The sequence below is a fragment of the Camelina sativa genome, chromosome 7, assembly GCF_030686135.1.
Source record: "Camelina sativa cultivar CO46 ecotype springtype chromosome 7, ASM3068613v1".
Taxonomy (NCBI): Eukaryota; Viridiplantae; Streptophyta; class Magnoliopsida; order Brassicales; family Brassicaceae; genus Camelina; species Camelina sativa.
The window spans coordinates 22,120,125-22,171,805 of NC_141886.1; the positions used below are offsets into that span (position 1 = coordinate 22,120,125).

Sequence of the window (51,681 nt, forward strand, 5' to 3'; positions counted from 1 at the left end):
ACTGTAAAAGTAGTAAGAGAGAGAGTATCTCACAACCACATATTTGCTTCTCTCTGCTCATTTACTCATTTTTTTTCCCAATTGACTCCCTAAATCAATAATGACACACTCCATCCTTTTGAATTTTCTTCCTCCACTATTTTAAGAGAGAGAGGAAAAAAAAGAGTATTGATTTTACATTGCCCGGTTTCATCAAATTAACATAGGCCCATTAAGCTCTATCAAGCCCAGTTCTAAAACCACCAAACACTTTCCCAATCCTCGAACTCGTATACTCACTCGCAGCTAAAGTGCGTGAACACCAGTCTCTATCTTCTTTGTCAATTGTCAAAATCGGCGATCATCCAAATTCCAAAGCTATCATCTTCCTCCTAAAACCCCATTTTTTTTCCTCTCAGCTTCCTTAATCCCCAACAACAACTTCTTCACATTCAAGGTTTGTACTAACAACTACTTGACTCTGTGTTTTCATTTCGAACGAAACAGCTTTAATCTTCTTCATTTTTCACATAAATCTTGCTTTGTTTAGTCAATATATGATCTTAAAGTCTGTAACTTTCAATTCAATCCTTCATTCTGAGTCACGGGTAGATCTTACAAACCTTAATTCCACAACTCAATATCACAATTCGTTGATAATATTCTCAATGCGTTCCTCTGTTTGTGTGTGTGTGTTGCAGATTCATGGCTACTACACCGATCTTTAACGCCTCGTGTAGCTTCCCTTCAACCAGAGGAATCGATTGTAAGAGCTTTATTGGTCTGAGATCAACTGTGAGTAAAGTGAGTGTTGCTTCTTCTCGAATTGCTACTAGTCAACGTCGTAACCTTGTCATAAGAGCTAGTGAATCGGGGAATGGACACGCTAAGAAGCTTGGAATGAGTGATGCTGAGTGTGAAGCCGCTGTAGCTTCTGGAAATGTTCCAGAGGCTCCTCCGGTTCCTCCTAAACCGGCTGCTCCGGCTGGTACACCTATAGTTCAGCCTCTTGTGAGTATCCTAATCACTTTACTTCATTATGAGTTTGCTCTAATTGCATTGTACAAGATGATCTTGCGGTTAGTTAAGAACATAATCTGAATCAATGTATCGGTTCTTTGATTGATTTAGCTGCAAGGTTGAAACTTTTTTAAGAGGCTTACTGTTTTTTTATCTCTTCTAATGTTTACTTATTTGCTTGCAGAATCTAAATCGACGTCCACGTCGTAACCGTGCATCCCCTGTTACGAGAGCTGCCTTTCAGGAAACTGACATCTCCCCTGCAAATTTTGTATACCCACTTTTCATCCATGAAGGTTTGTTAGTTTCTTTTGTATTCTGACTTTAAACATCTCTCATTGGGGTCTCTATTGTATTTAAGAAAATTTATGTGGTTTTTGGAGTGTGGTAGGTGAGGAAGACACGCCTATTGGAGCTATGCCTGGTTGCTATAGACTTGGCTGGAGGCATGGTCTTGTAGAAGAGGTTTTGACCCTGTGTATTTGATTTGATTCCTTTATATGTTGCCGCCATGTTACAAGAAAGTGATTTTTTTTGGTGTGATTTCTTTTACAAACAGGTTGCAAAGGCTCGAGCTGTTGGTGTGAACAGTATAGTCTTGTTCCCTAAAGTTCCTGAGGCTTTGAAGGTCTTTCACGCTTCTCTTCTCTATGTGTATATATGTTCTTGAGTTGTATCTTTAACGCTTTGTTTTGGCTTCCGTTTTGTAGAATCCAACAGGGGATGAGGCATACAATGACAATGGTTTGGTGCCTCGAACAATTCGTCTTCTCAAAGACAAATATCCTGATCTTGTAAGATCTTGTAATCTCAGTTTGTTAAATATACCAGGAGATGAAACATTGGGTCATTTGCAATTGTGACACGTGTTCTCCTCTGTTGCTAGGTTATCTACACTGATGTGGCGTTGGATCCCTACTCGTCCGATGGTCACGATGGGATCGTTAGAGAGGATGGTAAGTATTTCTACCCAACTTCCATCTGGTACATTTTAGTTGGAACTCTGATACATTTTTATCTATGTAGGTATCATCATGAATGATGAGACGGTGCACCAGTTGTGTAAGCAAGCTGTTTCCCAGGTAAATCTTTTCGATATCAGAGAGTCACAATGTCTGTTTTTTTTTTCTTATTAATGAGATATGATCTCTCCTTCTCTCTTTCCAGGCTCGAGCTGGTGCGGACGTTGTGAGTCCCAGCGACATGATGGATGGGCGAGTAGGTGCCATCCGCGCAGCTCTTGATGCTGAGGGATTCCAGAACGTGTCCATCATGTCATACACAGCAAAGTAATAATCATACATTTCTTTTTCCCCTTAATAGCTTTTCTAGAAACTGTTTGTTCTGTCTAATTGTATAAATCTTCTGCCAACAGGTATGCAAGTTCATTTTACGGTCCTTTCCGTGAAGCCCTGGACTCGAACCCACGCTTTGGAGACAAGAAGACGTAAAACCCATCAACCCTTATTGATACTGAATTTGCATTTGTTTTGCTAACCCTAGCAGTTACAAACTGACGTTGTGAACTATATAGGTATCAAATGAACCCAGCGAATTACAGAGAGGCCTTGATTGAGGCGCGAGAAGACGAGGCTGAAGGAGCAGACATTCTCCTGGTAAGTCCTTTATCATCCTTTAGCAAGACAGTTATAGAGGTTGGTAATGAATTGGAGTGTTTTTGTTACAGGTGAAGCCAGGTCTTCCATATTTGGACATCATACGACTTCTGAGGGACAAATCTCCATTACCTATTGCTGCGTACCAAGTAATTTCTTGATCACACTCTGCTTATTGAATAACAACATTCCCAGTCTTTAAGTTTTTTTGTTGATTCAAACTCTCCAATGAATTTTCAGGTTTCTGGAGAGTACTCAATGATCAAAGCAGGGGGAGTCCTGAAGATGATCGATGAGGAGAAAGTGATGATGGAATCACTGATGTGCTTACGCCGAGCTGGAGCGGACATCATCCTAACGTATTTTGCTCTTCAAGCTGCTACTTGTTTATGCGGCGAGAAGCGGTAGAGATAGCGATAGTATGTGTTTTAAACCATTGGAGTACATGTGTTTTAAACCATTTGCGACAATTCTGATTTTTGCCTTCAGTCTGATCCAAGTTATTTATGACCGTGCATATGTGATCGTGTCTTGTCTAATGTGTCTTAATTTGTTGTTGTTGCTGTCCTACATGTCTTTTTGTCTCGTGTGTTTGCGTATTAGGCCCTCTGAGCGAAAGCGCGGAATGCTGTGGCATCTGATTTTGTCAATAATTAAATAAAAACGTTAGTCATGTTTAGTTATAAAATGAAAATATGTAAAGGTTAGAAATCATGTTGTAAAAAATAAAAGCTCAACACAAATATGAGTGTGTTAAATAGTGTTTTTCAGATGTGAAGCAACAACACTATTCATAATGTCATTCGTCTTCAAAATGAAGTATACCACTGATGAGGAGGAATTGAGGATTTTTAGATAGATAATACTTATAAAAATGTGAACCAAAGACTTTAACAATAAGATGACCGTATAAACTAGAACAAATTGGTAACATATATTCGTAAGCCCTCTTGCGTAGATGATTCATCATCTAAGATGAACACCCAAATTTGGCTACAAACTTTGTTAAAAAAACATTAGCCGAAAAAATAACGTGTTCACACTGGAAGCAACAAAGGTCAAAAAGTCAAAGATAAAGGCCTGGACCGAGCACCAAAAATATCCAATGGGCCTTTATTTAGCTAAGCAGTTACGTAAGCTAAATTTAGGGTTTGTTTTTGTCGCACCTATAAATTAAACATCACAGCGTCCTCATTTGTAATTTCTAGGGTTTTTGCATCAACACCGTACGGATCCAACGCAATGGGACGAAGTAAGTCTATCTCCTCTGCTTACCCACAATCTCATTTCGAATTCGTTGCAATCGATTCGTATTTGTTAGAATTCGGAAATGGTTTGAGATTTTGATTATGTCAATCTAGGGTTTAGTGTTATTGAATCGCTGAAATGTGTAGAAGAATCTTGTCTTCTGAGTCTCTGTTCATACGAAATCTATAAGCTTTGGATTAGTTTGATGTTTTGATTATGTCAATTTAGGTTTTTTTTTTGTTGTTGTGTGTGTGAACGTTACTGATGGAACAATCCGATGTGAAAATGGTATAGGACCGGCGAGATGTTACCGTCAGATTAAGGGAAAGCCATACCCGAAATCAAGGTACTGCCGTGGAGTACCAGATCCAAAAATCAGGATTTATGATGTTGGTATGAAGAGGAAAGGAGTTGATGAGTTCCCATTCTGTGTTCATTTGGTTTCATGGGAGAAAGAGAATGTGTCAAGTGAAGCTCTTGAGGCAGCTCGTATCGCTTGTAACAAGTACATGGTTAAGTCTGCTGGTAAAGATGCGTTCCATCTCAGGATCAGGGTTCATCCTTTCCATGTTTTGAGAATCAACAAGATGCTTTCGTGTGCTGGAGCTGATAGGCTTCAGACTGGAATGAGAGGTGCTTTTGGTAAAGCTCTTGGTACTTGTGCTAGAGTTGCTATTGGACAGGTTCTTTTGTCTGTGAGGTGTAAGGATAACCATGGAGCTCATGCTCAGGAAGCTCTTCGTAGAGCTAAGTTTAAGTTCCCTGGTCGTCAAAAGATCATTGTTAGCAGGAAATGGTAAGTCACTCAGTTTCGTTGTCTATTTTGATGATGCTCAATATGAGCATATTTACTAAATTGATGATCTTGTGTTTTCAGGGGATTCACTAAATTCAACCGTGCTGAGTACACTAAGCTGAGAGCTATTAAGAGGATTGTTCCTGATGGTGTCAATGCTAAGGTTAGTCTGATTTTCACACAATTTGAGCTTAATTTATATGCTTTGAGAGCTATGTTGATTCTGAATTGGATTTTGTGTTGTTGCAGTTTCTGTCAAACCATGGGCCATTGGCTAACCGTCAACCTGGAAGTGCATTCATATCAGCCACGAGCGAATAAGAATAAAGAAGATGATGATGATTTGTGGTTGTAGTAGAAGAAGCGTTAATCTAGTTTCTCCGGTACTCTGTTTCACTTTTGATGATGTAACAGTTGTAAGACATGGATCCTCCTCGTATGATTCCATTTTGCTTGAACAATTGTTTCAATCTCTGTTTCGTTTCTTTCTTTTGCTATATCTTCAAAGAGGCCTGTCTATCCTTATTTATTTACTGCCGATTTCTCAGTCTCTATTATTTTCTCGAATTGAGTTATTTAACCTGATTAAAAGTTATCTCGAATTGAGTTGTTAAAGTGCGAAAGATGCAGCAAAATTAGGAAATTCTATATGCAACATGTAAAATCTTTTGAGATGAAACTGAAAGTATATTTCTTTTGTTTTTAAATGTTGATTTCCCAAATTTCTTAATATCTAATTGAGATTCAATGTTAACAATTTGGTATAAGTTTAATGAAAAATAAATATGACCCGTCAAAACTGGATTTATGGACTTATCCCTTGAAACGGCGTCGGTTTGACAATCGCTTCTTTCTTCTCCTCCCAAGCGCCGACTTCAATCTCTTCTTCTTTGGTTTTGCTATCAGCTTATCTCTATCGATAGGGGTACTACTACGTTTCTTATCTTCGAATTCATGTTTACTAATAGATAAAATAGAAAACCCTTGGGAATTTGTTTTTGCCATTTTCTCCATTTCACATCTTTGTTGGGCTTCTAGAGTTTTGTCACATGAGTACAGGTGCGTACGTTTTCTTCTCTTCTCCTTACTACTTCGTTTTCTTTCTTTTTTTTTTGCTTAGATTCCTATTTCTCTGGAATTGAAGATTAGATTTGGGTTCTAGGTTGTTGTTAGGTATCAGCTGTCAGTACTAGATTTATGAGACTAATTGTCATCTTTGCGCATTTTATAGTATTTGTTGATCATCTGCGAATTAGTTTTATCTTTGTTGGAGACAAGAACACTGTGTTTTTGTTTGGTTGGTTTATTTATCAATCAAACCCCAAAACCTATATCAAAGGTTTTATTTTTGTTGGAGACAAGAACACTCTCTGTTTTCGTGATCAATGTTACTTCCTAAAAACTCGATCTGAATCGTTACCCTGGCGCCTGTTTTTGATTTGTGTGGGTAGGTGGAGCATTTGGAGGAAACAGAGGATTAAGACCAATACCACCAGAAAAGGGCATTTTCCCTTTGGATCACTTACACGAATGTGATGCTGTATATTCTTCTTCTTCATCATCTTCTTCGCCTTTGGTTGTATATGTTTTTGGTTATGTTTCAGTTACTTCACCTTTTTAGCATTTTCTTGGTTGTGTTTTTGCAGGAGAAGAAAGAGTATCTTGGCTGTCTCAAGTCTTCAGCTCACAAATCTGAACAATGTAGACATCTCTCTAAGAAATATCTCCAGTGTCGAATGGCTAAGTAAGTCACCACTCACCACCACCATAGTTCTCTCTCTCTCTAGAGTTCATGTTTTCACTTTGATGGGATTGTGTGTAGAGGACATAATAACTGGTTTATTATTATAATTATATATTATTGCAGGAACTTGATGGCAAAACAGGATATGGCTGAACTTGGATTCAGTGGTGTTAAAGAATTGGATTCCTCTGAAGATAAGAATAAAGAGAGTATCCAACATTGAACTTTTAGATTCAGTGGTGAGCCTCATTTTGTAGAATTTTGGAATTGAACATTGAGATAGCATTCATTCTAAAGCCCAACTCACTCTCAAAGTATATGCTTCACCGATATTGATACCTACTTCATATTGGGTGAATCAAAGCACTATACAAAACATCAAACAGAAGCAAAGTATGAGGGAGGAAGGTGGTGTGGTGTGTGTGACTCCTCCTTACTTTGAATGATGTGCCTTTTATGCTCTTATTCTTCTGTAGACTTTTTGGGCTTAGATAATTTTAAGTTTGTTGACATTATACAGTAGTCCATTTTGATTTCTCTCATTTACGGTGAAACTTAGGAATAATGTGTATTTTTTTTTGTTTACACTATAATATAATTTGTCCTCTTAGACCAGTTTGCTTGTTAGTAGCCCTGGGCATATTACCTTGAACCCAAAACCCGAATCCGAGGGGATTCGGATCGGGTTTGGGGAGTGTGTAAAATCCGATTGGGTGTAATACATTTAAGGTTCGGATACCCAAATGCCCACCGAACTAAATGTAAAAATATGCATCGAAAGGGATTTGAACCCATAACCTTGAACATTTAAGGGTGCATCTTTAACCATTTTGTCATCTTAGTTTCTCTGCTATAATGTAAAACGTTAAATATTTAAATATATACAAGTATTTTAAATTTTTTAAAAAATAAAAATTAGTTTTTTTTTGTTCATGGTTTATTTAAGTTCGGGTATACCTGAATTACCCGAATCCGACCCGATAATATAAAAAAACCCGAACGAATTTTATATGTCTAAACCCGAAAACTCGAACCCGATCGGATTTGGGAACCCGAATGCACAGGACTACTTGTTAGGTTTATTATTAATTACTAGATTTTAACTCGCATCGCGGGATTATGTATTTTTGTATATTTTATATAACTTACTAAAAAACATTATGTTGGATCAAATATATGTTTTAAACTTTTTTACAATAATATTGAGATATTTGTATTTTTATTTTCTTTATCTATTTAAAAATTATTATTTTCATTTGAAATTTAATTAATCAAAATTCTTTTATTTTGGAATTTAATCAATCAAAATTAGTTGTTGTGAAAGTAAACATCTGTTAACATGTATAATACTTTGTAGTTAGTATAAAATGATTTAAATTTTATTCACCAATTTGAAATTAGTTAGTTTTGTCTATGAGTATGATGGAGCGGATTAGTGTTGGTTTTTTAACTCTTTTCATATAAAATTAAGTTTTAAAATATTTTGTTTGTGTTTTTAGACCAACCCGCAAAAATATATAAGTGTATTAATATTAACCTAATTCCCATCACATACTTATGATTATTTTTAATCTAGGTTTGGATCCATAGATAAAAAAAATAGTTATTAAAAAAATAGTTAGTTTTGTATCTGAGTATGATGGAGCGGGTTAGTGTTGGTTTTTAACTCCTTTCATATAAAATTAAGTTTAAAAATATTTTGTTTGTGTCTTTAAACCAACCCGCAAAAATATATAAGTGTACTAATATTAACCTAATTCCCATCACATTCTTATGATTATTTTTAGTTTAGGTTTGGACCCGTGGATAAATAAATTTTTCCATAAATTATTGTTGATTTTTTAGTATTGTGCATATGTAAAATTGCTAATATCTGTATTTACACAGATTTAGGTTTATTATCACAAATTTAGTAATATTATTGATATTACTCATATGAATAAATTTGATGTATTCACTAATTAAATTGTGCAACAGGATATATATATTTGTATTTGACATCATAACTCTATAAATGATACATCTTTTTTAGTCAAAAAACATATATCATTTTGTGGAGGTTAAAACAATATATATATATATATATATAATAAAATAAAATAAAATTATACATTATTCGTTTATTTTTATATTTTTCTACCCAATTTGACATCAATTTCTCTATCCATTTTAACATAGAAAATATTAAACAATTTTATGTATAATGGAAAACATGTATAATGCCAAACCAATAATGGAAAATCGAAATTGAATAAGGTAAGATACTATAAAAAAAATTTCGTTAAAATATTTTAAAACTTGTAATTAAAAAGGAAAACAGAAATTGATGTTGTTCACATATTTAGGGAAATATATATTTCCATACTCGATTTTCCTAATTTTTTTTTTGTATTAAATATTTTAATTACAATAGCATTATTTATAAATAAGTATGAACTCCAAACCTTCTTATGAAAAATGTTGTGAAAATAATAATATAAATACTTTTTATTATTAAACTCCTTACAAAGAAATATCATTGGTTGCTTGTTAGGTTTATTATTAATTATACAGTTTGCTTGCTACATTTCAATTCAAGATTACCAGGTTAAGTACTAAAAAAAGAAAAGAGTTTGGCGCGTATTCATGTTGATTACTTCTTTGGTTAATCGAATAAAATAAACTTTTGAAAGCCAAAGTCAAATAGATCTTTTCTTCCTTTGATTAAGATCTCTAAATTATAATAGGTAAGTTTTCAAAATCGTCGCCTTCTGTCAAATAGATAAGCATGACATATTTTCTCAATAATAAGATAGTAAAAATATGAAACCACATATATACATACATACTGATAAATTGATAATCATATATTATAAGATCGTGTGACAAGTCATCCTCAATATATTAATAGAAAAATATTTTGCTGAAAATATTGATATGTCATTACCAGAGCGATTTGAAAATTTAATTACAATTAAGCATTTCAAGATAAACATATTTACAAAAAATAAATCTTTTAATTTACTAAATGTGCCATTAAAATATATAAGAAAATCTTTATTTCATTATTATTTACATAAATGTATCATTAGAATATATAATGTAATGTTTCATTAGAATATATAATGTTTTAAAAATGAAAGACTTCATCAACTATTAAAAAAAAATATATAGTTAATAATTTAATTATCATTTTTCTAACATATTTAATTATTTAAAGTAAATTACATTTTATAAACTATTAAAAAACTTATTCATCTATTTAAATTTTTAAAATACAAAACTTATTCTTCGATTTTAAAAAATTGGATAACTATTCAAGTATTCTCTCTATTTCACAATAAGTATCATTTTGACACATTTCACACAAATTAAGAAAATATTAAAATATACATATATGCCTTTATTTAATAAATGTTTAATGGGTTAATTTAGGCATAGATTAAGGATAAAATTAGAAAATCTAATAAAAATATGCATTGAAAATGTAAAATAGTGCATTGGAAATGTAAAATGACACTCTTTGTGAAACACAAATAAAATTCTAAAATGACACTCTTTATGAAACAAAGGGAGTATATATTAAAAATTAATTATTACAATAATCTTAAAAATAAATAACATTATCACAATTATCACAATAATTAACACTCTTTTTCACATGAAACATGGATGAAATATATTTTTACACAAAATAATTAAATGTAAATTTGAATAAAATAAAAAATTTATGTGTATAATTATTATTATGGCACCTTAAATTCCAAATAATAATTTTACTTCTAATAATTTTATTTGAGTCGATTTATCCCGCATATAGTATGGCTTGTTACCTAGTGTTCTCTTATATATGATTACCTATATAACCTTTTCTTGTTTTATCCGAAAAAAAATTAATTCATGAATTGTCAAAATCGACTAAATTAAGAAAACAAAATAACCCACACGAACCAAACTAAATAAACTAACCGGAATCACATTAGAATTACAGAAAATAAAACAAAAAGTAAATGGACTGTGTCCGTGTGCGAGCGAATTCGTGTATTATCGACCTAAAGGAGACAGAGCAAAGAAGGCGATATGACAATGTTCGATAGCTAGATGCCTAGACCCGGAAATGAAGTCGCATCAAAATTGTCCTAGGAAATGTCGAGAGCCGTTTCGGACAGCTATCTCTATACATTACACACGATGCATGGAGATATATATTTTTAGTTGTCAAATTATATTTGCTGTCAAACAACTTTTTTTTTTTAATCAAAGTTGTCGTTTGTTGTAAAAGTGTGTCTTCATGTTTAATTTTTTTAAAGATAGCCTGGAAAAAACTAAGAAACTAGTCATATAACTATGGTTAATGGAAAAATAATTATGAGTCCATATTTTAATCATTTTTTTTTAGTTGGATAAAAGGAAAGAAAGATTAGGTGATGGAAAAGAAAATGAGATAATTTTGTGATTTTAGAAAATAACATGTAATATATAAAAAGAAGAAGAAAAAAATACTCCAGTTTACAACATAACAAGTTACTTAATTTTTAGTTTCATGGCTATTTCATACAAATTCTCTCTTTTTCTGTATATGAAAGTGGTGAACTGTTCAAAAGAAGAAAATGATTATCTCTTAAATTATTACATATAAATATATAATAATGCGGAAAACAACACATATTGTCGTCGAAGAAGATACATAAATCTGAGGACCTCTTTACCAATTGTTGACTGACAATTTATTGACCATTTCCTAACGCTCATCTTACTGGTTAAATTTAGACATCCTTAATCATCTACATATAACTATATATTATATTCAAAAACAATTGAAATAATATTTTGTCTAACAAAAAAATGAAAAAAAAATTATTAGTTGTTGCATTAAGCATCATCTATGAAACACAAGGGCAAGTAATATATTAGGCCGTGAGTCCGTGACGTCGCTAGAAATACAGGTAAATATGGTGGCTCCAACAACTTTAGAATTATAGCCGAGGGTTCACCAATTATAGTCAATAGATCTACGAAAGGGATTCCCCAAGGAAGCACAACACCACCGCCCAAAACAAAGAATTAATGCGGGAAAAAATCTGCCTAAGTAATCATCCTAACAAGTTATCATATTTCAAGGAGGAAACGACTGTTTGGGTATAATATATATCTAATTTTCTTTGGTGATCAAATTTGTAATTTACTTTTAATATTACTAGTATTAAAAATATATATATTTGAAACATATCAAAACATGAAATCTAGTCATTTGAGCTTTATAGGTACCATAAATTATTGCTACTATATCTAAACCTCTTAGAATTGAGAATTTACTCAATCGTTTATTCCTTTCTCTAATAATCATTTTAGTTGTATTGCTATTACTTGGCTCTCTTGTAACCTTGTTAATACGTCTTTATAAAACTTCTAAAAATTATATTGACAAACTTCATCTCTTGCGTCACCAATCGTATCTATATTCTATTTTCGAAGAAGAAGAGACGAAAGTAGAATAATTGAGGGTGGCGGACATGATGCGATCGTTTTTGTTGTCAATTTACATATAGCTCCAAATGAAACGAACACAATAAAATGATTAGTGACGTGTTTCAATAATGCTTTTGAGTTCAACTATGTAATCAAGCCGAGCATAATCCCTCTGTCGCATATCATTATTGTCACGATCGCCATTGCCTAAATTTCCAATACCCACTTGATATTCTTTTGTTACAACGCAACCGTGGCCAAATTAAAAGGACATATAGATATATACACACACAATTAATTAATGTATTTCCTATAGGGCTAATAAAACTTTATAGCTGTGATTTTAGTTGGTAGCGCATTTGACTGAAAGTTTGAAACTAAAGATCTTTCGGGGACATCGTAGGTTTCCAAGTTTGAATCTAAAGATAATTCTTGTTGCACAAAATTTGTGGTCTAAGTGTGCAAATTTACCAATATATACACTCATAAGGAAGAAAAAAAACTATACATTTATCGATCTAAGAAAATATTTTTTTCTCTCAGACACAACTATCGAGGAAACCTTCCCAACCAAGCTTTTTGGCGCCAATGAGGCTTCTACTCATTGGTGTCGGGATCTATCCGCCTTTTCTCCTGCTCGACAAATCCTTGATCTTTTTAATTTGATCTTTTTCAAGTCTTTTTCCCATTTTTTCTCTTTTTTTAACCTTTTTCAAACCCGAGTAAAATTTATCTCCGATCTAAACCAAGACCACCGTATACCCCCCGATCTAACCTTGGGCATTCGGGTACCCATTCGGATTCGGTCGGATATTTCGGATTTTTGGGTATTTTGGTAAAGGGGTCCTAGACCCATTCGGATATTTCTAGTATTCAGATCAGATTTCGTATAAACACCTATCGGATTCGGATCGGGTTCGGGTTTTATTCAATACCCGAAATATACTACAGATTTGGATTCGGTTTTGATTATTTACATATTAAGCTTAGCAAAATACTCGAATTCAATCCGAATTTCAAATATATCTGAATTCAAATCTCTCCAATTCTGATATTAAAGGTGAAGAAAATGTATGGCATACATGTTTCTTGTAGAAAATGTTCTATTTCTTTTGCATTTCTTCTTCTTTATGTTTTTTAATATAAAAATAATATTTTGGTATCTAGAGTTCATGACTATGGAATTAAAAAAAATACAATTAAGTCTCTACATAATAAGTAAAATCTCTCGTATCTAAATTCCTTTAAAAAAAATAAAAGGTGTACATAGTAATATATAAATAGTGGAGGTTTGAGACCTTAGTCAAAGATATTAAAATGGCAAAATGGTTACAATGCACCCACTTAATGCTTTAGGTCATTGGTTCAAATCCCACTAGTGACTATTTCGCACTATGTTTATACATGTTTGGATTAATTCGGGTACCCGTTCGGATATCGGATAACTGATTGGGTTCAAATACCCGGTTCCAATAAATCCTAGACCCATTCGGGTATTTTAAAATTTCGGATACGGATTCGGGTTGGGTTTTTTGTATCAGATTCGGGTCGGATTTTCGGGTTCGGGTATTTTGCCTAGGGCTACCCCGATCTATCACTTACCAAAGAGACTCTCTTCGCAAATCTCGGGAAACCTTATTGCCCATCCCTCACTTTGGCAATCTTTTGTGAAGGATTTTCCCCAATGGACCTAGATTTCGTCGTCAAATCAAACCGAGACCAGCGGCTGCTCTTACCGATCTTTCAATCACCGAAGATGCTCCTTGCATTGCAAATCTCTCAGCCATCCTTGGACAGCCGTCACAGCTTCTTCCCATCTCGACAATTGGTCCTGAAGCTAGGATTATCCCCAGTGAACCTAGTCACCAATGACGACTCTTGCCACGGCCATTACATGTTCCCGCTGATCTCTCACTCATTGGAGAAACCCCCTGCATCGCAGATCTCTCCACAAGTCTCGGGCGGCCGACAGTCTCACCATCCATTGCGGCTTCTTCTTGGGAACCTAGGGTTTTCCCTAGTGGACCTAGGTCTCAAATTAGGCCCATTAGCGCAAAAACAATCCAAATCCATTTATTCTTCTCAGGTTGGTGTAATTAGCAAGCCCAAGTCCATTTCTTCATCGTCCATGCCTAACCATCGCCAAGTTCTGTGTCGCCTTTCTCTGCTCAATGGTCGAAGACTCCATTGGAGTAAGGTAACAATAGTGCTGCCTTGGTTAGTCATATATCTTACTTGGAACCTACCTTTAGCTACTTTTAGGATTTTGAGGTTTGGTTTTCAAAATATACGAATATATGGTCTTTGTTCCTTGAACTGCTCTAGCAAACGTGGTACTCTTGATCTTGAACGCCTTCGGTTCAATGACAAATACTAGTTAAGCTGGTCACCTGATGATTTCAATCATCGTCTCCCAACCACCCCCATCACAAATATCCCATACCAAACAGTGCCTATTGCGTTTTCCCGAAGTGATCCAACCATTTTGCTTTGAGTATCAAAACAACCCTTAACCGACTACATCAACATAGTCCCCGGATTCTTTGTTGTCCTATTACTGTGGGTTCCTATTGCCTCGGTGGATATCAATGCATTAACTCATTTTTCAACGTCACAGTGTCAGATGACCGTGACCACTCAACTGTCTTTTGAAGCTCTCGAGGATGGCCTGTCGTTGTATAATGATCTCACATGTGCCATTAGACTTCCAAGCTTTTGGTTCATAGCTCTCTTAGTTTTTACAGTCGATGATCTCTTTTTATCACCTTTAGGCATTGGGGAATGGCTTTTGTATTGTTTCTGTATTGTTTCAAACTTTGGCACTTGCTCTTCTCTGTACTTGTAGCGTGTTTATATCTTGAATGAATGAAGCAAAAGGTTTGACAAGAAAAAAAAAAGAAAGAAAAAACTATAAGCATGATAGTTGATGCATATATGATATTTTAATTCAGTTTTTACATGAATAGCATTACACGAAATGTATTCATAGTAACCTACTATGAATAAGGATCTCCAAGAAAAGCAATCAAACAAATTCGGAAAAATTGATTAAGGATCTCCAAGAAAAGATTGATGAGACCTACGAAGATGATCTAGCATCGACGAAAACTCTCCTCAACCTGAAATGGCAGCTCTGTGAGGCCTATAGGGAAGAGGAAGCATATTGGCACCAAAAAAGCAGAGAACTTTGGCTTGTAGAAGGAAATAAAAATACAAAATTCTTCCACGCTTCCACAAAACAAAGGAGGGCAAGGAACAAGATCACTGACATCCTTAATCAGCTTGGAGTATGGGTTGATACATAAGAAGGAATAGAAAAAGTAGCGGTGAAGTATTTCAGCAACCTCTTTTCATCCTCGAATGTGAGCGATCCTACAATGGCCATTAAAGATGTCCCTACTTTGGTCACACATGCGATGAACGAGCATCTCACGAAAGAAATCTCAGAAGAGGAAGTCAAACGAGCATAGTTCTCCCTGAATCCAGGAAAGGCTCCAGGTCCAGATGGGATGACTGCGTTGTTCTTCCAAAAATTTTGGGAAATAATTAAAGGTGATCTCACTATGATGGTGACGAATTTCTTTAGTCTAGAATCTTTGATGGCAAGTTAAATGAAACAAATATTTGTTTAATCCCGAAAGGAGAACGACCTCTTGAAATATCAAAATTCCGCCCTATTAGCCTGTGTAATGTAAGCTATAAGGTGATCTCAAAAATTTTGAGCTTACGTCTCAAGAGGTTTTTGCCGGAACTTATATCTGGGACCCAATCTGCCTTTGTAGCAGGAAGATTAATCACAGAAATATCCTCATCGCTTAAGAAAACTTCCACGCCCTACGTTCTAACCAGGCCAACCGTAACAAATTCATGGCAATTAAGACAGACATGAGTAAAGCTTATGATAGGGTGGAATGGAATTTCCTAAGAGCTTTGATGGAAAAAATGGGATTTAATCAAAAATGGGTGGGTTAGATAATGCAATGCATTACTTCCGTTTCATACCGCATTTTGATCAATGGGGAGCCCAAGGGACAGATTAGGCCAACACGTGGGATTCGTCAAGGGGACCCGATCTCCCCGTATCTATTTATACTTTGTACAGAGGCCATAATCTCTCAGATTAGGAATGCCGAAAGAGAGGGGTAGATTCAGGGTGTACGTATCTCGAACGCAAACCCACGGGTTTCTCACTTACTTTATGCAGACGAAAGTTTATTCTTTTGTAAAGCTGATCCTCAGCAATGCAAGGAAATTATCGATATAATCCGCTTTTATGGCGAGGTCTCGTCCCATGTACGACAAGAGATCAAATCTATTGTTGGAATATCACAAAAAGGAGACATGGGTTCATACTTGGATCTCCCAGAGAAGATTCATGGGTTAAAAGCATAAGTCTTTGCATTCGTAAGGGATAGACTCCATAAGAGGGTGAACTTATGGACCTCAAAATCCCTATCCAAGGGAGGCAAGGAAGTCCTGATAAAATCAGTGGCACAAGAAATTCTGACATATGTAATGTCGTGTTTTCTCTTACCAAAAGCTGTATGTTCAAAACTAACAAGTGCGATTGTTGATTTTTGGTGGAGCAATAGAGCAGATAGTAGAGGAATACGCTGGATCTCATGGGAGAAGATGTGTAATCAATTTTCTGAAGGTGGGCTTGGCTTCGGAACACTAGAAGAATTTAATCTTGCTCTTTTGGCAAAGCAGCTATGGAGGTTGCTGCGATATCCAGATTCCCTCCTTAGTTGAGTTCTCAAAGAGAGAACATCACGAAAGCTTAAGCATTTCGTGTGGCAATGTGTGACTGGGTGTTTGGCTACATGTCAACGCCTGCATTATCGCCATATTGGTAGAGTTAAAGATTGTCCTAGATGTGGAGCGGAGGAGGAAATTATAAATCATATGCTATTTGAATGTCCCCCAAACACATCAAGTATGGGCCTTATCGACAATCCCTTCCCATCCTATGGTGTTCCCTACATCTTCCCTATATAGAAACCTCGATTTTCTATATGGGCGTGGTAGAGATTTTGGTGAAACTGATCAAAACTTGAGGACGTTCCCTTGGATAATGTGGTACATTTGGAAGGCGAGAAACAAGAAAGTTTTTGAAAATATATCCGAGTCTCCACAAGATACTCTGGAGAAAGCCATCCAAGAAGAAGAAGTTTGGAGAAGAGCAAACAATAGAGACATTCCATCGGGGTTAGTAGAAGCGGGCATATCGACCCAAATCCCACAAGATTGCCTTGTATGTTTTATAGACGGATCTTGGCATGGAGAAGTGGATAGGAGTGGACAGGGCTGAATTGCTTCTTTCGGTGCTAGTTTCTTGCACATTAGGCTTAAAGGTTCGCATAGAAGCCTATCCCCCTTACATGCGGAGTTAGACACCCTTGTATGGACTATGGAGTGTCTTCTGGCCTTGAACTTAGATAAAGCTCTCTTTGCTACGGATTGTTTAGACCTCCTAACGATGACGTCTAATATTGAAGATTGGCTGACTTTTTCATCAGAATTGAAGAATTTTATTCATTTTAGAGACAGATTTACTAACTTTAGTATTAGATATATTCCTCGAGAGGATAATATTTGTGCTGATAAACTTGCGAAATGTGCAAGAGCACGAGGTTTCTGTTTTTCCCATGTAAGCTCGTCGGAACCTAATTGACTCTTATGTGATTTGATTGTCACAAAAAAAAATGTACTTTTGATATATTATTACTCAAAATATATGTAATGCAATCAAGGCTGTATTGTACATTTTAGTATAGTTTTAGACTTTTAGTTAGTGTAACAAATTTTGACCAAAAAAAAAGTTAGTGTAAAAAATGTGTAAGATGGTGATGTAATAGAGTTGTGTTGTTTCGAATAAATCATTGTCATTATGTAATTTATGTAGTTATGAAAAATTAGCTGAAAACAATAATGTACTCCAGATATTATCTAAACTTTTGTCCACTACCCGACAAACACGACATGTATAATTAATCATCAAAACTCATTAGATCTGTTCAAAAATGAGATAACTATTGAATTATCGATGTCAGGAACTGGTGGAACATAGCGTCAGTGGAAAACCTCGCGTAAGTGGACTGTGGACAGTGGACCGACAATTTCATATTTTCATAATTTAAAAGAGGATGCATTTATAATAAATAAAAGTTGTTCAAGAGTAATCAGACTATTGTGATTATCGTGTAATTTACCATTCCATCGTATTTCACATGTAATCATTCGAACACAAATTTTTATACATATATATTAGATTTATTATTTTTTCTCAGAAAAAAAAAACACAGTGGTAAACCATAATTCTCTTCTCTCATTTGATACGTGTAAATAAATACATGCAAGTATGCAGCGATCTTATGTAGACGATCGTGATACTGCCGTATCATGAACCATGAGCATTGAACCACGAGGCACACACACTCGTTAATCCTTTTATTTCAAGCTATGGACCTATATGGTGTAGATTACTAGATTTATATAGAAACATTAGACATTAAATTTTTAACCAAGTGGTGGTGGTGGTCTAGTTTCCACATAAAAAAGAATTGCCCTATTGGTCCACGCCACTGATCGATTTCCTTAAGTGGGAAATTATTAGTTATTTCTATTTGGCCAGGGGTTTTCACCTGGTCTTTCCCAGGCCCTAAGAGAATTACAGACCTCGGCTCCGAACCTCCTGATAATAATAATAATAATAATAATAATAATAATAATAATAATAATAATAATAATAATAATAATAATAATAATAATAATAATAATAATAATAATAATAATAATAATAATAATAATAATAATAATAATAATAATAATAATAATAATAATAATAATAATAATAAAAAAAAAAAAAAAAAAAAAAAACATTAGACCCTTTCCAACCCATCTTTATTTCTGTCTACAAACTCTATTTTGGAGAAAAACCTTCTTCAACCCCATTCTATTTCCATCTGCAAATAGAGATCTCTATATTTATCTCTATATTTGGAGATTTTTAATTCATTTATCCATTTTGGAGTTAAACTTTTTATTTACAAATCAGTCCCTTAAATTTATATATATTTGTATTTTATATTTAAATAGAATTAATTATTGTTAATTTATACTTAAACTATAAATAATAATTTTAAAATTCAACTTTAGCATATATTACATAGAAAATAGATAATACAAAAGAAGGTACAAAATAGCATAACTAATACTCCATCCGTTTCAAAATATAGGATGTTTTAACAAAAATACGCAGATTAAGAAATTTTTACTTTTAACAAGTTCAACCAATCAGAAACAATACTGCATAATATAAAATACTAAAATAATTTAAAAGTTGCATAGAAACTTGAAAGCATCCTATATTATGAAACAAAAAACTTCTCTAAAACATCTTATATTTTGAAACGGAGGGAGTATTAATTTTACATAGGGATAAGAAACATCCTATATTTTGAAACACCAAATAAACCTCAAAACATCCAATATATTGAAACGGAGGGAGTAATAAAATTTAAACTACATAATATGTATTGTTGTTCAATAATAAATTTAAAATATAAATAATATGCTATTTATTTTTTTGCTAAAAATAAAATATTTGCGTCAAATTTGTAATTTTAATAAATAAAAAATCATTATATAAATTATTAATAAAATATTTAGAATATTTTTTTTTGGAGTAAAAAATGGAAAAATATGTTGAAAGAAAACCATCTCTAAAATGGCGTAAAAAATGAAGAAATGGACCATGCTTCTAGATTAATAAATCCAACATTTTCTAGCATGATTTTGTTGATTTATCTGTTCCTTCCAAGTATATTAAAATTCCGTTCTATCCATATGTGTATAACGCGTTTACACTTTAACAATAATAAAACAAAATTTCATTTCCGATAAATGTTTCTCTAGGTATTATTCAGCCGAAGAATACTAAAATGATTTTAGTAAAATCCCAAAACACGCGACCAAGTGATGTACGCCAAATATTAGATGTGGCGTTTAGATACATTATCAACAAAATTAAAGTACGTAATATGTAGATGTGAAAGTATATTGAGCTGTCAAGTAATTTCAGAAATTTTGATATCTAATTTTAATAAAGTATGTAATTTTGAATTATCAGTGCGGTAGCCTCTTACATAATGGTAACGACTAACGAGAGTAAAAAATGACTGGATGCATCATGGGACTATAGGGATAGGTAGGATTGAACAAACTATTCTCGTTCATGAATCGTTTAGATTCGATTTGATATATATCTCTGACACTGAAACTAGTATTATATATTTGTTTTGTTATAAAATTTTGAGTATTCGAGATTTCAGAGTTGGATATTGACAAAATAATGATGAGTACAGATTCATAGGTATCGTACGTATGGCCGTATAGATACGGATATCTGAGAGATCGAGGAAAAAAAAATCACTGTTTATATTCAACATGAAATAGTCCACTTTTGATGATCTAATTTTTAAAAAGTTATCGAATATTTGAGGACGTGGCCCTTGTAAGTTATACCATAAATCCGTTTACTACTCTCAACATTTTAAAATAACAAAAATTTCTTACAACAAACAGACAAAATTCTAAGTTTTGCACATATCAAAATACTTCTCTTAAGTTTGGTATGAAATCATACCGGTTGGGCAAGTAAAGTAGATGCGTTACAAAACACGTAGTTTGTAAAGTTTGAACGTACGTAATAGTACGCAATTAGAAGTTTATATGTCACCGACTCACCAAAAGGGTTTAAATCTGATTTACATATATGAATATTTTGGAGAAATTGTCTTTGAAAACTTATTACACGAGGAAACACTATGGTCCGGTATGGGATCAGTAACCCACTTGAATTAATTGTATTTATTATAGAGAAATACCATAAAATAGCACTAAAACAAATTTTATACACAACTATAGCATACATTTTATAAATTTTCAAAAATAATATTATTTAACATATTAAAATATTTAAAATTAATTTTTAGATTTTTTTTTTTAGGTTTAGATTTTCAATTTCACATTTAGGGTATAGTTTTGAGAAATAGAGTTTAGTATTTTGAATAATTAATTAATGTTATTTTTAAAATTTTAGAGATGTTGTGTTAAATTTTTAAAAAAACTTATTTCAGTATTATTTTTGAGAATCTCTTTTATTATATATTTGTATAAAGTTCATTGAGCTGTAGTAGGATTGAGTCTTTTAATAACGTAACACACAATTTAGAGATAAAAACAACAAAATAGTATCATTATCATTAGTCCCACTAGAAATTAATCAAACCAATATAATTCATATAGTATCTAAACAAATAAAAAGAGGACATTTGTCAAATCCACATGGAGAAAATAACAAAAACCCAATAATGATAAAAGAATTTTCAATTAAAGAAAATAGTCTCTTCTTTTACTTTTTTTTACTTTCATCATCCAAATATGGTCTTTTACTTTCCTTACTTTAGCCTTGTCTACATGAACAGTTCTGACTGCAGCAACGTGTAATAATTAGCTGCTTCGTCCTCTAGCTCCCAAAGCCCAACACCAAACCCATCTAATAAACTAAACCCATTAACGTAATCCTGATTAGTAGTCTCACTCTTAATCATCTCATAATTACTCCCGCCAGTTTCAGTGTTAGGGATCCCGAGTTCGTCGTCTGAAGCTTCAAGAAGATGCTTCATCACCTTCTCTTTATCTTCCTCGTACTCATCTTCTTTCGAGGTGCACGAAGATGAAGATGAGGAGGAGCAAGAAGAAGAGAGAGAAGGATTCTCTTCGAAAAGGGTAGCGTTTTGCTCTTCTGTTGAGATTTCTTGCTGAAGAGTAGTGATTAGGGAAGTTATGTCATTGTCGGCTTCATCTTCTACTACTTCTGTATCATCTAGAAGACATTCAACTTGGTTGTACGAGGAAGAAGATGAACAAGGCTTTTGTCTTTTTGTTTCTTCTTGTGCTATGATGATTTCTTGTTCTTGCTCATCTCTTTGGCGCTTCAATGGCGATGATGATACAGTTGCTGTTGCAGCCATGTTTGGATAAGAAGAGAGAGAGAGACGATGGTGTTTAGAGGTTTTTGTTTTAACTTTTTAAAACGTAAGAGAGAGAGAGAAAATCGTTGAGGTGATGAGAGAGAGGAGGAGACTAAAATGTTTATATAGAGGAAGGTTGTGGTCAAAATGTGTTTTTATATTTTATTTTTTCTTAATAGACAAATAACGTGATTTAATATCAAAATGAAATATTATTAATAAGAAGTAATTTGTTGGTTCGTGCATGTCAGGAGAGAGACATGTGAAATGCTTTTTCCTTTTTTTCGCATAACCCGGAGTGGAATTTTTAAATACATATATGGTCTACAACTATTTTGTGTCATCTCATCGTCAAGATGAATTTTAATAATACTATTCAAATATAATTATTTATTTCTAATATACAATTAGTTTTTAGATCTTAGGCATGTTGTACACTTGTATATGATAATCTTATTTTTCTTATAGTTTTTTTTTGTTTTCAGTTATTATTCTTATAGTTTTGACCGGTAATGTTGTACTTGAAGACACCGTCTGCTCTTTTGTATAAAATTATTTAGTAAGACAGTAAAAATATGGTGGTACGAAGTGATTGATTAGTTAGTATCTTGTTTTTATCGTATTATTATTTGAAGTACTATTGTCTTCTATCGATATTTCGTACTACTAAAATGTTATTATCACTTCTTGTCACCAGTATTCTAACTCATAAAATCTCTACCAAAGCAATAAGTTTATTTGTATCTACAGTTATAAATGTTAACACTTCTATTGGATGAAATTATGAAGTAGATAATTCCGACAGAAACAATAAAAGTTCATAAATAGAAGTACGTGGTGAGAAAATTTGTTCAGTGGGACTTGTAAAATGTAAATGCAGTGGCCTAACATTTTTGTCATGTAATATTATAATGTTTAGAAAATGATAAATGAAGATGAAAGGAAGATATGTATTCCTGTGTTTTCTGTTAATATTTTTTTAAAAAATTGTAAGAGAGACAAAAGAAAAAGTAACAAGTTGTTGTCATTGAGATTTGGTAAATATATATCTGCTTTGTTTCTTACCGTTGGATTAGCATTCCAGAAGGAGCTTGTAAATTACGAGGGGAATGATCGAACGGTCGTGGTTTCACGGCTGTAGATTGCACATGGAAAGTGACAGCCTCTCACTGTTTTGTTTTTCTTCTGTCCAAAACAGATTCTTATCGTTTAACCACCGCGTAAACCATTGTCGTCTCTGAATCGTTGAGATGAGATGGTTGTAAGTTGTACCCATGATTTTGTATGTATCAAGTATCAACTATATATATTAACAAAGTGTTTGAAATGGTTCTTTGTAATTTATAAATTATATGTAAGCTTAGAAATTTCTTTGAAAAAGCTATTGAACCAGTCATAAATTTGTGTCTAATCTTTATCAGTCTTGATTATTGAAATGCGGTGTAAATGATATCAAGATTTGCTTCAAAACGAAAACCATATCAAGATTAAATAGGTTATATATTATTTATAATTTAGTAGTAGTAATATTTCTTCTTGTAAATACATATTTTGAGTTGAAAGTTTTGCACGTTTACTCCAAATTTAAATATACTCTTTAGTTTAATAGTCTCTCCCCAGTGGAAAAGGCAAACAACCAATGTACTTGTGGTGAACCGTTGGGAAACAATGAAGTTGATAAAAAAAAAATCCCCAAGGAACTAACCAATTTGGTCGCCAACATGTAAACCCAAACCGTCTTTCTTTTATATGGTATTACTTACTTGGCAAAAGAAAAAGAAAAAAAAAAATAACCTTAACCTTAACTTAAACTACCTCTGTAATCAATTTACAAAAGAAAAATTTAGGCATGTTGTTATCAATAAGTCTACAAAACTTACGTTTTTTCAACGTCGGTATGCTTTTTCTTTTCTTTTCCACTTTTTGGGTAACAAATAGTACAAATCAAAAGTTATTATACTAACTTAAATCTCTATTTTAAAAAATTTCGCCTAATACCAATTATGCTCCACAAAATCGCTAGGCCTATTATTTCCACCTCGATTAATGACTAATCCCGCCTAGCATCGATTATCTAATTATACTTGTCTAATTTGATTATAACCCGTCTAATTTAGTTACTTTCCGCTTAATTTTGTATAGAGCCAAATATAAATCAAATATGTATTTTTTGTTATTTAGACATTTAAATTAAGAATTTATGATGTTTTACAATAACTAATGTACAAACTTTTAATGAAAATCATGAATTTTCTTTTAAAATTACGTTTATATATGTTTACTGTAATTTTAAAGATAAAACTATAGTTTTATATTTTATTTGATATTTTGATTTTAACATAAACAGAATTATACATATATTCAATACTATATATTTTTATTTTATTGTTAATTTAATAAAAAACTCTAAAACTAGTCACCGATTAATCTTCGTTTAATTTCCGATTTTCTTGTTAAACGTTAGGTCCATCTTAGCCGCCCGACTAGTGCCTAGCAATTTTTAAAACAGGATTTAAATATATACTAAAAGTAAAAGTTGGAAGCAAACAAAATAAGCATAATATCAGTTTAATTTGTACAACTAATCGATTTAATTTTTTAACTTTTATTCCGAATTAGAATATTTAAAAAGGAGAAAAAAAGTAGGAAAATTGTTCTTGAAAAAACCAAAAAGTACAGAGACTTGTAAGAATATATACTCTAAGTTACTAAAATACACGAGCTTATAATATAGTATATTAATATTTCCGCTTAATCGAACCGACTTGAACCAGAGTTTATTCTAAAAACAGATAGGAAAAAAGTAAGATACAATTATAAAGAGACTAGAATATAAAAAGAAAATAGCAAAACAAGGACAAAAAAAAAAGAAAAAAAAAGAGAGGTGACTGGTGAGATGATGAATACAACAACTACATGGTTCGAGAGGTAGGGTTACGCAAGTGGGTTTTGTTTATACACTTCTTCGTGTTTTACTTTTTCTTTTCTTTTTTGTCCTTTCGCTTTACTTTATTTATCCCTTACCCACACTTTTTTCACTTCTTAATCGGTTAAGGGACAAATCCATAACCAGTTGAATTGTTGTTAAACCTCTGAAATACAATTTCAGAATTTGGGTAGTTAAAGTTGTTGAAACAACCAGGACATAGGATTACATCAAGATATCAGAGAATTAAGCTCATACTTTTGGAAATTTTTTCGATTTTCTAATCCGTATTGTAACCTAATAGATTAGTCGTTAACCCTTTTTTTGTGTGTGTGTGTGTAGTTTCTTGGAATAATACTAGACAGCTTGATATTTTCTTCAAGGGACTACAGGACTTTAAATCAAGCGAGATGACAACTAACTATTGGAGTATAAAACCAAAAAATCAATGTATGTATCTTACAAAAGGGTACAAGTTTTTTGGAAACTAGATAGAGAGGTGGTCCAAAGAGAAGGAAGGTTGATATGTTTGGGGAAGAAGAGGGAGGTGGGGACTTCTCGTAGCCTTTCTGGAATAGCACACTGTTACATGCCATCCCTCTCGATATGTCAACTTGTCCATTGTTCCTTATTATAACTCTACTCCTTTTTATGTTTTCTCTTGTATTTGTTTTTTTTTCTAACCTTTTTTCTGATACTTGGGAGCTTTAAAATATCAGGATTTGGATTAAGATCCGTGTATACATGCGGAAATAATAAAAAGGTTATATTAACTTGGAGATATTGTTTATAGATCAGTTAATATATGACCCCTATAAACATATTTAATCTATATAAGCGAATGTAAATATAATGAATTAATTTAATCAAAATAGCTGAACTTAATCTGAACATGGATCAAGATTCAAAACCTCTGAAGACTTATCGAACCGATCCAAATCAGATCTCGCATCTCATATGTTTTTTTTTCAGTCCATGTCTTTAAGTGTTTTCTTTTTCTTCTACGAAGATTTGCATCTCAAATCTCAATCTCAAAGGTTCTCGATTGAGTCACTTCGAACACGTTACACACCACTGCTGCATGTACTATGTACACGTACATGTGTGTGTTACCGCATACGTGTTGTGTGTACGCATCTCTCACTTATCGGGTCGAGAGGCGAATATTAAATGTTTGGTATCACAATAATAATAATAATAACAAAAGATGGGGTTGTTCATCGGCATAAAAATGAATGGACATGTGCCCTCCTTAATAATTTTATCCGTTATCCTATTATTTTAACACGAATTATCATGTGACATTATTATTATGTTAACTCATTTATGCCGACGAACTCACAAACTTAATTAATTAGTATTCTTTTGTACTATGTTAAAAACCATAAAATTAAAAATGAGAGTACAACATATTTAATTTCAAGATGTTGTCTTGCAATGATCAAATTATCAAATTTAACAATTTCAAAGATGTTAATTTCATTTTATATAAATAAACAAATTCAATTAAAAATTTATCAAATTTTAACTTTGATATAGGATTTGAATAGTAACTGCAGGCAGAGCAGATAAATCTGTCTGCGGACTAGACCGCTATGTTTTAAGTGTGGACAATAAACTACTATGGTCCAATTTTATTTGTAAGAAAAATGGTCTGCAGTTGAACCGTTGCGGTATTGTTTCTGTTTTCTGTAGACCGTACCACTACGAATTACGCATAATAAATGGTAAATAAAAAGCGGTTTATTTGACAATCGGTACTATCAAACATCATTCATATGATTTTTTAATTAAACTATTTATTTAATGTAACTCAATGAATGTAAAGTATGTATACATATATATATATATATGTAATTGAATTATTGTACTGACTTGATATACTCCTTACATTTCAAAATATAAGATGTTTTAGCTAAACTACAAATAATAAGAAATGTTTACTTTTAAAAAGTTTAATTAATCAGAAACAAGATTACATAAAATAAATGATAAAAAATATATAAATAATTTAAAAGTTACCTCAAAAATTGAAAACATTTTATATTATAAAAAAACAAAAATCTTTAAAATATCATATATTATGAAATGGAGGGAGTAATATACAGTGGGACTTGTAAAATGTAAATGCAGTGGCCTAACATTTTTGTCATGTAATATTATAATGTTTAGAAAATGATAAATGAAGATGAAAGGAAGATATGTATTCCTGTGTTTTCTGTTAATATTTTTTAAAAAAATTGTAAGAGAGACAAAAGAAAAAGTAACAAGTTGTTGTCATTGAGATTTGGTAAATATATATCTGCTTTGTTTCTTACCGTTGGATTAGCATTCCAGAAGGAGCTTGTAAATTACGAGGGGAATGATCGAACGGTCGTGGTTTCACGGCTGTAGATTGCACATGGAAAGTGACAGCCTCTCACTGTTTTGTTTTTCTTCTGTCCAAAACAGATTCTTATCGTTTAACCACCGCGTAAACCATTGTCGTCTCTGAATCGTTGAGATGAGATGGTTGTAAGTTGTACCCATGATTTTGTATGTATCAAGTATCAACTATATATATTAACAAAGTGTTTGAAATGGTTCTTTGTAATTTATAAATTATATGTAAGCTTAGAAATTTCTTTGAAAAAGCTATTGAACCAGTCATAAATTTGTGTCTAATCTTTATCAGTCTTGATTATTGAAATGCGGTGTAAATGATATCAAGATTTGCTTCAAAACGAAAACCATATCAAGATTAAATAGGTTATATATTATTTATAATTTAGTAGTAGTAATATTTCTTCTTGTAAATACATATTTTGAGTTGAAAGTTTTGCACGTTTACTCCAAATTTAAATATACTCTTTAGTTTAATAGTCTCTCCCCAGTGGAAAAGGCAAACAACCAATGTACTTGTGGTGAACCGTTGGGAAACAATGAAGTTGATAAAAAAAAAAATCCCCAAGGAACTAACCAATTTGGTCGCCAACATGTAAACCCAAACCATCTTTCTTTTATATGGTATTACTTACTTGGCAAAAGAAAAAGAAAAAAAAAATAACCTTAACCTTAACTTAAACTACCTCTGTAATCAATTTACAAAAGAAAAATTTAGGCATGTTGTTATCAATAAGTCTACAAAACTTACGTTTTTTCAACGTCGGTATGCTTTTTCTTTTCTTTTCCACTTTTTGGGTAACAAATAGTACAAATCAAAAGTTATTATACTAACTTAAATCTCTATTTTAAAAAATCCCGCCTAGCATCGATTATCTAATTATACTTGTCTAATTTGATTATAACCCGTCTAATTTAGTTACTTTCCGCTTAATTTTGTATAGAGCCAAATATAAATCAAATATGTATTTTTTGTTATTTAGACATTTAAATTAAGAATTTATGATGTTTTACAATAACTAATGTACAAACTTTTAATGAAAATCATGAATTTTCTTTTAAAATTACGTTTATATATGTTTACTGTAATTTTAAAGATAAAACTATAGTTTTATATTTTATTTGATATTTTGATTTTAACATAAACAGAATTATACATATATTCAATACTATATATTTTTATTTTATTGTTAATTTAATAAAAAACTCTAAAACTAGTCACCGATTAATCTTCGTTTAATTTCCGATTTTCTTGTTAAACGTTAGGTCCATCTTAGCCGCCCGACTAGTGTCTAGCAATTTTTAAAACAGGATTTAAATATATACTAAAAGTAAAAGTTGGAAGCAAACAAAATAAGCATAATATCAGTTTAATTTGTACAACTAATCGATTTAATTTTTTAACTTTTATTCCGAATTAGAATATTTAAAAAGGAGAAAAAAAGTAGGAAAATTGTTCTTGAAAAAACCAAAAAGTACAGAGACTTGTAAGAATATATACTCTAAGTTACTAAAATACACGAGCTTATAATATAGTATATTAATATTTCCGCTTAATCGAACCGACTTGAACCAGAGTTTATTCTAAAAACAGATAGGAAAAAAGTAAGATACAATTATAAAGAGACTAGAATATAAAAAGAAAATAGCAAAACAAGGACAAAAAAAAAAGAAAAAAAAAGAGAGGTGACTGGTGAGATGATGAATACAACAACTACATGGTTCGAGAGGTAGGGTTACGCAAGTGGGTTTTGTTTATACACTTCTTCGTGTTTTACTTTTTCTTTTCTTTTTTGTCCTTTCGCTTTACTTTATTTATCCCTTACCCACACTTTTTTCACTTCTTAATCGGTTAAGGGACAAATCCATAACCAGTTGAATTGTTGTTAAACCTCTGAAATACAATTTCAGAATTTGGGTAGTTAAAGTTGTTGAAACAACCAGGACATAGGATTACATCAAGATATCAGAGAATTAAGCTCATACTTTTGGAAATTTTTTCGATTTTCTAATCCGTATTGTAACCTAATAGATTAGTCGTTAACCCTTTTTTTGTGTGTGTGTGTGTAGTTTCTTGGAATAATACTAGACAGCTTGATATTTTCTTCAAGGGACTACAGGACTTTAAATCAAGCGAGATGACAACTAACTATTGGAGTATAAAACCAAAAAATCAATGTATGTATCTTACAAAAGGGTACAAGTTTTTTGGAAACTAGATAGAGAGGTGGTCCAAAGAGAAGGAAGGTTGATATGTTTGGGGAAGAAGAGGGAGGTGGGGACTTCTCGTAGCCTTTCTGGAATAGCACACTGTTACATGCCATCCCTCTCGATATGTCAACTTGTCCATTGTTCCTTATTATAACTCTACTCCTTTTTATGTTTTCTCTTGTATTTGTTTTTTTTTCTAACCTTTTTTCTGATACTTGGGAGCTTTAAAATATCAGGATTTGGATTAAGATCCGTGTATACATGCGGAAATAATAAAAAGGTTATATTAACTTGGAGATATTGTTTATAGATCAGTTAATATATGACCCCTATAAACATATTTAATCTATATAAGCCAATGTAAATATAATGAATTAATTTAATCAAAATAGCTGAACTTAATCTGAACATGGATCAAGATTCAAAACCTCTGAAGACTTATCGAACCGATCCAAATCAGATCTCGCATCTCATATGTTTTTTTTTTCAGTCCATGTCTTTAAGTGTTTTCTTTTTCTTCTACGAAGATTTGCATCTCAAATCTCAATCTCAAAGGTTCTCGATTGAGTCACTTCGAACACGTTACACACCACTGCTGCATGTACTATGTACACGTACATGTGTGTGTTACCGCATACGTGTTGTGTGTACGCATCTCTCACTTATCGGGTCGAGAGGCGAATATTAAATGTTTGATATCACAATAATAATAATAATAACAAAAGATGGGGTTGTTCATCGGCATAAAAATGAATGGACATGTGCCCTCCTTAATAATTTTATCCGTTATCCTATTATTTTAACACGAATTATCATGTGACATTATTATTATGTTAACTCATTTATGCCGACGAACTCACAAACTTAATTAATTAGTATTCTTTTGTACTATGTTAAAAACCATAAAATTAAAAATGAGAGTACAACATATTTAATTTCAAGATGTTGTCTTGCAATGATCAAATTATCAAATTTAACAATTTCAAAGATGTTAATTTCATTTTATATAAATAAACAAATTCAATTAAAAATTTATCAAATTTTAACTTTGATATAGGATTTGAATTGTAACTGCATGCAGAGCAGATAAATCTGTATGCGGACTAGACCGCTATGTTTTAAGTGTGGACAATAAATTACTATGGTCCAATTTTATTTGTAAGAAAAATGGTCTGCAGTTGAACCGTTGCGGTATTGTTTCTGTTTTCTGTAGACCGTACCACTACGAATTACGCATAATAAATGGTAAATAAAAAGCGGTTTATTTGACAATCGGTACCATCAAACATCATTCATATGATTTTTTAATTAAACTATTTATTTAATGTAACTCAATAAATGTAAAGTATGTATACATATATATATATATGTAATTGAATTATTGTACTGACTTGATATACTCTTTCCATTTCAAAATATAAAATGTTTTAGCTAAACTACAAATAATAAGAAATGTTTACTTTTAAAAAGTTTAATTAATCAGAAACAAGACTACATAAAATAAATGATAAAAAATATATAAATAATTTAAAAGTTGCCTCAAAAATTGAAAACATTTTATATTATAAAAAAACAAAAATCTTTAAAATATCATATATTATGAAACGGAGGGAGTAATATACAGTATTATATAATTATATATATTATTAAGTCGAGAAATTAAAAATCGTGTAAATCGAGGAAAATGAAACAGTTAAGTAAATAACTCTATCTCTGCATCTGCTGAGAAAAGCCTGATCTGTCATGATGACTCGGTTTCTCCAATACTTTTTTTTTTTTGTAACGTCACTACTTAATGTATATTTTTTTCGGGGCCCATGTTTAAATTTATTTTGCGAGCAAAAGAAGTAACGTATCGATGGAAGCAATAAATATAATTAAAGTTTACTAAAGAAATTAAAGTAGTACTTAAAGATGTCTCCCGTGAGAATTAATTAAAGTTAAACCAAGAGGGAGGTTTCATGCTGCTGATGATTCGTCAGACCTAATTAGGATCTCATTCACGTGTATGTTAATGTTTCCGCATTATATCGCAAACCTAACGCTTTTAACAAACAATTTATCTACATGAACCATATTTTGTTAATAGAGAATGGATCTGGATCGGTTTAAGTAATCAGATTGACGACAAGATAAAAAGTATTTTGATTATATATGGTGAAAACTCATCTCTAGGTTTTAATGTTTGTGCATTACTATTATTTTATTGTTAATTGATTTTTCCCACTAATCGACGATAGATTATGAGATAAATCCATATCAGCTTAAACTAAGAAAATTTTATTTCGATGTAAAGATACAATGGCTTTAGGATATATTTCTAGTACCAAGAAAATTGAGATATCAAAGAAATTAAAGTAAGAATAAATTTCTAATGAATCAAGACTTAGATCTATACGTATTCATGAATGTAATTTGGACATGCACCTTACAATATATACTTCTTATCTCTCGCATTATGTTCGTAGTTCTTTAAGTTCTCCAAATTTAAAATGTCTAGGAGGTAGTGCACAGTTATGATTTAGTAATACCATATTTAGCGGAAAGCATGGCATATAGTCGAACACACACATTTAATAAACGATATGCGTTCGTCATAGTGTGCATCCACCGCCGATTGTCGAATGCTTGCTCATGAAACAAATAAGTATCCTCTTTTTGCCTATATATTATTATTATTATATACGTACAGACACTTACAATATATGTATTTAGTCACTGTATAAGTTACATACATGATACATAAAAGAATCTGAACAGTTAGAAGACAAAACTTATCATGACGATGACTTCAAGGTCACCTAAGTGCAAAACCAAATTAACACTAGGTGGTTTGTATATATAATCTCATCAATCACCTAGGCTCATTTTAGTTATAACATATTAGATTCAGTTAGTCGAATATGGGCTTTGAAGAACGGAAGAATTCAAATTCAACATAAACGACTAACAGAACAAAAAAATTGAGATCTTTTTTGAGTAGAGACTTGATGAAATTCTTTCACATTAACAAATTTTTAATGTATTCTCATATATGAAAAAGAAACACATAAATTAAAATTTCAAAGAAAAGCAATAATTTGTTTGTAAGGGTTTATTGACCATGTAAGTTCTTAAAAGTTATATTTTCTCTATTTTAAAAGTTCTTAAAAATTCTACTTTCATTACAATGTATAATTAAAACTATCCAGGAGATAAAATACTGAACTAGAAATACAAAACAAATATTATCAAAACCAAATCGAAAAAAATGACTCTTTAAACTATAAGCAGAGATAACAAGGCAACGACCTTAAAAATGGTAGAACCAAGGTAGCAGAGAAACTTTTTCTTCTGAAACACCTACACATGCGATTTATCACGACCGTCCACGGTTAATCTGTAGATAACACATCTCTCCTCCTATTATGATGAGAGTCAAACTCTCGAAAACCAAAGACATCATAACCCGACAAACAAAGAGTACTCATAAAAGTTCATAGAGACTCAAACACACTCCCAAATGTGACGAAGATGACGACGACTGCTGTGTATCATTGCGTTTAGCTAGAATCCTTCAAAAGGTGATCATATCTAAACAGACCATGAAGGCAGAGACAAGAAGCAAGGCAAAACTTCTCAAAGTTAACACACACCGTGAACACTAAGGACAAGAAAACACTAAAAGCTTTGAAGATTACCAACCAAACATTAAGCACGAAACTTCTGCTAAGAAAGGATACAACCCTAAAAAGAACCACATGCTGAAGCAAGGAGACAAGGACTGGGAGAAAAGGTAATGGATGGACGCAACTGATAAGAATCCTTAGCCATTCCATACATGCGGCTTAAAGAAGAAAAAGGCACTAGACCAGTATCAAAATCTGAGACAGGAACAAGCAAACCACAATGGCAATTATTGTTCCAACCAATTGTTGATCAAATATTCGGCATCATCATCTTTACTTGTTATCAGAAACCCTCACAGACATAGCTGCTCTGACCGTCAAACATGAGACACTAAGAACCCATTACCACATAAACTAGAAGTATCACCTAAGAGACCAGGACAACGCCGCATCTAACAAAGGCAAAAGAGACTTCTCTTTGAAACGCTGGGAGAGGAAGAACAACGCTCAAAAGACCGTGGCGCAAGCCTCACCATGAAGACCATCTCATTTGCTGAACACACCAACAACATCATCAAACCACCAAATCTAGCTGAGCGACACAAACAAGAACAAATTAAACAATAAACAAAGCATCAGGGCCCCTCTCACAGTTACGACGAGGAGTGCCAGCCACCGGAGAGGGCAAACGGAGAATCTGATTTTTCTAGCGGCTAGGGTGAACTTTGGTTGAGAGAGTTTTTGGGTGTTCCCTCTTTTTGTGAGAACAATACAATATATAATATTATATAGAAACAGAAATATATATATATATATATATATATATATATATATATTTCATATTTCTAGTTGTATCAACTTTTTAAACTTGTTTAACTCCTGTCCATTTTAAATTACTAATCATTTAAGGTTTTTTACACATTAAGAAAATAACTAAATTTTTTATTTTACTAGAATATTGCTAATTACATATGCTCTTACTTGCAAAAGCGAGAGTTATGTATTTATACAGATAAACCAAGGCTTCGGAGATATCACTTGTCTTTTACGTAGGCTTTGGAGACATCGCTTTCGGTGATTCGTGCGTAGGCTTTGGAGATATCATTTTTCGGTGATTCGTGCATAGGTTTTGGAGATATCGCATTCAGGTGATTCGTGCATTGGCTTTGGAGATATAGTTGCTTTTTTTTTGGGTGATACGTACATAGACTTCGGATATATCGCTTTTTTGTTTTGTTTTTTTTTTGCGGTGATTTGCCTTTATAGTAATAAAAATACCGTCACATGAAAAATGTATCTAGACAAATTACTACAGACCATTAGTGTAACCCTACGGCCATCACCTTTTATTTGGCCCCATGTCCACTCCGAGTCCATGGGACCACCTTCTTTAATGGGCATCACGTCCTCTCACTAGGTCCGTGAGCCCAACCATATCTGACGGTCGGTTTGCTACGTCCGGGAGGCTTTAAAGACTTGTTAATCGTCCCTACAAATCACCACATGATATTTCCATATGTTTTGTCCTCACTCGCACAGTTCCGACAGTCCCTTCCCGGAAGGTTACCCATTATGAGACTACTCTAACTTAAGCACGCTTAACTCTAGAATTTTCTCAGGAACCTTGACCGAAAAGATAAGTGCACTTTGGTGACATAGGTGGCAAAATCAATTCTTTTAAACCTCTCTGCAAGTCTCTGAAACCGGCGTATCACAATTCACCCCCACTAACATATCGCAACGTCCTCATTGCGCACCAAGACCGTCACCCCTGATGGTGTGAGCCTACTCCACTCCACACTTGTTTTGGTTCGGCTCTGATACCACTTGTAACCCTCCGACCGCCACCTCTACGTAGGTCCCATGTCCACTCCCAGTCTATGGGCTCACCTTCCTAATGGACCTAACGTCCTCTCACTAGGCTCGTGAGCCCATCCATATCCGACGGTCGGTTTGCTACGTCCGGAAGGCTTTAAAGACTTGTTTACCGTAACTACAAATTACCACATGATACTTTCCTGTTTTTTGTCCTCACTCACACAGTTCTGACAGTCAATTCCAGGAAGGTTACCCATCCTGAGACTACTAGTACGCTTAACTGTAGAGTTCTCTCAGGATCCTTGACCGAAAAGATAAGTGCACTTTGGTGACATAGGTGTCCCATTCAATTCTTTTAATCCTCTCTGCAAGTCTCCGAAACCAGGGTGTCACAATTAGTTTGTAGTATTTACTAGATAAGAACCCGCCCGATGTGCGGAGTTAAATTTTTATAAATAACGTTATTTATAAGTTTTAATTTTGCTATAATATACTGATTTATATTAATTTACAATTCTTTTATGTATGTTACCATAAAAAGCGTATTTTACACCTAAATATATTGTAGGTTACAAATATATTTTTTACCACCATCTAGAAAATATCTGTATGAACACATTAAACCAAACAAGTATCATATCTCTTTTTTACTTTCACTTTTGCATAGTTTTTTTTATTACTAAAATTATTGACTCAAAAAACATTTCGAATAAAAATTATATTACATAGTATACTAATCAATGATGTAACATCACAATAATGTATGAACAACCATGGAGAGAACCTTGGATTTGCCCTCCTCCCATATAGAGAGAACCTTGGGTCCAACCTCCTCCACTATGATGAAAACCTTGGCTCCACCTTCCTCCCTTGGGGAGATAACTTTGCGTTTAACCTCCTCCACCTTCCTCCCTTAGGAAGATAACCTTGCGTGCAACCTCCTCCACCATAGAGAGAATCTCGGCTCTGCCCTCCTCATGTGTAGAGAGAACATGTTCACGTCTTTTAGCTATCTCAAAATGGCTTGCTCCGACAACCAATGAAACCAAAGTCCCTTTTCTAATGTCATAAAATCTTTTGATAGTAACTAGTGTTAAATTTTCCAATGTATTCGTGGAGGTGTCTTTGACACTCCATGATGTAGCATTTGTCTCTGGAACGCTCCGACTGCCACCTTGCTTAGTGAGTCCCATGTCCACTCCCATTCCATTAGCCCACCTTCCTTAGTGGGCCCCACGTCTACTTCTGGCCCACCCATATCCGCCGCCGGTTTGTTACGTTCGGGAGGCTTTAAATACTTACCCCTATAAATAACCATATGATCTTTTCCTATGTTTTGTCGTCACTCGCACAGTTCCAACAATCACTTCCTGAAAGGTCACCCATCCTGAAACTACTCCAGCTCAAGCACGCTTAACTCGAAAAGATAAATGCACTTTGGTGGCATAGGTGGGCAAATCAATTCTTTTAAACCTATCCGCAAACCAGGGTGTCAAAGTCTTCGAACTCCTATGGATCTATCAACAACAGTTTATGTTTTTCCAATCTATCTATTTATGTTTGTTGTAAGCTATGGATCTATCAACAACAGTATTCAAAAAGAAGATGCATATATTAATCTTTTTTTGGGGTCAATAAATTAATTTTACTTATTAAAAACTAGAAAAGAAGAAAGTAGGAAAAAATTTTGATTTTAAAAATAAGAAAAATTTACCTTTCCATTAAAAAAGTTTTACCAATAGAAAAAAGTTGAAAGCAATATTTTTGAATAAATTATTTTGTTAGATGAAAAGTACAAGCCAATCTATGTTTATATAGAAGTGAGTATTTACAAAATTTAGAATTAATAATTAAATGTATATTTTCTTTAATCTCGTTTCTATTTTTTTTGTTGAATTAATAACTTAAAATTAAAAATAAGTAAATAATCTTATAATTTCAAATTTTATGAAATATATATATATAATCTCCTTATAATTATTTTTAAAAAAATTTTAATTTTTGTAATTTTTTGATAATTATCTTTTTTACATTATTAGTATTGTTTAAAACAAAATATTTTGTTTTTGTTGTAATCTCAAATCCCTCTTATTAAATATTAACTTTTACACATGTCAAAATCTTAGATTGATATAAACTTGACACATTTCAAAATCTTGTTAATGACTAACTTTCGAAACCCAACTTTATATAATAAGATTTCTTTTTTAAATATATTTTCTAATTTTTTACTAGTCACATTAAAATATTTAAAATAAAATTAATAATTGGGTTTACTAAATATATGCATTAGAAATTTAAAACAATAATTATTATAAAATAAATTTTTTGTTCTAGAATAACAACTAAAAAACGAGAAGGAGTATTAAATGTTTTAGAATTTTTATTTGCTTTCTTAATGACAAAAAAACAATTGTACAAAATGCATTCACCTCAATTGCTTATTTTCTAAGCTTTAAGATTAATAGATCTGAATTCACCTGAAATTAATCACCGCAAATTAGGGGTAGAGTATTATCTCTTGGTTAGCGATTTTGAAACTCAGTAGTTGTCGGTTGTGCCATGATCACAGTTACGTTTTATATAGAGTTTTCTAACAATTCTACCAAATACTAAACTAAACTTATCATCTCTACCACATTTGCTAACTCTTTTTCAGAAATACCAAGTCATAACAGATAAATACTAAAATAACATTTCCTATTTCCTTTCTCAAAACAAAAATAAAGATTTTTTCAATTTGTTTTGTTGTCCTGTCTTTCCAACTTTCTCATCTCTTTCTTCTTTCATTAATTAACTCCACATTTTTTTACAGGACACTTATCTCAATTTTTTTTTCTCATCTCTTTCTTTTTCTTCCATTAATTATCTCTACATCTCTCCAAATCTATAAAATCTAATCAAAAAATACCTTATTGTTTCTAATGTTTCTAACTTTTCTTTCCAAAAATTTTCGCTCAGTTTTTTTTTGGCTCTTCGTCAACTCTTTCAGAAGCTCACATCTGTTTTCTTTTCCATGACATTCACTGTTGCCACCGCTGGAGCTATTGATTTGGTGGACCAATTAAACATACCAAGGTGTCCACTATTAATCTTGTGATGGACAAGTTATTTTACAAAGACAATAAATTATTTACTCGATAGACTAATTTTACACTTGTCTAAAATCTCTATTTGTCTACTATTAATCATGTCATGTACTACATGATTCAATAACCCCCATAGACAACATACTTGACGAATGGACAAGTACTTTAAGCTAATGGACAACTTTGTATTATTCAACTTGTCTATCAGACAAACCTTGTCCACATAACTAATTTTGTCCACAGACTTATGCTATTTCACCCACCAGATCTCTAAAATATATACATATATATATAGTATATAATTTGCAAACTCTACGTAACTTTTAGATTATAAAGTGTCCACTACGGATCTCACTTATTTGTCTAGTCCTAAGAATTAATGCTCATCCATGTTGCCAGAAAATCAAATATATATTAAATAACATAATTCATTTTACTTATTCACATGTTATTTTCAACCCATTATATGCAAGGCAGTTTAGTCCATTTATCTACCCTATATGATAGATAAAAAAAGATGTTTTCCTTTCTAATAGAACTAGAAAGTTTTTTTAGCAAATATGGTAGAATTGGTAAAATTCCCTTCTCTATGTCAAGTAGTCGAGATATTGTTTAATTTATTTTTGTCTCGTTACGTATATATACGCCATATTTTTCTTTTATGGCTTTGACGTCCTTTGCATACGTATTGTATTTATGGATATGTAGTATGTACACAGGGGCGGACGCAAGGCATTGAAGGGTGGGGCACGTGCCCCACACTGTTTTTTTTTATTTTTTTCCTTTTGTTCATATAACTTACTCAATTATCTTCAGTCTATAGGTAATTTTGAAAGGTGCCCCACTCTAATTACAAACCAAAGATGTGCCTTAACCCCAAACGGCCAAACCAGTCATACAAAGAAGGAAATAAAATATTTTAACCCAAAATAAAACACCCATATAAAAAAATTTATTTCTATAAACAAATGTATCCGACAATTATTTCTTTTAATTGTGCAAAGGAAGCCTGCGAATTATAATAACAACGATGGAAGATTTATATTTAGCAATATAGCATCATTGACCTAGTTTTTCCTCTGTTAACTAAAACTTTTTTTTTATTGTTTTTTTCTTCCAGTTCTAACTTCTAAAACAAAAGTGTTTATACTTTATAGTAAGTAATTATTTTGTGATTAATTTATACAATGGAAAATTCTCTAGTTAGAATAATCGTTTTTTTATCTAGTTTTATAAAACTATTTTCTATGCTTCAAACTTATGCATTATGTTATTTTATATTATAATTGATAATTTGTTCATATATCAGTATTTCAATCCAAAATATAATTAATGGTTTCTAAAGGGTAGCCTAATTTGTTTTGTTGAAAAAAAGTTGATAAAGTGACATGATGAAAATTTTATTTAGTATAAAAAACCTGTTATAATTTTATAGGTTTTTAAATTTATAATACAGCTTCTTTTCATATTTATATAATTTTTTTCGTTATATTGTGCCCCATGTTAAAAATGTTTCTGAATCCGCCACTGTATGTACATAAATAGATAATGAAGGGATATTTGGTACACTTAAAATAGATCGACCGGTACGTAAGGGAAGAAAAGTAACATCCACCACGTGAGGTTAGTTTGCAATATCCCACCTAAACCTAACCTCCTCCATCTATTCGTTTCACCTCATTTTTGTGTCTTAAAGTTTTCTTGAAGTTACGTACGCGAGCTGATGATTTACTGTCTGACAGACACATCTAACTATATAATTCACGCTTTCTACTCATACATAGCTAGTAACGGTGAAAGGTGTTTGTTCAAGGAAAAAAAAAGAAAATAAGTGACGGTGAAAGGTTCCCAAACAAAAGACAGCTTACATATTCACAACAAAACATTTCTACATGCATCAAACTTTTTTAAGAAAATCAGTGAACTTTTAACTAAACCCACCAATTCATATTAGATATATGTAACTAAACCCACCAATTCATAAAAGAAAGAAAGCATGGGGATAGATTTATCAATAATCTGCACACAAAAAAACATCTCTAAATGGTAAAATAGATGATGACTTACCAATCATATCTAATATCTAACTATTATGTGTAATTTATTCTTTTTATTTTTACTTTTTCTTAACCGTTTTCTTCATAATCGCTGGAAACGTTTTCCTACTTGATTTAATCGGATCACCAATAAAACCTTATGTTTTATGAGAAACAGTTTACCCATTTTGTTTTCAAAAACCTTATATTCAATTTTTTTTAACAATAAATTAAAGATATTATTTAAAATTAGGATGCCACAAGAAAAATGAGTCTGAAAATGTAGGAGTATGACTGAAGTAGGACCTACTTGTGAAAAATCAAGCCATAGACTAAGTCTCCATGGATATCATATCGTTGGATTAGCATCAAACGTGTATACACGGTTGGAATATCATGTTTCTGAATTCTCCATTTGAATTTTATTTAATTTTTCTGGCCATTAGCTGCAATAGAAAATATCTAGAACAAACGGCTTTATTGCTTACGATATTCAAACAACCTGAGAGTTGGAACGTAGGCGTTGTTTGGTGTCTCAACCACTTAAGCAAAACTCCATATACTGTTTTCATTTGGTTTTGGCTTTTTGTGCTGTCTGGATGAACAAGGACTTGCCAACCTATATGCGAAGGATTCAAATACATTAGTTTGAATAGTTTGATGTAAGGGTTTTGAAGTAAGTCATCAGAATATAAAACGTCACCATGCATTAATATAATTTATAAACTTCAACATATATGGACTAGTCTAGCTATAAAGAGTCAATTTATATACGTGACTCGTTTCTTCCGTTACCAAAACGGCAAACTGTATCAGTAAACATTTATTTAAAGAAATGGTTGAATAGCTTATCATGATGTTTTTTGTATTATATAAATCATTTACTACGAAATCATGACTCATAGCATAATGGTTTGTAATAGTGTTGTCACCTTATCACAACCCAAATTCAAACCCCACATATAGCATATCGCAATAATGACTTGAGCTTAGCATATTTTAAAACATTGATTAGTAATGTAATTTAATTTATCTTAATAGCTATACATAAACTTACAGAAAGATCACATAATGTGTACACAAACGTTTAATTACGACTTAGCCATGTGAAAAAGGAGATTGGAACGAAGCTATTTTATACAACCACTGATTATAAATATAATACGAGAGATACAAAAGGTGATAGTTTATTTTATACAACCACTGTCCACGTCTCTCCGAGTCATTCATCTATTTTTATTAGTTACATAAACTCAACATATAACGTGATAGTTTTCGCTTTCTTTGGCCTAAAAAATTCAGATCTATAATTGGGTGAAGATAATAATATTAATGGGACAATTAACATATTGATAGGAGCTAGGTATCCATTTTAATACAATCTTCACAGTATTAATAAGAAAAAATAATATAGCATGTTGGGTTTAATTTAGGAAGTTCTCGGAAAGTAAAACTAATATAACAAATTTAGCTTCGGTGCGTCAAGTCGATTCATCGATGATGTATATTTGTATTATTAATAGACCATGCCCGACACAAACGACGATGTTCGAGTTAGTGGACCAGTCTTGTATTTTTCTATGTAATTTTGATTAACTAGTGATTTTTATATTACAGTTTTTTCCAATAATCTGTAAACAGGTTTTGCCGGGATATACATATTGATTACTTTTATGAAAATTAATAAATTTGGGAGAAAAATACTTATATAACATGTATCAGGTGAATAAAAATATGTTCTGAATCCTAGGAAAAATTGTGATTCCTTTCATATTTGTTATTTAAAACCTTAAATATACTGTATTATTAAGACTTTTAGAAATACACTACAAACTCGTGTTAAATGCCGTTGAAAAGAACACCTCGTAAGAAAAGAGAGCCATATACAACCATACACAAAACTAAAACCTCAACAAGCTGAATACAATACCAAACCAAACAAGGAATCCTATCTTCCAGACTCCAGAAGTTCTTTGAGAGAATATCATGTCTCTCAAATATTTTGGGTTTGTCTCTAAGTTAAATCTCAATCTGAAAACTTTGTCTATTAGTAGGCTTGGGCAAATATTTGGGTTTAAGTACCAATGCTTCTGTACCAAGGCTCTATTGGGCTTCATGGGGTTATTAGCAAGCACTTCATATGATTAACCTCCAAAACAGATCACATTTTTTAGTGGCCTTATATCATTAAGAAGCAAAAAGTTTTTGTAACCCAACGAACCAAACAATGACTTTGATCAAAAGAGAGAATCCCATAACATATCCATAGAATCTGATTTAAACGAAAATCCTAGAGAAATTCAGAACAATAACTTGGAAACTGTCAAATTTAACAGAAAAAAATAATAATAATAATCCAAACTCCCTAGAAAACAATCAAAGATAAACCGAAGGACAATGAAATCAACAGAGTTCATGAAAGCTCGGAAGGAAGATTTGCGTTCAAGGCTTCATGTGAGCGAAACCTTCAGGGAGAGTAAGAAGTGGATCATCGTTTCTTACTGTGAGACCTTGGAATGCCATTGCCAAAGCATATCCAAGGGCCTTCGCTACCGGAACTGCAACCGCGTTACCAACTTGAATGTACCTGAAAAAACGAAAATATTTATGTAAAATTTAGTCTGAATTTCGAATCTCAAATCACAGAAACTCTGACAAAACGGAATCACGGTTAACTCACTTTTGTTTTGGTGGGCCAAAGAGTTTGTAGTCATCAGGAAAGCCCTGGAGCCTGGCGTTTTCTCTGATGGATAGAACACGATCTTGCTGGGGATGAATGATCACCTGCAATCATATACAACGTCAAATATGTAACTCTTACGTTGTTTCCAATGTTTCTATTCACATCCAAAGGGAATCTATGCAAATCTAGAACACGATAATAACTGTGTCTTTTAGTCTCTAAACTAACTTACTTACAACTAGCCAAAATTCAGAACAGATAGTTATTTTTCATGAGAGGTCTCACCTGGTTGTGTGGTTCCGCTCGAGTGACAACCGTAGGGACAGTCTCATCCCACCAGAGGCGTCCAAAGGGCCTGAAAAAAAAGCAAATGGTTTAGGCCACACTTCTATAACAGAATAAAACTAGGCAAATTCAGGATTTACAGAGGTAAAGAAAGGTAAATGAAACTCACTTGGATGATGTCCCGTCAACATAACTCACGGCATAATCGGGTACCTGATTGAATAACATAGTTAGTCAATACAAAAGAAAAGCAAATTTTATATGAGGACAAAAAAAAAAAAGAGATGAATATTATTACCAACGGATTTCCAGATTCAAGCATGACCCTTTCCATACTCTCATCCAAGTGAACTACATTACCGCGTCCAACAATTACACCAGGAAAGTCCCTGAAATTTGCTCCCTAATACCAAAAGTTGTATTGGAAAAAATCAGAATAATCCTAGAAAACTAAAACAAACAAGAACCAAAAAAATAAGATCAACGAATGTGAGAAGGTTGTACCTTCTTCTTGGGGACACGACAAACACGCTGATAATCATCAATATTCAGATTCAAGGGATGGTGATCATATAAGACATGCTTTTTAGACTTGAAATTTGTTGATGACCCTAAAACTTCTGTTCAAAAAGTTCATAAACAATTTTTCAATGAACCTCAAGTTGCCACTATAGTTGTCCTTTTTTTTGTTTTACATTGTTCCCCAAAAAACAAAAGTTAAAATCTTACCATCTTTTCTAAGTCTGATAAACTGTTGAAATGGAGTTATGGGATCTTTGTCATATGGTATCTCATCCCTCACCTCACTGTTTGCAATCTAAACCCAAAGTAAAACTTAGTTTGCAATCTAAACCCAAAGTAAAACTTAGTAAGACAAGAATATGCTAGACAAATAAATTAAGTTTTAGTCAAGATAAGCCACACATCAAGACTTACAGCCGGTAGATCTGAAATTATATCTTCAAGTAAAAGTTTGTCTGCCAACTTCACAGTGTGGCCTTCATTATAGGCTACCGTGTTCCTCTGCATTAAATATAAGCAAAGATGAGTATTTGCTATACATATGGAATAGTAATTCACTATCTTCTTGGGTCTCTCTTACCTCAAACTCCACAGGAACATTTCCTCTCATGACTACATCATGAGTTGGAAGTGGGAATTGAGGAAGCATCTGAAACAGAAAGGTGCAAATTAAGAATACCATCTATTCATATATATAGAACAAAGAAATAACATTAAAGGTTTTACCTCACTAGAGAGTGCACCGCATAAGAAGAACCGCATGCGGAACTGAGCAAGACCATATGCACCAGCAGCCATCATTCCCATCCGACTCTGGTAATTCATTTGGATAAGCCGTCCCACAGCGTAACGCGCAAGGTAGCCCTTTGCAAACTTCAGCATGTCAACCACATTTTCCATTAAAACGTATTTTGGCTTCAGAAACTCCACAATGTTCATATAAACAAGAAGCTGCTTATTTTTCTCATCGTTTAGAGGTTCCTCGGTGTTCCTGAAGCGGTTATGACCACTGATTCCTTGACAGGGCGGACCGCCGCAAATAACATCAACACCTCCCTAAATTAGTGTTTAGGCATTAGTGTCAGTGACATGACATTCTTATATTTCACCAATAAAGTGAGGACTTCTCTGACAGCTGCCACCTAATCACCAATTCCATGATAGTGCTTTAATCCGCAACTATTCAGTTACTAACTCTATTTAACCCATTCAGCAACTAATTGACACACAACAATACAGTTTTGATAAACTATCAAACACAAACTAATATAAGTACATTATCTATACATAAGACGCATAGAGCCTAGCACATAAAAAGAACTTTGCACAGGTTTCAGAAATTTAAAAAAGCAAACGTATCAGGGTATTAAAAAACATACTTGTAACGGAAGGATGCCAGATTTATATCCACTTTCAACAAACTCTTTGATCTTTTCCCGGCAATTACTGTTTAAAGATAAATTTAGAGGTTTTAACAAATATTGACATATTATTTTAAGGAAGAACCCTTTTTCTTATGTTTACCTAAGTCCTTCAATAGGTTCCCATGTATCATGCGAAGGAGCATAACCCAGCCACCGTACCTATTATATCAAAACATCAGAGAAGATTGTGACTATAAGAAGGCAAAACCATGAAAGAGTAAAATTTGTACAAACAGAGCAACAATACCTTCAAATAAAGTCCACTTTTCTTTATATTTTTAAGGTCGCCGAAGGTAATACCAACAATCTTTGCCACTGTAAATACCTCCCCATCATCTTCATTGTCACTCTCTTTGCTATCATCTTCATCTTCATCGTCCTCAACAACAGTCATCCCATACAGGTTATTATATTCTTCTGAATTTGGACTTTTTCTCAAAGAGAAATGAATGCATAACTTCTCCCACTCCTTAAGCAGCAACAGGAAATTTTCTGCGGACATGTTTCTTACCTAAAATGAAGTGACTTTTGAGACTAAACATAGGGGTAAATTGAATTGAAAAAATGGAAAACACAAAGACATAATGAAAATCTTACTTGTGTTTCTGGGTGGTTATGCTCCAAGCTTTTACACGCATGTTCATTCATGTCGACAGCCCATTTCTTGAGAAATCATTTTTATAAAGCAAAAAATAGCATCAAAGAGATTAAACAAATCTGACAAACTATTAAACAATATAATTGGCAAGTAAAAATGCCTCACAGTGACAAGGTTCAAACCAGCGAGTTTTGCACCCATGCACAACCCAGTGGACATTGCGCCGCAACCACAGTAGAGGTCAAGCAATGTTGCCTCTCTCTTAGCACCATTAGCTTGGGAAGTTTCGTCATCCTCTGATATAACAGCAGCTCCTCCGTTTACATCATTGTCGCTGGATATTGTTGAACTTTCACTTATAGCCATCTTGGTATCTGTACAATCAAAAGATCTATATATGATTAGTTATCTTCAGAAACTGCAGCATGTTATCTAATCCAATTGACTGTGGAAAGAAATGCTAACTTGAAAGATCAACTGTTAAAAGCACTAACCTTCTTGAAAAGCTTCAAATGTTGAATAAGGCAGCAAATAGTTCATATCACAATAATAATCACAGTTTTTTGTTGCAGCGATAGTCTCCGTAGTATTTTCCTGGCATGAGAAACATATGTAAGTTAGAATGGAAGATTGCACAAAGATACCGAATAACCAAAAACAGACACTATAAATAGCAACCGACTATAAATTAAATAAGTACGTACGTTTAAGGAAATCATCAAAATTTCAAGCTTTTTGACTAGGGTTCCTAATTCATTTGTATCTCGAACCTTCGAGAAAAACACACGTTTATCACTTATCAGAGCATTGAGGTTGCCAATTACCTGAAAGTTAAGAAAACCCAAAACTTTAGACAATTCAATATTGGAAAAAGAAAAAAAAAGAAAAGGTAAAGACCAATAAAGTTTTGATTCTTACAGTATCAGAAGCTCTGTAGAACCATTGAGCCGCGAAGTATAACTTCCCATTAGCCCCTTCGAACATTTCAACAATTTTACAAATGTAAGGCGCGTTTCCCTCACCAGCCTGAACAAACAAAATAAAACTAAACTGTGAGAAATACAAGTCATCTATAGTAAAGTATCTAATTATGTTGTAAAAAGCATAGAACAAATATGATATGTCTCCATTAAGGCTAAAGATGTCTGAGCTTATCTCCAAAAGGAATATGTCAGCCTAAATAACAATCAGTGGTTATTGTTTCAGATGAGATCTCAGCTAGGAAAGGTAGCTATTATCAATGTGTCTCCATTAGCATTTGCAGAAATATAAATCATGACAAACAGGGACAAATTAACAAATTATCCGCCCCGCACTTCAATTTATTCTATAAAAATTAACAATGCTGGCACATTTACAAAGTGGTATAAAACCCAACAATCATCAAACTCAAAACACCAAGAAACAAAATGTCTTTCACAATCTCCTATCTTGCAAGTGCTACAGATAAATCGAGGCTTTCAAAGGCAATTTTCTCATTCGGAAATAGAGTCATTACCTGCACATAAGCATCATCATTAAGCTCATATGTAATGGACTCATCAACAATAGCACGTCTAAAATGGCATCGAGCTCGAATTATCTCTACAACATCATCATCCCTACAAAAATGAAATCACTTAATCAGTCCATTAAGAAACAAGGTCAAAACACACATTTTTTTATCAAACAAAAGTAAACCCGAACTATCTGATTAATCGCAAAAAAGCAAAGGACTCAAACAACATACTTCTTCTTTCCCCTTGACCGAGCTACAGGTTTCTTCACCTGAGAACAAAAAAAAATCAAGAACAAAAGCAAAATTCCTTCAGAAATCAACAGATCTGAAACAAATCCCAGCAAATTTCGAACAGATCTAACCATTTCATATTCAAACACCAAAGATCCAAGTTTCCGATTAGTGAAAAAATACCTCGATCGGTTTGTATCTGTCAGGCCAAGCAGTCTTAGCCTCCGATTCCGGTATAGGCTCGTCCAAGAACCTCGCAATCGACAATTCCCCTTCCTCGACCACTTCAACCGGCGCTTCGTTCACCGTCTTAGCTCGCTTAGGAGCTCTCTTCCTCGGTTTAGGAGCGGATTTAGTATCGTCGTCGTTCTTCGGAGCTCTCTTACGCTTCGGCGCCATGATTTTTGAGTCGGAGAAGACGAAGAGAACTGAACAGAGTAAAGAGACGAGAGTGAGACTGAAACCCTAGAAAAAAATGGTGTGACGAGTGAGGGTTACTAATTAAATTATCTGAGGAGGTTGAGGGCGAAATAAGCGCGTTACTCAAGCGCCAAAACTTTTGGGGTTTCGAAATTTTTGGGCAATTTTTTTTTTTTTTTAATGAATTTGAAACATTTGGGCCTCATAAAATGTTAAAGGCCCATCTAACTTTTTTTCTCTCTCTCTCTCTCTCGCTTTATGAATATGGTAATGAAAGATTTATCTTTTTCCATATCGATTTATGATTTGTGATAATGTGTATGGTTTATGTTAAATTTTCATTTAGTGATCAGATCAAATTTATATAGTTATTTCTAGAATTAACATATGAAAAATATTTACATGAATCAGATTGAAGATACTGATTACCTACATTTTAAATTTTACTAATAATTAACTCTTTCCATATTCGTCGTTTGGTTTTTTAGTTATTTTGTAATCATTCCCAATGATCACATATTTCTAGAAATAAACACATTGAGACGAAAAGAAAAAAATGATTACACAAATGTTAAGTTTTTTTTAGATTCCGTATCGATCTATGATTTATGAGTGTTTTATTTGGTTTTGTATTATATTTCGTTTGGAATCAGATCAATTTGTCTATATATTTCCCACAATTAACATATTAAAAAGAACTCAAACATGATCGTATCCGAACGGCGCGTTAATGGAGTAGTGAATTAGTGAGTTAGTGACTCCACGAACGGCGCGTTATTGGACTTAGTGTGTAGTTAAAAGATTTAAGAAGGTCGTTTTGGAGTTAACACGTTCCTAGAAACTTGGAACAACTAAGTAGAAACGTGGAAACGTTTAAATGGTAACACTAAACATGAAGGAGAACATGCTACTAATTAATGGAGTAGTGTTAGATTATTTGCAAATAACTGAAATTCAAAGAAGACAAGACTTAGGGATCCCGCCACGCTTGTCGTACGTTATCTCATCACTACTAGACCAAAGAATTACTCTTACTACTACTTATTTTGTTTTTATAAAATTGAATAATTTATATGCACCTCTTTAATTAAGTTCATATGAAGACATGGTTCTCTTCGTCTCTCTTATGGGCTTGTCACTTGTGTATATATATGCTTCTGTTCTTACTAAATTGAAGGCATATATATCAACGATGAAGGAAGGAAAAAATAAGTGTATCAGGATCAGAATAATTATGGATGACGACGATATGAGAGTTGTGTTGTGCCTGCCTTTGTCGTGATGGCTGAAATTAGCCAACTTTTGGGCCTTATTTCTTGACGTGGGTCTACTATGTCTTCTTTGCTTTATTTACATGTTTGTGTTATGCAACAACATAAATGTATTTAAAATATATTATATATGTACATAAATATTTTTAGTTTTTTTTTCTAATAAAGTAAAGAAGAATCCCTTTATAACTTTTTTTTTTTAACCCTTTACATATTTGATGAGATGTTTTTTTAAATTATAATCAAGTTAAATAAAAAAAATAAAAATAAAACATCACGATGACATGAATAGCACACACGCACACGTTACACGTATACAGTATTGTAAATGTAAGTGTCATGAATACAGTATTTTACACTATGCAGCTAGTTCGCTTACGAGTGGGTGACACGGGAGGAGGGACATATTGTGACTTCTCGAAAACTACGTCGTTGTTGGACTTTCCTAAAATTTGATGTTGAAGTGTTAGGCCATTTATACATTTTTTTCATATGGATAGACATTAGTCGAAACATATGCTCATACCAAAAGAAACACGACTGTACAAGTGTTCCAAATTTCTAGCAACTTGTGATACTGGCCTTTAAACACATATCTTATCATAGTCATACGTACGCTATGTTTTTACACTTCTTGGTGATAAGAGTGCATGCATATATGGCGTAGTCAAAATCTTGTGAAGAATTTGTGGATAGGATCATAATAATAAACAAAAATATGAAATATGTATAAAATCTTACAACGTCTCTCAGTTTAATTTCCGCAAGTGATCTTCAGATTTTATTGACCGTGGGATCTATAACACACTTCTAGATTGATTGGAGAGCGGCACGAGGTGATGCGTGCATGTCTGTTATAGAGTACTCCAAAAAAAGTAATGAATAGTAGTCTAATCGAAAGCGAAAATGAACGTAAATGTCAAGAGAATCATGTGGCTGATGATGTTTGAGAAACCATAATCAATGAATTGATCGAATTGATGGATGAATACGGCACAAGGGATGTTGGAGATGAAGAAATTAAGAAAAATAATAATAAAAGAAAGATTGATTATGGAAAGGAATGGAATAGGAAAGGAGGGAGAGACAAGATAGAACAGCTCTTATGTGGGGTTTATCTAACAGTAGTTGTGTTTGGTTTCTTCCTTAACTTCAAAACCCCACGCATCAGTATCTTTATACGTCTGTCTCTGTACATGCATATATTATATACACACGCACATATCCATTCATGTGTACATAATCCATATAACACGTCTGCTACTGCTATATAATAAAAGTATCTATTCATATTATGATTAGCTACATATAACTTTTGTGATGTTTGAGAAATTTTACTTTTGTGATTTTTATTGACTATATTCCTATTATGATTAGCTACATATATAAACTAGCATTACCAATAATCAATTGATTTTTTGAATATATATATATATATATATATATATATATATATATTTCGTTTTGGTATCTGTCTTGTTATTGATAGGTTAGGTTAAAGCTGATAGGTTTGTGAGCAGATGTGACATACCATGATACATATTACAAGAATGTTGACCATGGCTATACGTGGGTTGTAAGTCTATTTCCAGTTTCTTATTTTTTTGAATATGATGATTTGCCTTTCGATTCTATTTTAAATCGAATTTAAATTTATCTTTGGATAATGTATATTCTTTTGGATTTATTAAACCTTTGGTATCGTATGTATTGTTATTATGAACTTTTAACTAAAATCCTAGGTAACAAATAGAGAAATTCATTCACCATGGTACATTTTTCTACCTTTTTCAGGCTTTCCGTGATATGTATATATTATTAGCAGTAGCATTAAATATGTTTTGTATCCTAAACTAAACTATTAAACCAAGGATCTAAATGAAGATGGTACGAGACAAGGTATGATGGTGTAAGACGGATATAATAATATATCTTTTTCATGAATTTTGATATTATTTAGAGTGCTCTGCATCATTCCAGTCCACCACACATAGTCTCTATTTTGAAGCCTGAAAACTAAGAAACTTTAGAATAATCCTTTTATATTATTTGAAAGAAAATTAATACTAGAGTCTACTTGGGGTTACAAGTGCTTCTATTTCCTTCTTATTTTTTTTGTTAAATATCTCCTTCTTTCTTTATCATCAAAGTAATCAAAACTAGCATCATAAAACATCTGAAATCAATAACAGCACTTCTCTCTTCTTCCAAAAAAACAAACAAAAGCGATACTAAGTATTTTCTTGATTTATGAACAGTCCATTTATAGTTCTACTTCTACAGGTTTAAGTCTACCCATGAAGACACAATATACGATTATGTGATGGGTCTACTGCAGTCTATACGTCCTAGGCTACTAGCGTGTGTAAATAGGATCAACATTGGACCTATTCACTATCCATCTTCCCTATCTCAAATATCATTATATTATACTATGAAATTGATTTACATCAATGTATGAAATGGCTTTAGTTAGCTATTTATTAGATATAGATATTAACCAAAAATAGTCGCCCTAATTCTCTCCCACCTCTCTCCTCTCTAAAACCCCAAAACAGTGCGACTCTTGTTCACGGCCAACGTCCGGTGGTTTTATAGCTCCGGTGTTGTGTCTTTTTGTCTTTTTATTTGTGCTTTTCTCTTATGTATCTCTATCTCTGGCCATCGATTGGTTTTCTTTGCTGTTTCGGAGGAGTCTTTCCTTTCCCTTGAAGATCCAGATCTGGTCGTTGTGATGTTCGGTGGTTTATGTCCGAGGTTTTTCTTCTTTTGGGGAGGTGTGGTTGATTCT

At 32.8% G+C, this 51,681-nt stretch overlaps 6 protein-coding genes and 2 long non-coding RNA genes across 11 annotated transcripts in view; 5 read left to right on the top strand and 3 right to left on the bottom strand.

Annotated features, from left to right (window-relative positions):
* Positions 1-116, bottom strand: part of LOC104701612 (wall-associated receptor kinase-like 9) — a 3,117-nt gene extending 3,001 nt beyond the window's left edge. The window contains exon 1 of the mRNA XM_010417328.3: positions 1-116. This exon is cut by the window's left edge and continues 1,197 nt beyond it. The gene's annotated coding sequence lies outside the window, so the exon portion shown is untranslated.
* On the top strand, positions 92-3,132 carry LOC104701613 (delta-aminolevulinic acid dehydratase 1, chloroplastic). Its single transcript, XM_010417329.3, has 13 exons — positions 92-436; positions 681-990; positions 1,184-1,295; positions 1,391-1,464; positions 1,559-1,627; positions 1,710-1,793; positions 1,886-1,955; positions 2,026-2,081; positions 2,167-2,288; positions 2,375-2,446; positions 2,534-2,615; positions 2,687-2,764; positions 2,856-3,132. Exons 2-13 carry the CDS (start codon positions 685-687, stop codon positions 3,021-3,023), a joined length of 1,293 nt encoding a protein of 430 aa, XP_010415631.1. The 5' UTR covers positions 92-436; positions 681-684; the 3' UTR covers positions 3,024-3,132.
* A 591-nt stretch (positions 3,133-3,723) lies between these two features.
* Positions 3,724-5,211, top strand: LOC104701614 (large ribosomal subunit protein uL16x-like). Its single transcript, XM_010417331.3, has 4 exons — positions 3,724-3,867; positions 4,158-4,659; positions 4,741-4,822; positions 4,909-5,211. The coding sequence occupies exons 1-4, from the start codon at positions 3,858-3,860 to the stop codon at positions 4,978-4,980; spliced, it is 666 nt and encodes a 221-aa protein (XP_010415633.1). The 5' UTR covers positions 3,724-3,857; the 3' UTR covers positions 4,981-5,211.
* A 176-nt stretch (positions 5,212-5,387) lies between these two features.
* Positions 5,388-7,018, top strand: LOC104701615 (uncharacterized). The gene is made up of 4 exons (XM_010417332.3): positions 5,388-5,718; positions 6,111-6,199; positions 6,306-6,403; positions 6,527-7,018. Exons 1-4 carry the CDS (start codon positions 5,709-5,711, stop codon positions 6,624-6,626), a joined length of 297 nt encoding a protein of 98 aa, XP_010415634.1. The 5' UTR covers positions 5,388-5,708; the 3' UTR covers positions 6,627-7,018.
* Positions 7,019-21,081: 14,063 nt separating this feature from the next.
* LOC104701616 (uncharacterized) lies at positions 21,082-22,010 on the bottom strand. Its single transcript, XM_010417333.2, has one exon. The coding sequence runs from the start codon at positions 21,886-21,888 to the stop codon at positions 21,328-21,330; it is 561 nt and encodes a 186-aa protein (XP_010415635.1). The 5' UTR covers positions 21,889-22,010; the 3' UTR covers positions 21,082-21,327.
* Positions 22,011-24,713: 2,703 nt separating this feature from the next.
* On the top strand, positions 24,714-25,595 carry LOC104701617 (uncharacterized). The gene is made up of 2 exons (XR_753848.3): positions 24,714-24,816; positions 25,157-25,595. It is a non-coding gene; the product is annotated as an uncharacterized LOC104701617 (long non-coding RNA).
* A 3,228-nt stretch (positions 25,596-28,823) lies between these two features.
* Positions 28,824-29,705, top strand: LOC104701618 (uncharacterized). The gene is made up of 2 exons (XR_753849.2): positions 28,824-28,926; positions 29,267-29,705. It is a non-coding gene; the product is annotated as an uncharacterized LOC104701618 (long non-coding RNA).
* A 12,455-nt stretch (positions 29,706-42,160) lies between these two features.
* Positions 42,161-47,768, bottom strand: LOC104701619 (DNA (cytosine-5)-methyltransferase CMT3-like). Of its 4 annotated transcripts, none has more exons than XR_015562223.1 (21): positions 47,383-47,768; positions 47,200-47,237; positions 46,969-47,071; positions 46,389-46,496; positions 46,175-46,294; positions 45,965-46,064; positions 45,636-45,844; positions 45,470-45,535; positions 45,120-45,383; positions 44,973-45,031; positions 44,828-44,894; positions 44,175-44,504; positions 44,029-44,097; positions 43,863-43,949; positions 43,656-43,773; positions 43,431-43,546; positions 43,225-43,329; positions 43,096-43,139; positions 42,927-42,996; positions 42,639-42,742; positions 42,161-42,545 (listed from the first exon to the last, which is right to left on the bottom strand). XR_015562223.1 is itself a non-coding variant. In XM_010417335.2 (21 exons), exons 1-21 carry the CDS (start codon positions 47,596-47,598, stop codon positions 42,401-42,403), a joined length of 2,505 nt encoding a protein of 834 aa, XP_010415637.1. In that variant the 5' UTR covers positions 47,599-47,768; the 3' UTR covers positions 42,161-42,400. The 4 variants fall into 4 exon arrangements, 3 of the variants coding, with proteins under 3 accessions (XP_010415637.1, XP_010415636.1, XP_087315251.1); XM_010417335.2 differs by having other exon boundaries at positions 43,431-43,543; positions 43,656-43,743; XM_010417334.2 differs by having other exon boundaries at positions 43,656-43,743.
* Between the last annotated feature and the right edge of the window lie 3,913 nt (positions 47,769-51,681).

Bases quoted from the DNA above. Each gene is read 5' to 3' on its own strand.
- LOC104701613 (XM_010417329.3), top strand. From the start codon at position 685: ATGGCTACTACACCGATCTTTAACGCCTCGTGTAGCTTCCCTTCAACC. The intron at 1,465-1,558 runs GTTTTGACCCTG...TTTTACAAACAG, and splicing joins GGCATGGTCTTGTAGAAGAG to GTTGCAAAGGCTCGAGCTGT. The intron at 2,289-2,374 runs GTAATAATCATA...TTCTGCCAACAG, and splicing joins ATCATGTCATACACAGCAAA to GTATGCAAGTTCATTTTACG.
- LOC104701619 (XM_010417334.2), bottom strand. From the start codon at position 47,598: ATGGCGCCGAAGCGTAAGAGAGCTCCGAAGAACGACGACGATACTAAA. The intron at 46,065-46,174 runs GTACGTACTTAT...TTCTCATGCCAG, and splicing joins TTTTGATGATTTCCTTAAAC to GAAAATACTACGGAGACTAT. The intron at 45,032-45,119 runs GTATTGTTGCTC...TTGATATAATAG, and splicing joins AAAGTGGACTTTATTTGAAG to GTACGGTGGCTGGGTTATGC.
- LOC104701616 (XM_010417333.2), bottom strand. From the start codon at position 21,888: ATGGCTGCAACAGCAACTGTATCATCATCGCCATTGAAGCGCCAAAGA.
- LOC104701614 (XM_010417331.3), top strand. The intron at 4,660-4,740 runs GTAAGTCACTCA...TTGTGTTTTCAG, and splicing joins ATCATTGTTAGCAGGAAATG to GGGATTCACTAAATTCAACC. The intron at 4,823-4,908 runs GTTAGTCTGATT...GTGTTGTTGCAG, and splicing joins CTGATGGTGTCAATGCTAAG to TTTCTGTCAAACCATGGGCC.
- LOC104701615 (XM_010417332.3), top strand. The intron at 6,200-6,305 runs GTATATTCTTCT...GTGTTTTTGCAG, and splicing joins ACTTACACGAATGTGATGCT to GAGAAGAAAGAGTATCTTGG. The intron at 6,404-6,526 runs GTAAGTCACCAC...ATATTATTGCAG, and splicing joins CTCCAGTGTCGAATGGCTAA to GAACTTGATGGCAAAACAGG.